The following is a 72,089-nucleotide window of genomic DNA, read 5'->3' on the forward strand; positions in this document are numbered from 1 at the left end:
ACATAGTTCATCACAAACTACAAGCATAGTTATACTACATACTACGTTAAACTAATACTAGGGGTCCGGATCTGACGGCGGCGAGGTAGCGGCAACTGGACGACACCGTGGAGGAGCCGGACGCTCAATCCTCCTCGCCGGAGCTGCAGAGATCGACGTACTTCTCCGCCTGCTCCGCGCGGATGCGGCGCCACTCGTCAGCCTTCTCGTTGGCGGCAACGTTGTCGGCGACCGCCTGCCGCCACTTGAGGGCTTCGAGCTCCTCGGCGTGGCGCCGGCGCTCCTCCTCCTCGCGCACGCTCCGCTCGGCGATGGCGGCGGCGACGGCGTCGAACTCCGCGACGTAGTCCTCGGGCCCGACGACTCCGCGGCGGCCGAGCGGAGCGGGCTCTTCGGGCTCCTCCTTCACCGGCCGAGCGAACGGCGCCGGCGGCTCCGGCTCCTCCTCCTCGTCCGACCACTCCCTCTTCACAGGGAGGAAGCCCGCGGCGGAGGAGGAGGAGGATCCGGCGTACGAAGAGCGCGCGGAGGAGATCGACGCGTGCCGGCGGTCGAAGCTCGCCGGCGGCGAAAGCCCGCGGTTGGTCCACTTCCGCGCGCCGCGCTTCCTCGCGCTGTCGGACCAGACGCGGCGCTCGCACTCCGGGTCCCTCTCAAGGCCGGATCTGCTGTCGGAGCCGCGTCCGGAGCTCCACATTCGCCCCCACATGGCGGCTGGAGGCGGGGCGGAGGGTCGCCGGCGGCGAGAAATTGGGAGAGGAGAAAGGGGGATCGGGTGGCTCGCGGCGGCGGGGGGATAGGGTTTGGACCCGCAAAAGGGTCGCGGAACCGCACTTATAGTGCTCGGGGCATGCGGTTTGCGGGCTGCGGCAAAAAAATTGCGGGCCGGGCGAGTATGCGGGCTCTGTTCTGGCCGCAAAATTGGCCCGAGCCCGCATACTCGCCGGAATTTTTGTGGGCCGGGCGTTTTGCGGGGTCTGCTAGAGTTGCTCTAAGGCCGAGAAACCCGGATAATTTGACTAGTAGCACCGTTGATGCAAAAAAAGGTAAAGGGATGTGAAGCCGGGGTGCAAATTGATGGATATTAGGGTACCTCTACCCTTAGCTAGTTCAAATATATAATAATAAATGTACCAACAATCATAAAAAGAGATATTTTGCAATTTTTAGGGGAATTGATTAGATTCATCCGGCTGTAAACGCAACGATCCCTGGGCCATGTCCGCCGCTTCCGTATCTCCTCACTTGCCCTTTCCTCTTCGGATTTTCCTCATCCAAGCACGCCCTCTCTCTTACCCTCTCACCATTGCGCACTGTCTCTTTCGCTACCACCGTCACTACGCCTCTACTACCCATCTCGACAGCCACTTCGCCTCCGCCCCGCTGTTGCATACCTGGAGCTACAAGAGCACCCGCCGGTGGAGCACCAATGCTCCTAGCCCCGACATCGTCATGCGTGAGGGGCTCGCCGGTGCTGCCACAGGCAGCATCGCTGCTACCAAGCCACTACCGCTTGTTGCAATGATTGTTGGCGAAGCTATGACCTGTCATGCTCTGAGGCCGCTCGTCAGAAGCATCTGGTGGTGCGAGGCGCTCACCGGCGGGAGCGCCAGTGCTACGAGGCTGCTCGCCAGAAGCATCTGATTCTATGAGGCCGCTCGCCAGAAGCATCAGGTTTTGTGAGGCACTCGCCGACAGGAGCGCCGGTGCTGCGAGGTGCTCGCCGAAAGTATCCGTTGCTGCATGGCCGATGGTGATGTGCCATCGGCGATGTTGCGAGGAGCGTCAAAGCTGCTGCTAGGAGCGGTGCTGCAACGGATGCAATGGAATGTTGCGGGTGAGTGAAAGTGCAACTAATCCCTATGTGGTTTTGGTAATTCATAACAACGTATAGCTCATTGAACTAATGTCCTTTCAAGATAAATACTTCACGATGTTCAATGATTGGCATGACATGGACTAGAGATGTGGACCCCTCAAAATGCTAAGGACAAAGACCAGCAAAAGCTCAAGACTCTTCATCTTTATTTTAGTAATCCAAGATCACATTGAGTCCATAGGAAAGTCAATAATATTAAAAGGGGATGAGGTGTTGCTTAATGGTCTACTTGCTCAAATGCTTAGTGATATTGCTCCAAAACCCTCAGCCACTTTCTCCATCCAAATATGTCCAAAACCTAAACTCCAAGTCGGCCCCATCGATTCTTTCTATCTGAAGCCACCGAGTTCATATGGCATAGCCACTACCAGAAACCCTAACAGCTCGGTCTCACTGATACGGATCTCGGTCTCACCGAGATGGCCTTGCCAGCGCTCTGTGACTTGTTACATTTATTTCGGCCTCACTGAGTTATACAGTCGGTCTCACTGAGTTGGCTTGACAGATTCTCTATTGCTTATTGCTTCACTTCGGTCTCACCGAGTTGATGCAATCGGCACCACCGAGATGATGTTTTCCCTAAGCCCTAGCACATCGGTCCCACCGAGTTGTTCGAGTCGGTCCCACCGAGATTCTCAACATTCACATTTTTGAACAGATCAGTGCCACCGATTTTAACCATTCGGTCTCACCGAGATGAGTCAAATGTGTGTAACGGTTGGATATTGTGTGGAGGCTATATATACCCCTCCACCCCCTTCTTCATTTGTGAGAGCCATCAGAACGTGCCTACACTTTCACCATACATTTTCTGAGAGAGAACCACCTACTCATGTGTTGAGATCAAGAAATTTCATTCCCACCATTTGAACCTTGATTTCTAGCCTTCCCCAAGTTGCTTTGCACTCAAATCACTCTTCCACCATAGCCAAATCTGAGAGAGAGAGAGAGAGTTGAGTGTTGGGGAGACTATCATTTGAAGCACAAGACTAAGGAGTTTATCATCAACACACCATGTATTACCTTTTGGAGAGTGGTGTCTCCTAGATTTGTTAGGTGTCACTTGGGAGCCTCCATCATGATGTGGAGTTGAAGCAAGAAGTTTGTAAGGGCAAGGAGATCGCCTACTTCGTGAAGATTGATACGTCTCCATTGTATCTACTTTTCCAAACTTTTTGCCCTTGTTTTGTGTTGGGAAATGTTGCATGGAAAACAAAACAAAATCTACGCACGCGCAATGATCTATCCATGAAGATGCATAGCAATGAGGGGGAGTGTGTCTACGTACCCTCGTAGACCGTCAGTGGAAGCGTTTCTCAACGCGGTTGATGTAATCAAACTTCTTCGCGCTTCAAACGATCAAGTACCGAACGCACGGCACCTCCACGTTCTGCACACGTTCAGCACGGTGACGTCCCTCTTCTTCTTGATTCAGTAAGATGTCGAGGTAGTAGATGAGTTCCGTCAGCACGACGGCGTGGTGACGGTGATGGTGAAGTGATCCTTGCAGGACTTCGCCTAAGCACTACGAAAATATGACGGGGTGTAAACGGTGGAGGGGGGCTCCGCACACGGCTAAACAATTGTCTGGTGTGTGCTAGGTGGGAGGGGGAGGGGAGAGGCTAGGAGGCGCCCCAAGTAGGACTGAATCCTACTTGGGCTCCTCCCAAGCCGCCGCCCCCCGCCATATATATATCGGAGGGCGGAAGGAAAGAGGGGGAATCCTATTCCCTTTCTTTCCTTTCCTCCTTCCCCTTTCCTTCTCCACCTTGGCCGGCCCATATGGGGGGTGCACTAGCCCCTTGTGGCTGGTGAGTTTCCCCTCTTGGCCCATAAGGCCCATATCTTTTGCCGGGGGTGCCGGGAACCCTTTCTGGTGATCCGATATGTACCCGGTACCCTCCAGAACACGTCCGGTAAATACCATCGTCCTATATATCAATCTTTACCTCTTGACCATTTCGAGACTCCTCGTCATGTCCGTGATCTCATCCAAGACTCCAAACAACATTCGGTCACCAAATCACATAACTCATATAATACTATATCATCATCGAACGTTAAGCGTGCGGACCCTACGGGTTCGAGAACTATGTAAACATGACCGAGACACCTCTCCGGTCAATAACCAATAGCGGAACCTGGATGCCCATATTGGATCCTCATATTCTACTAAGATCTTTATCGGTCGAACCGTTATGACAACATACGTAATTCCCTTTGTCGATCGGTATGTTACTTGCCCGAGATCCGATCGTCGGTATCTTCATACCTAGTTCAATCTCGTTACCGGCAAGTCTCTTTAGTCGTTCTGTGATACATCACCTCGCGACTAACTCCTTAGTTGTTTGCTTGTAAGCTTATGATGTGTATTACCGAGAGGGCCCAGAGATACCTCTCCGATACTCGGAGTGACAAATCCTAATCTCGATCTATGCCAACTCAACAAACACCTTCGGAGATACTTGTAGAGCATCTTTATAATCGCCCAATTACGTTGTGACGTTTGATAGCACTCAAAGCATTCCTCCGGTATCCGGGAGTTGCATAATCTCATAGTCGAAGGAATATGTATTTGACATGAAGAAAGCAATAGCAATAAAACTGAACAATCATAATGCTAAGCTAACAGATGGGTCTTGTCCATCACATAATTCTCCTAATGATGTGATCCCGTTATCAAATGACAACTCATATCCATGGTTAGGAAACCTTAACCATCTTTGTTCAACGAGCTAGTCAAATAGAGGCTCACTAGGGACACGGTGTTTGTTTATGTATTCACACATGTATTTAGGTTTCCGATCAATACAATTCTAGCATAAATAATAAACCTTTATCACGAATAAGGAAATATAAATAATAACTTTATTATTGCCTCTAGGGCATATTTCCTTCATTTTGAACACTAATTTGCATGATTTGAATGGAACTAACCCGTACTGACGCTGTTTTCAGCAGAATTGCCTTGGTGTTATTTTTGTGCACAAATAAAAGTTCTCGGATTGACCTGAAAATTTACAGAGATTATTTATGGAATATATATAAAATATTGGCGAAAGAAATCAACCAGAGGGGGGCCATCCAGAGGCCACAAGCCTTGGGGGCGCGCGCTGCAGGCATGTGGGCCCCTGGACCTCCTCCGACCCTAATTCCAATGCTATATAATCACATCCATGGAGAGAAAAAAATCAGAGAGAAGGATTCATCGCGTTTTATGATACGAAGCCACCGCCGCCTCCTGTTCTTCATTGGCAGGGATGATCTGGAGTCCGTTCGGGGCTCCGGAGAGGGGGGATTCATCGTCATCATCGTCACCAACCTTCCTCCATCACCAATTTCATGATACTCACCGCCGGGAGTGAGTAATTCCATCGTAGGCTTGCTGGACGGTGATGGGTTGGATGAAATTTATCATGTAATCCAGTTAGTTTTGTTAGGGTTTGATCCCTAGTATCCACTATGTTCTGAGATTGATGTTGCTATGACTTTGCTATGCTTAATGCTTGTCACTAGGGCCCGAGTGCCATGATTCCAGATCTGAACCTATTATGTTTTCATGAATATATTTGTGTTCTTGATCCTATATTGCAAGTTGTAGACACCTATTACGAATTATGATCCGCATACCCCAAGGTGATAATAATTGGGATTCTTTTCGATGATTACCGTAATTTGTGGAGTTCATGTATTCACTAAGTGCTAATGCTTTGGTCCGGTTCTCTATTAAAAGGAGGCCTTAATATCTCTTAGTTTCCATTAGGACCCCGCTGCCACGGGAGGGTAGGACAAAAGATGTCATGCAAGTTCTTTTCCATAAGCACGTATGACTATATACGGAATACATGCCTACATTATATTGATGAATTGGAGCAAGTTCTGTGTCACCCTCGGTTATGACTGCTAGACGATGAATATCATTCGACACAATTATCATTGTCGATCCATTGCCTACGAGCTTTTCACACATTGATCTTTGCTAAGTTACTTTCGCGGTGCTACTGTTACCACTACAAAAAAATACACCTCCGTGATGATACGTGTTTGTCATAGTAGGTCACGCTTTCTGTCATGCATGTACATCCATGACGATTTTATGGCAATCAAGATAGTAATACCTGTGCTATCGTAGAAGTGTTCCATGACATTAACAAAATTATCATCACGGAAGTGTCCATTTCCATGACGATAAATGGTGCGTCATGGAAGTGCTTTCGTCAAGGGTGTGGCATCCACCATAATGGGTCGCCGTTAAGCTATCGGGTCCGGTTTTGGATCCGATAACCCATTAACAGCCCGGGCCAATGGGGATTTTCCACGTGTAAAATTCTCATTGGCCGGAGGAAACACGTGTTGGCTCACCGCTGGGACAGATGTCATCCACTCACTGGACAGGAGGCGCCTATGATACATCGACACGTGGCACGGCCCAACAGAGGCACATTCCGGTGAAAAGGCCGGCCCGTTTGACTTGGTCAAAGAGGTAGTGGGCCGGCCCATGGAAAGCCTGTTAACGGCGTGTTAGCATATAGCCCATATACGGCCCGCTAGGTCACGACCCGTTACGGCTTACCCGAATTAGGCCCAGTAGCGTCATCTGGGCCGTCCAGTATGATTCCAGCCCGTTGTAACTTCTGGCCCATGTCTGGCCCATGACGTCTTTCTGCCCATATGAGGCCCTTTGTAAATATAGGCCCATTAATGGTCCGTTGTGAAACTGACCCGTAATGAAAAGTCTATCGCTTTATACCCATTAACAACCCATTAGTCCATCGGCTGTTTCCAGCCCGTGTTAACTTTCGGCCTTCTAAGGGCCCATTTATTCTTGGGCTCATTTCCAGAATTCGATTACTTACGGTCCGTTACTGGCCTATTCAGCTTGTGGGCCAAATTCAGCCTGTGGTTACAGTCGGCCTGCTTGTGGCCCATTAACACATTGGGTTGTTTCCGTAGCATCATCAATTACGGCCTATTAACGGCCCGTTATGTCGGGCCATAAAACAGACGATTTCCACTCTAGCCCGTTTACGACCCATTTTGCGGTACATCATTGGTCCACGAATAGTACGGCCCATGATTGGCGAAACGATTATACGACCCGTAGAAGGCCCATAGATGAGACGGCCCATAGAAGGCTCATGGATCCTATGGCCCGTAGAAGGCCCATGGATCCTACGACTCGTGGAAGGCCCATGGATCCTACGGCCCGTGGAGGGCCATGGTCACTACGCAGGTAGCAGGACCATGGTCACAACAGTCTATGTGTTGCCATGGTTATTGTGGCCTAGTTTATTGTGGCCACTAGAAAAACGCGGAAAAAGAACTACAGTGACTACAAGCAAACAACTAAACAAGACAATAAGGAAATAAATAAGCAAGGAACTAACGCTAGGCTATTACGACTATTACACATATTACATCCACTGGGCATCAAAGTTTGCCACCAGTGCAAATATAGGGAACAAAGCAGCATATTACATACACTGGGTGTCTAAATTGGCCACCAGTGCAAATAAACGCGGCAACAAAACAAGTCCATAACTGAAACAACTTCAAAAGAGCTCAAGAAATGTTATCCTGGGTATCCACCATGCTGGCAATAAGCTTAGCAATCTTATTAGCTTTGTCCTGTTTGGCGCCAAAATCCTCCAACGCTTGTTGTTGCACCAGAAAGTATGCATCTGAATGCTCCAGGGACTTCCGCAGTCCTTCCGCTTCTTGTTGCAGCACAGCTGATCGATGTCTTTCAGCTTGTAGTTGAGACTCAAGAAACCGAACTGATTCAGACAGTGAGTTTGAATAGCTTGTGCAAGCGGTAGTGGCCAGTAACTCGAACACTAAACCAAGACAGGACTTTGGGGTTGTCTCACTGTCTTCAAGATAGTTTCCTTAGCTGTTTTATCAGCTTTGTTGGAGACCAACAAGGATGTCTCACTATCCTGAACCTTATCTGCATTACTTCCTTTACCATTGCTTAATAAGGCACTCTTCCCCAATATTCTGTCAGCATTCTAAAAGAAGAAACAAGCAGACACATAACAGGTTTAGCATGTACTAGTATATGAAACTCATTTCGGTGAACCAGTTCATTAGTAAGGTGGACAGATTAAACTACCAAGTCTTCTATTGCCAAGTAGTACATAATAAAAGCATCAAACAAACATATATCTATGTCCTATGGTCACTGCATTGTCTTGCCAAATCAAAATAGAGACACGGTTCAAATCATATCAGTTCAAGACAAAGCAGCAGTGAAAGAATACAAAGCGTGGGAAACTACACGGCACAACAAGATTTCAGATGGGTACCACGGGTCTACATGTACAACAACACTATTGGCTCTGTTGTGATGCTAGTAATGTGCATGATATGAGAAGTCAACTGTATACACAATTGAAATTGAAATCAACAGAGCTATTGATAAGAGCAAACCTGTTAAAGAAACATGCGTGAACATACCTGCTGTGCCATTGGAGTTTCGATTGGATCCTTCAATTTAAAAATAAGTTTGTATGAGAAAATACAGTGATACAAGAGCAAAGTAGTATGCACGATAGCAATGGAATCTTAAATTAGAACAGTTGTTCTTCAGGTTTAAGCACTTGTTCTACATGAACAGAGTACAGTAAGACGCAAGAATATAGTACTTAAAATAGAAAATGAGCTCATAGACCTTACCACATTCTTGGTTCGGGACCAGTACAGAACAAGGCGTTCCCAGTCATCGTCCAGTAAATGTGTCTCAGGAGAACGTAAGGGAATTTGACTAGTTTCTTTGCCAGTGAAGTACGTTTTCTTCAGGTAATTCCGCTACTGTCACTAAGCATTCTTGAAGATAGCAGAGGTATTAGCACAGGTTACCTCATCCTGAGTTTCCAAATCGGTCCTTCTCTATAGAGAAAAATGGGAAAATTTGTTGTATTATAACCATCATGGAGGTAGAATGTATGGGACAAAGCAAAGTAATTGCCATGAATAACATTACTTACACATAACTCCTGGACAAACACCTGCAACTGGCATTTTCCTTCATCTTCAGTATAATATTTCCATGATGGGAAGATACGCACATAGGATTTAACAACATCAAATGCGATAGATGCTAAACTACGACTGGCTGGTTGTGCTTCCTCCACAGGAATAGGCGTACTAACTGGTGGAGTTGGGGTTCCCGTGGTAGTACTGGCCCTTTGGGCACTGGAGCTGCCTTACTAACTGCTCTTGTTTGGGAGCTCTGTGGTGGAGATGGTGTTGTGTCAACAGGAACTGGGTTACTATCTGCTGGGGTTGGGGTTAGATTGGGTGAAGCTGGTTCTCTGTCCATCGCAGTAGGGGTACAATCTGCGAGAGTCTGGGTTATGTGTGGTAGGGCTGGTTCTCGTGCATGTACAACCGGGGTGCTATCTCCACCAAGAGGTAGCACTGTTTTTATTTGAAGACCGTGTTTTTACTCCGCTAGATACTGGCATCGCCCGCTCCAATTCAAATGGCTGATAAACAGGAAACATAGTTGAATGTACAGACATTGTATGAGAGACAGATGCAATAGATAGTGTGGAAAAAAGAGGGCATGAAATAGTTGACATGTATATTGTTTAACTAAAACAGATAGCATGACATAATTTCACATATATGATGTCTAACTAAACTAGATAGCATAGCATAACATAATTCAAAGGTATGATGAATAACTAAACATGATCGCATGACATAATTCACATACATGTTATCTAAGTAATCAGGATCACATGATTTAATTCACATATGTGATTTATATGCTAAACAGAGGGCATTCGCATATATGATGTCTAAACTAAGAACATGGTGTTGAATATTGTGTATATGATGTCTAAAGTATGCAATGCAAGACACCATATGCATGATATGAGCAGTATAACCGTGCCAAGTTAGAGCATACACCTCGGTGGGGGAATAGGACTGGCCATCTGTCTTTGAATCCATCTCTAAGGAGCTATCGGGACCCAACAAGAGATCTGCTTCGACAGGTAGCACTATCTGCTCTGAAGGCCTTGTTTTCACTCCAGATTTTTCCATCTCCCGCCCAAATGGCTGATTCACAGGAAGAGTAGTTTAATGTACAAACATTGTTGACAAATGGAAATGTAATGAAGAAAAGGATGGGCAAGATATCATTCAAATATATGATGCCTGGTTAAACAGGATGGCATTGCACATTTCACATATATTATGGCTGGCTAAAAGACATGAGACTGCATAATTCCCATATATGATATAGAAACTAAACAGGTGGCATTACAGAACATGTCTAAACTAAGCAGATGACATATATGATGTCAAAAGTAGGCACTGCAAGGCAACATATGCATGATATGACTAACATCATCATGCCAAGGTAGAGCAAACACCTTGGGGGTAAATAGGAGTGGTCAGCTGCGTCTGAATCCGCCTCAGAACAGATATCTTCCTCTGGATTACAATCTGGAGAGGGGGGAGGGTTTGCCATTGAACCCACCATGGAGCGATGTCTGCATGACATTGTATTGCCGCGCAAAACTCTTCTCTTTTTCTCTACATGTTCAGCATGACTGTGTACAATATCTGACATGCATACGAAAAAAATATGGTGAGATTATGTAAGGAGAGCATGCAGAAATCTAGAGTGATGGTAACAACCAGTGGATGGATCCAAAAATAATGATAGCAGGCTGATGATTGCTTTAATTTAATAAAAAGACAGATGATGATTGCTTTACTATTTGTTTCCCACCCAAGATGAACAACATAGGCATACCCTAGGTGAACCAGATATTAGACAGAGATACTATTCATTGCTGCCTCGATATGTGCCCCACAACTAATTTAGAACTCAAGTTTGAACATTAATTCAGACCTGACTTGGAGTCTAAGAGGTGAACAGGATGATAAAGTAGCAGGTAATTTAAACAATGCATAACATAAGCAGAAACAAAAGAGCGCGACCTCTCTTGTGGACCCGTGTACTCCCCAGGTTCATCTGCTGAGTCGATGATGGTGATGCCGTTGCGGTGGGTGCCGGCGGCAGGGAAGGAGATCTGAGGTGGCGAAAGACGGTTAGGAGTCGTGATGTCTGGTTTGGTGGATGCTTCTGTCGATGGAGCAGCTCAGGTGAGGTGGACGACGTCGCGGCAGGAGCAGGACAAACCACACAAAGTTTCCTTCGACACCTACTTGTAACTGAAGTAATTTTGTAAGGGCTCATTTGGCTTGCATGATTCTAAAAATGCAGGGATAGGAAAAACACCGGAATAGGATAGGAATGCACATGGTAAACAGAGCATTTGTAAACACAGGATTTCTGTCAACTTGGGTGTTTGGTTCACAGGAATTGGAAGAGCAGAGGAATGCAAAGAAACATGGCCAAAATAAAGTGAAACCATATGAACGCGTGTACAGTTAGAATGTTATTCTTCCACTAATGCACTTGGCCTTGTTTTCATGCATAGGATTTTAAAAGTAGGTCCAGGTGGATGTTTTGCTCCATTCCTTTCAACAAAATGCATGAATAATTGAACAGTAGAGTGCCATAGGAAAATTTCCTATTGCTATGTTTTTCCGTTGAACCAAAACAGCCCTAATGGATTGACATGAATGTAGAGTAATAACTGATGCAACAAGTGTACAACCTCTTTGCCATAGCCGTGTCGACCTCAGCATCATTGGGTTGGTCGCTGAAGAAGTTGAGGCAGAGGTGGCCGTCGGAGGTGTGGAGGAAGATCTGAGGAATCTGTAGACGGTTTCCAGGGCACTGATCTGTTGTGATGGATCGTTCTGTCATTGGAGCAGCTTCAGTAAGCCGTAAGACGTCTTGGCTGAAGCAGCACAAGACAGACATCGTTAATCTCAAGTGGGATTCTAATAGCATCTCCAATAGATGATGTAAAATACATTACCAGAAAGTGATAGATGTAAAATTTACATCACCAAAAACCACCTGACTACACCAGATGAGGTAAAAATTGTTGACTCTAAACTTAACTGTCAAAACTGAAGTTTACTGTGGAATCTCAATGTTACTGTCGAAACTGAACGCAATGGTAGTAGAGAGGCACTTCACATGTAGTTTAGGGAGGGCCTGCAGTTCATCTTCAACCTGCACCCCCCTGAGCCGCCAGCCACCACCGGCCGAACTGCCGCCCCCGCGCCGCCTCTTCGGCCCGAAACAACTCCCCACCGCCGGTCTGCCGCAGCCTCGCGCCCCGAAACAACTCCCCACCGCCGGACAGCCCTCTAGCCCCCTCCCCCCGCCGAGATTTTTCTCCGGCGATCCCCACGCCATCGCCCCACCACCGCGCCCCCATCGCCAGCGACCACCGCCCCACCCTGAACCATAAGATAGATAGTGGGGTACCTCTCTAGCGAGCCCCCTCCCCGCTGCGGGTAGTTCTTCCTTAACTCCGGCGTGCCCCCCACCCCCTGAAAATCGACTGACCCAAAAGTCGATTCAGTCGACTGAAGTGTAGCTAAATTGGAGCAGAGCAGTAGCACGAGCGAGGGGGAGAACAGCAGCAGTGCGAGCGAGCGAGCGAGAGACAGAGCAGCAGTAGCTGCGCGAGCGAGCGAGAGCCGGAGCAGCAGCAGCGCCGCGAGCGAGCGAGAGCCGGAGCAGCAGTAGCAGATCCGGCTGGTATGGACGCCGCCGCCGAAGGGGCCTCACACTGGGGGAGAGCCACCGTGGAGATGTCGCCCGTGGCGCCGGCTTCGATGTAGCCGCTCCATGGGGGTGCGGGATGGAGCACCATCTGTGCCGGGAGGTCAAGCTAAGGAGAAGGTGCAATGCGATGAGTGTACAACCTCTTTGGTGGCGCCGAGTAGGCCTCGGCTTTGTCCGAGGAGTCGGTGAGGATGTTGCGGTTCCGGTGGAGCAGTTTAAGGCAGCGCTGTGGGGATGGAGCAGCCGCGATAGACGAGGCGATCGCGGGAGCAGCTCCTTGGAGGTGGAGGACGGGGCGGCTGAACTGGCGGGACGACGAGATGGACGACAGATCCTCATCCGGGGAGGTGGATGAGGGACGTCGAGCTATTGCGGTGGACGATGGTGTCGGGGAAGAGGCTCCGGCTGGGCAGCAGTGAGGTGGCGGACGGAGGAGGGTGGGGTTTTGCGGCTGGAGCGGAGAGGTTATGGCGGCCTGGGATTTCGAATGGCGAAAAGGAGGCGATGGGAGGGGGAACCATGACTTAGGGACGCGCTTGTCCAAAATGTAGGGTGTGTTACAAAAGTACCCCCATCGATTTGAACTATCAGCCCTTTCGGCTCAGGGTTAGAAGGGGGATTTCACGTGTCAGGATTTGGCAGCTGGAGGGAGTTTTCGCGCGCATTGTAATTTCGGGATAGCAAGGCGCGGGTTGTGAAGGCACCAGTTTTGGGAGCACAATATCTGAATTTTTGGGATATAACAAGGCGCGGGTTGAATTTTAGGGACAAGCCTAACGTTTAATATTGTACTTATATGTACCAAATCAATTCGCACTTCCCTCAACAAAAAAAACTATTCACACCACACAAAGAGAGAGTCTTGTCCCGTTTTACTATACAAATGCTATTCAAAGCAAGTATGAATCCATGTATGTCCAATTAAATTTTTTCGCTGGCTGTATAATGCATGTAACCTGCTCATACCAACATTTTAGTGCATTCCAAATGTCTATACTACCGCTGCAATTCAAACTTAATTTGAATTCGTTTCTCTATTTCAATAAGAATCTACAATCATGATTGTTGCCAACTTCAACCATCATTCGTGTATTACCTTAACAACACACCACATGATTACTAGAGAGATAGATATGAACTATGTGTACTATATAAACTCAAATTCAATTTTTTGAATACACTTGATGTTGATTCCAAATAATAGTACATTTGATGTACTAACTATGTATTGATAATCTAAACCATGTTCCTACGTACACCGTGTTTATCACACAAAGTATAGTGCCCCACCCCCTACATTGTGACAAGTATTTAGCCCTGAGCTGCAAAAGCCACACATGAGCCCAAACTATAATCAATGTTCTACATTATGATATCTTCTTCAAGTATCCGTATCCACTTTTTTATAATGAATTATGATCTGTGTTCGTCGTTTACACCTTCACGATCCTCTTCTCTTTGTAGCTAGCTAGCGCTAACTTTCTATCGTGCATGCACACGCCCCCCCTCTCACCCTCCCTCAGCGTCCCCTCCATCGCGCACGTTCGTTATTTCTCTTTAGGTCGTTCACCCGTGGTGTGTGTAGGCCCCCCGACTCCTTCTTTCCGACACACACCGGTCGATATACCTCTCTAGCCAAGTGTGCCTACCACAAACACATACTTCCCCTCTTCTCTTCTCACTGTCCATGCCCCACTATGTCCAATACGGTTCCACGCAGGTGCACACTCCCGCCCCTCTTTTCATCGATCTCATACTCGCACACTCCTCCCCCCTCGACATGGTAGGCCTCTCGCACCACCTCCTAGACGCACCCCTCTCCCCCTGTCTGTCTCTCTTGACCTTATTTGCTTCTAACACAGCATGCATGTATACGTACCGATCTCCCTACATATAGCCAGGTCGACTATAATTCGTTTTCCCCCACGCACCGATAGACTTACCTCACTAGTTATGTCTCTCCCTTTCTCGGACACACGACGGTTGATCTTCCTATGTAGTTACGTATGCTTACCACAACCATATCGTCTCCCCTCATCATCCTTGCATACCTCCTGACCCATCTCTCACACGCAAGTGCATAGACAGGCAGACATCCCCGGCCCTCTCTTATTGATATTGCACTCGTACCCTCCGTTTGTCTAGCAGGCCTCTCCCCCCATTTGTGAGACGCCACTCCACCACCAACCCTCCAACACTCTACCTTTGTCTTCCTCCCAACCTTATTCCTCTGCTACACATATCCATGGATGCCGATCGATGTCCCTCAATACATAGCTAGGTCTCTCTCCTTATCCACACATATACTTGTCGATCTACCTTTCTATAGTAGGTCTCTGCCCCTCCCCCCCCCCCCCCCCGCACACACACCGATAGTCGAATGTTATAGGTAGGTATCCATGCCACAGCGAAAAACTGCACCTCTGCCCTCTCAAATTCCAGTAGGCCAGCCGCCCTGTATCTTTGACGTGGGAAAACACAAATTCGATGGCACTCTTTATCGATCGCGCAGCCACACACTTCATCCTTGTTTTCGATTCTATCGATATCTCACGTCGATGATCCCTCCACTCTCTTCTCATGGATTGCTCCCACTATATATGATATATCCATGACTTTGTTTCACACACATTGCATATGTTACATTTTTTTGAGATATCATCGACACATTGCCTCTGTTTCGCACAAACCACCTCTCTCACACCCACCCACACAGGTACCTGCACCTAAAGAAGAGGTGCACGCAGGACGCACGTACTCACGTCTCGTTCCCGGCCACACCCACGCCGGTACACGGCGGAGTTCGTTTCTGTACGAAAAGGCAGCCCACGTGATAATTTGACGCGTGTAGCGGTTGTTTACTCGAAGGAGGGTCGGGTACCACGCCTAGACGGAACAAAGTTCGACTTGACGCGTTAGTATTAAATAAAGTTATATACTCCTCAATGGCACATACAGAATATAAAACGATTGCCGTGGGGAAAATGGAAAAATCCGCTGCACTATATACAACGGAGCCTGCCTGCCGGGGTTTGTCTCTTGTCACACCATCTCACGCAAGGCGGCGGTGGCCTCTCTCTCTCACCATTGGTCAGTGATCCGTCCGCATCCCGTTCGCCGGCGGAAAGGGAGGATGTGCATCGTTTCTCCGTTCGACGGTGTTGAGGCAGCACGTCCTGATCTGCGGTACCTGCCGTTCTCTCTGACCATGTTCCGGCGCGGTAGGGCCTTCGCCACTTGCTCGCTGCCGCAGTATGGGCAGATCCGGCCGCCAGCGCCCTCCTAGTAACATCCCGACGACCCTCAAGTATAGCTTCCTCCGACCTTCCTCCACTGCCCATCTCTTCCCACGTTGCTGCATGTGGATCTTCTTTAGTTGTTTGCTTAAAACGTATCTCGGTCGGCGTACTTTCCATCATGCAATCTCGTCCTCAAACCATTTTTGATAAACCACCATGCTGCTATCTTTCCCTTATTACATGGAATATGCTTCTTTTTCGTCGGCGTATGTGTCTTCAACTCGTGTTATTGGGCAGTAATTGTTTCCTTTTTACCTCCTTTTGCAAATGGGGCTATCCATTTCACCTCGTTGCTATTGCGACCTTTTTGTGAACTGCACAAATCACTTTTTTCTTAAGAGTGTTTTGTGCAGTTCCGCCAAAATGTCACACGGGCAATGTTTTTACATTTCTGTGGGGCTGCAGAAAGGGAGATTGGTTTTGCTATCCTCCTCATCCAACTCCGTGCCTAATCTTCTCCAACAAGTAGTTAGTCCTAAAGAGAGATTGCAGAGGTGATCGGCTTCTATTTATGTGTGTTATGTTTCATCATCTAGTTCCAGTATTATTGTAATCACACTGACTAGATATCTTTGCAAACAGGGATGGTCAGCTCGATTTTAGTGGAGCTGCACAAAATGATCGGATTGTGGTGTCCTCCATACACCTCTTTTTTGGCTACAGAGCTGGGTGAAACTAGCTGCCAAGCAATGAACACTGTGACCAGGAAATGGAGCCATGCCTACGAACAACATCGATCAATTATATATATTTCTTTATTTGTACACCTTCTCACAACTTTGTCTTCAGTTGTGATGTGAATATTGGTGCTGATCTGCGAACCATTGAGATGCATTAGCAGCCATGGTAGTTTCATTTGTATTTGATGGAATGTTGTAACGAGATAATCTTGAGGCAAGAGGACACATGAATCCTAAGTTGCAACCTTTTTTTTCCACGGGAACCAAAGTTGAAACCTTCATAGCATCACAGTACAATTTCATTAAAATTATGCGTACATATAAACAAATCCTGAGGGATTGATAGTAATGCCAGAAACAATTCAACTTCATTTCGCTGACATGTGGGACATCCTTCATCTGGCTCTAATGACCCACAAGTATAGGGGATCTATCGTAGTCCTTTCGATAAGTAAGAGTGTCGAACCCAACGAGGAGCAGAAGAAAATGATAAGCGGTTTTCAGCAAGGTATTCTCTACAAGCACTGAAATTATCGGTAACAGGTAGTTTTGTGATAAGGTAATTTGTAACGGGTGACAAGTAATGAAAGTAAATAAGGTGCAGCAAGATGGCCCAATCCTTTTTGTAGCAAAGGACAAGCCTGGACAAACTCTTATATAGAGAAAAGTGCTCCTGAGGACACATGGGAATTATCGTCAAGCTAGTTTTCATAATGCTCATTTGATTCGCGTTCGTTACTTTGATAATTTGGTATGTGGGTGGACCGGTGCTTGGGCGCTGTCCTTACTTGGACAAGCATCCCACTTATGATTAACCTCTATTGCAAGCATCCACAACTACAAAAGAAGTATTAAGGTAAACCTAACCATAGCATGAAACATATGGATCCAAATCAGCCCCTTACGAAGCAACTCATAAACTAGGGTTTAAGCTTCTGTCACTCTAGGAACCCATCATCTACTTATTACTTCCCAATGCCTTCCTCCAGGCCCAAACAATGGTGAAGTGTCATGTAGTCGACGTTCACATAACACCACTAGAGGAAAGACAACATACATCTCATCAAAATATCGAACGAATACCAAATTCACATGACTACTAATAGCAAGACTTCTCCCATGTCCTCAGGAACAAACGTAACTACTCACAAATCATATTCATGTTCATAATCAGAGGGGTATTAATATGCATAATAGATTTGAACATATGATCTTCCACCAAATAAACCAACTAGCATCAACTACAAGGAGTAATCAACACTACTAGCAACCCATAGATACCAATCTGAGGCTTTGGGACAAAGATTGGATACAAGAGATGAACTAGGGTTTTAGAGGAGATGGTGCTGGTGAAGATGTTGATGGAGATTGACCCCCTCCCGATGAGAGGATCGTTGGTGATGACGATGGCGATGATTTCCCCCTCCCGGAGGGAAGTTTCCCTGGGAGGACAGCTCTGACGGAGCCCTAGATTGGTTCCGCCTTGCGGCGGCGGAGTTTCGTCCCGCAAGGTTGCTTATGATTTTTTCTCGGACGAAAGACTTCATATAGCAGAAGATGGGCACCGGAGGCCTGCCAGGGGGCCCACGAGGCAGGGGGCGCGCCCAGGGGGTAGGGCGCGCCCCCACCCTCGTGGCCAGGGTGTGGGCCCCCTCTGGTATTTTCTTTGCTCAGTATTTTTTATTAATCCCAAAAATGACTTCTGTGAAGTTTCAGGACTTTTGGAGCTGTGTAGAATAGGTCTCTAATATTTTCTCCTTTTCCAGCCCAGACTTCCAGCTGCCGGCATTCTCCCTCTTCATGTAAACCTTGTAAAATAAGAGAGAATAGGCATAAGTATTGTGGCATAATGTGTAATAACAGCCCATAATGCAATAAATATCGAAATAAAAGCATGATGCAAAATGGACGTATCAACTCCCCCAAGCTTAGACCTCGCTTGTCCTCAAGCGGAAGCCAATAACGATAAATATGTCCACATGTTTAGAGATAGAGGTGTCGATAAAATAAAATACGGACATGAGGGCATCATGATCATTCTTATAACAGCAACATATATATATATATTGTCATATGATTTCTTATGCTCAAGTAATAATCTATTCACAGTGTCAAGTATGGATCAGAAACTTCATTGAAAACCAACAAACTATAATCTCAGTCATTGAAGCAATTGCAATTTATCATAACATCGGAAAGAGTCAATATAAGAGCTTTTCAACAAGTCCACATACTCAACTATCATTTAGTCTTTCACAATTGCTAACACTCACGCAATACTTATGGGTATGGAGTTTTAATCGGACACAGTGAAATATAGGGGCTTATAGTGTTGCCTCCCAACCTTTTACCTCAAGGGTAATGTCAACAATAATAATTCATGTTAACTTACATCCAATTGGATATATATATATCAGGATCTTTCCAACACAATGTGCTTGCCAAAGGATAAAATGTAAAAAGGAAAGGTGAAGATCACCATGACTCTTGCATAAGGAATAAGACAAAAGTAAAAGATAGGCCCTTCGCAGAGGGAAGCAGAGGTTGTCATGCGCTTTCATGGTTGGATGCACGAAATCTTAATGCAAAAGAACATCACTTTATATTGCCACTTGTGATATGGACCTTTATTATGCAGTCCGTCGCTTTTATTTCTTCCACATCACAAGATCGTATAAAGCTTATTTTCTCCACACTAATAAGTCATACATATTTAGAGAGCAATTTTGTTGCATGCACCTATGAGAACTTACTTGAAGGGTCTTACTCAATCCATATGTAGGTAAGGTGGACTCTCATGGCAAAACTGGGTTTAAGGGTATTCGGAAGCACAAGTAGTATCTCTACTTGGTGCAAAGAATTGGCTAGCATGAGGGGGAAAGGCAAGCTCAACATGTTGGATGATCCATGACAATATACTTTATTTCGGATATAAGAAAACATAACACATTACGTTGTCTTCCTTGTCCAACATCAACTCTTTAACATGTCATATTTTAATGAGTGCTCACAATCATAAAAGATCTCCAAGATAGTGTATTTATATGTGAAAACCTCTCTTTCTTTATTACTTCCTATTAATTGCAACGATGACCAAAACTGGGTTTGTCAACTCTCAACAACTTTTATTCATCATACTCTTTATATGTGAAGTCATTACTCTCCATAAGATCAATATGATCTCTTTATTTATTTTTATTCTTTCCTTTTCTTTTATTCCCTCAAGATCATAGCAAGATAATCAAGCCCTTGACTCAACACTAATCTTTATTATATATAGCTCTCGGACTCGATTACATAGAAGGGATCATAAGGCAAAACTCAAAACTAAATCATACTAAAACTTTATTCTACTAGATCAAGAGTATAATATTAGTATGAACATTTATGAGTTTGGTCAAAGAACCAAACATTAATATGAGTTTGGTTAATAATGTTTGATTCTTTGACCGTTCACCACCTTCGGATTTGTGCCTTCGAAGTTGTTGATTTTTATGGCACCGGAACGATAGACCTCCTCGATAACGTAAGGACCTTCCCATTTAGAGAGAAGTTTTCCTGCAAAAAATCTTAAACGAGAGTTGTATAGCAACATATAATCACCTATATTAAACTCACGCTTTTGTATCCTTTTTTCATGCCATCTTTTAACCTTTTCCTTGAACAGTTTGGCATTCTCATAGGCCTGGGTTCTCCATTCATCAAGTGAGCTAATGTCAAATAGCCTCTTTTCACCGGCAAGTTTGAAATCATAGTTGAGCTCTTTAATAGCCCAATATGCCTTATGTTCTAGTTCAAGAGGTAAGTGACATGCTTTTCCATAAACCATTTTATACGGAGACATGCCCATAGGATTTTTATATGCAGTTCTATAGGCCCATAGTGCATCATCAAGTTTCTTGGACCAATTCTTTCTAGATCTATTAACAGTCTTTTGCAAAATTAATTTGAGCTCTCTATTACTCAATTCTACTTGACCACTGGATTGCGGGTGATATGGAGATGCAATTCTATGATTAACATCATACTTGGCAAGCATTTTACGAAAAGCACCATGAATAAAATGTGAACCACCATCAGTCATTAAATATCTAGGAACTCCAAACCTCGAAAAAATGACTTCTTTAAGCATCTTAATAGAGGTGTTATGATCAGCACTACTAGTTGGAATAGCTTCTACCCACTTAGTAACATAATCAACAGCAACTAAAATATGTGTATACCCATTGGAGGAAGGGAACGGTCCCATGTAATCAAAGCCCCAAACATCAAATGGTTCAATAACAAGTGAATAATTCATAGGCATTTCTTGACGTCTACTAATATTAACAATTCTTTGACATTCATCACAAGATAAGACAAACTTACGGGCATCTTTGAAGAGAGTAGGCCGATAAAAACCGAATTGCAATACCTTATGTGCAGTTCTATCTCCAGTGTGGTGTCCTCCATAAGCTTTGGAGTGACACTTGCGTAGGATCTGTTCCTGTTCATGCTCAGGTATACAACATCTAATAACACCATCTACTCCTTCTTTATAAAGGTGTGGGTCATCCCAAAAGTAATGTCTTAAATCATAGAAAACTTTTTCTTTTGTTGGTATGTGCAACTAGGTGGTATAAATTTAGCAACAATGTAATGAGCATAATCAGCATACCATGGAGCAGTACGAGAAGCATTTATGACAGCTAATTGTTCATCAGGAAAGCTATCATCAATAGGTAGTGGGTCATCAAGAACATTCTCTAACCTAGACAAGTTGTCTGCAACGGGGTTCTCAGCTCCCTTTCTATCAATAATATGCAAATCAAATTCTTGTAGCAAGAGAACCCATCTAATAAGTCTAGGCTTAGCATCTTTCTTTTCCATAAGGTATTTACTAGCAGCATGATCAGTGTGAATAGTTACTTTAGAATCAACAATATAAGGTCTGAACTTATCACAAGCAAAAACAACTGCTAAAAATTCTTTTTCGGTAGTAGCATAATTTTCTGGGTGTTGTCTAGAGTTTTACTAGCATATTGAATAACATTTAATTTCTTATCAACTCTTTGCCCTAGAACAGCACCTACAGCATAATCACTAGCATCACACATAATTTCAAAAGGTAAATTCCAATCAGGTGGCTGAACAATAGGTGCAAAAATCAAAGCTTTCTTAAGTATTTCAAATGCCTCTACACAATCATCATCGAAGACAAAAGGAATATCTTTTTGTAATAGATTAGTCAGAGGCCGAGAAATTTTTGAGAAGTCCTTAATGAACCTCCTATAAAAACCGGCATGACCCAGAAAACTTCTTATACCTTTGATGTCCTTAGGACACGGCATCTTTTCAATAGCATCAACTTTAGCTTTATCAACTTCAATGCCTCTTTCAGAAATTTTATGCCCCAAGACAATGCCTTCATTAACCATAAAGTGGCATTTCTCCCAATTCAAGACAAGATTAGTTTCTTCACATCTCTTCAAAACTCGATCAAGGTTGCTCAAGCAATCATAAAAAGAGGATCCATAAATGGAGAAATCATCCATGAAAACCTCACAAATCTTTTCACAAAAGTCAGAGAATATAGCCATCATGCATCTTTGAAAGGTAGCAGGTGCATTACATAAACCAAAAGGCATACATCTATAAGCAGAAGTACCGAAAGGGCAAGTAAAAGTGGTCTTTTCTTGATCCTCAGCTGACACAGGTATTTGAGATAAACCAGAGTAACCATCTAGAAAGCGAAAATGTGTATGTTCCAATAATCTTTCTAGAATTTGATCAATAAAAGGCAAAGGGTAATGATCTTTTTAGCAGCTTTATTTAGTTTGCGGAAATCAATTACCATCCTATAACATGTAATAATTCTTTGCGGGATCAATTCATCTTATCATTAGGAACTATAGTAATACCTCCCTTCTTAGGGACACAATGGACAGGACTTACCCACTGACTATCAGCAACGGGATAAATTATACCTGCCTCAAGGAGCTTTAATATTTCCTTTCTTACCACTTCTTTCATCTTAGGATTTAGCCGTCGTTGGTGATCAATAATTGGTTTGGCGTCTTTCTCCAAATTTATTTTGTGTTGACATAGAGTGGGACTAATGCCCTTAAGATCATCAAGAGTATATCCAATAGCAGCATGGTGCTTCCTCAGAGTTTTCAATAATTTCTTTTCTTCATGCTCTGAAAGGTTAGCACTAATAATAACAGGATATATCTTCTTTTCATCAAGATAAGCATATTTAAGAGTATCAGGTAACGGTTTAAGCTCAAACACTGGATCACCCTTGGGTGGAGGAGGATCCCCTAGAATTTCAACAGGCAAGTTGTGTTTCAGAATAGGTCCTTGTTTAAAGAATACTTCATCTATTTCCCTTCTTTCATTCATAAATGTATCATTTTCATGGTCTAGCAAATATTGTTCTAAAGGATCACTAGGAGGCACGGCAATAGAAGCAAGACCAATAATTTCATCTTTACTAGGCAATTCCTCATCACGGGGTTGTCTACTAAATTTAGCAAAATTAAACTCATGAGACATATCACCCAAACCAATAGTAACAACATCCTTTTCGCAGTCTATCCTAGCATTAACAGTGTTCAAGAAGGGTCTACCAAATATAATGGGACAAAAGCTATCTTGTGGGGAACCAAGAACAAGAAAATCAGCAGGATATTTAACCTTCCCACACAAGACTTCAACATCTCTAACAATCCCAATCGGTGAAATAGTATCTCTATTGGCAAGCTTAATGGTAACATCGATATCTTCTATCTCAGCAGGTGCAATATCATGCATAATTTCTTCGTATAAAGAATGAGGTATTGCACTAGTGCTAGCACCCATATCACACAAGCCATGATAACAATGATCTCCTATTTTAACAGAAATAACAGGCATGCCTACCATAGGTCTATGTTTATCTTTAGCACCAGGTTTAGCAATTCTAGCAGTCTCATCACAGAAGTAAATAACATGCCCATCGATATTATCAGCCAATAGATCTTTAACCATAGCAATTTTAGGTTCAACTTTAACTTGCTCAGGGGGTTCGTGTGTCCTAATATTAATTTTGTTGACTACAGTTGAAGCTTTAGCATGATCCTTTATTCTAACAGGGAAAGGTGGTTTCTCAACATAAGCGGTAGGAACAATAGGATCATTATAAGTGATAGTCTTTTCTTCAACTTTAATAGGTGCAACTACTTTTAATTCAATGGGAGGATTATATTTAAACCACTTCTCCTTAGGGAGGTCAACATGAGTAGCAAATGATTCACAGAAAGAAGATACTATCTCAGAGTCAAGTCCATATTTAGTGCTAAATTCACGGAAAGCATCGGTATCCATAAAAGATTTAACACAGTCAAACTTAGGTGTTATACCTAACTCCTTACCTTCGTCGAGATCCCAATCTTCAGAGTTGCGTTTAATTCTTTCCAATAAATCCCATTTGAATTCAATAGTCTTCATCATAAAAGAGCTAGTACAAGATGTATCGAGCATCGAGCGATTATTGAGAGAGAGCCGAGCATAAATTTTTGAATAATCATTTCTCTTGAGAGCTCATGATTGGGGCATGAATATAACATTGACCAAAGCCTCACCCAACCTTGAGCGATGCTTTCTCCTTCGCGAGGCCAAAAATTATATATATAATTACGATCACGATGAAAAAGATGCATAGGATAGAACTTCTGATGAAATTCCAATGTCAATCGTTTGTAGTTCCATGATCCCATATCATCACATAGCCTAAACCATGTCAATTCATTTACCTTCATAGATAAAGGGAAAACCTTCTTATTGATGACATCCTCGGGCATACCTGCAAGCTTAAATAATCCACAAACTTCATCCACATAGATTAAGTGTAAATCGGGATGCAGTGTTCCATCTCCTACAAAAGGATTAGCTAGCAGTTTCCCTGTCATACCCGAAGGAATTTTAAAGTAAACATTTTCAGTAGGTTCAGTAGGTTGAGGGGTAGCTAATTGTGGTTCAGGACGAGGTGAAGATACCCCGAACAAACCCCTCAAAGGATTGTTTTCCATAGTAACAAGTGATAGGAAATTTCAGCACACTATATAAAATTTTCCTTACCAAATTCCACCTACCAAAGGTGCTTCACTCCCCGGCAACGGCGCCAGAAAAGAGTCTTGATGACCCACAAGTATAGGGGATCTATCGTAGTCCTTTTGATAATTAAGAGTGTCGAACCCAACGAGGAGCAGAAGGAAATGATAAGCGGTTTTCAGCAAGGTATTCTCTGCAAGCACTGAAATTATTGGTAACAGGTAGTTTTGTGATAAGGTAATTTGTAACGGGTGACAAGTAATGAAAGTAAATAAGGTGCAGCAAGATGGCCCAATCCTTTTTGTAGCAAAGGACAAGCCTAGACAAACTCTTATATAGAGAAAAGCGCTCCCGAGGACACATGGGAATTATCGTCAAGCTAGTTTTCATAACGCTCATTTGATTCACGTTCGTTACTTTGATAATTTGGTATGTGGGTGGACCGGTGCTTGGGCGCTGTCCTTACTTGGACAAGCATCCCACTTATGATTAACCTCTATTGCAAGCATCCGCAACTACAAAAGAAGTATTAAGGTAAACCTAACCATAGTATGAAACATATGGATCCAAATCAGCCCCTTACGAAGCAACTCATAAACTAGGGTTTAAGCTTCTGTCACTCTAGCAACCCATCATCTACTTATTACTTCCCAATTCCTTCCTCTAGGCCCAAACAATGGTGAAGTATCATGTATTCGACGTTCACATAACACCTCTAGAGGAAAGACAACATACATCTCATCAAAATATCGAATGAATACCAAATTCACGACTACTAATAGCAAGACTTCTCCCATGTCCTCAGGAACAAACGTAACTACTCACAAATCATATTCATGTTCATAATCAGAGGGGTATTAATATGCATAATAGATATGAACATATGATCTTCCACCAAATAAACCAACTAGCATCAACTACAAGGAGTAATCAACACTACTAGCAACCCACAGGTACCAATTTGAGGCTTTGGGACAAAGATTGGATACAAGAGATGAACTAGGGTTTTAGAGGAGATGGTGCTGGTGAAGATGTTGATGGAGATTGACCGCCTCCCGATGAGAGGATCATTGGTGATGACGATGGCGATGATTTCCCCCTCCCGGAGGGAAGTTTCCCCGGCAGGACAACTCTGCCGGAGCCCTAGATTGGTTCCGCCAAGGTTCCGCCTCGTGGTGGCGGAGTTTCGTCATATAGCAGAAGATGGGCACCGGAGGCCTGCCAGGGGGCCCACGAGGCAGGGGGCGCGCCCAGGGGGGTAGGGCGCGCCCCCACCCTCGTGGCCAGGGTGTGGGGCCCCTCTGGTATTTTCTTTGCTCAATATTTTTTATTAATTCCAAAAATGACTTCTGTGAAGTTTCAGGACTTTTGGAGCTGTGCAGAATAGGTCTCTAATATTTGCTCCTTTTCCAGCCCAGAATTCCAGCTACCGTCATTCTCCCTCTTCATGTAAACTTTGTAAAATAAGAGAGAATAGGCATAAGTATTGTGGCATAATGTGTAATAACAGCCCATAATGCAATAAATATCGATATAAAAGCATGATGCAAAATGTACGTATCAGGCTCCACCTGCCATGCAGCAATATTGAGTGCACAACTATAGGGAAAGATTCACCCCGGTCGTTGCGCCGCAGTAGTAATGACTAGTGAGCAGTCAAATCATAGAGCCCCGCCTTCGCCACAGTAAGTTGCCCGGATGAAGCAACCATCATTTCTCTGTTCCTTGAATGGGCTGGTACTCCCATATTCCCAGAGTAATAAGTTGCTCGGGCGAAGCAACCATCACTTCACCTTTCCTACAATAAGTACTAGTACCTCCTATTTTTACTCTAGAAACAACCACACGCGAATATTGGACGGTAGCAGTACAACAACTGAATCAAAAATTGAAACCAACCAATGAACTACTACTAATGGTGAGCGTTTGCTAGTATCATGTACTCTGTCTGTCCATGTATATAGGGCTTAATGCGTTTTCCGAGACTAACTTTGGCCCTGTTTGGATCCATGGGTTAGAGTTAGTTTGAGCTAGTTGGGGCTCAAATAGCCCTAAAGTATCCAAGCATGAGGGTTAAATTGGAGCAAGTTGCACCGAGCCCACCAAAAAAAAACTATCCCACCCAAGAGGTGCTGATTGGAGATAGTTCTCATTGGGCCCACTGAAAAATCACTTTTCTTTCTCCATCAAGTGCATTTATTGTCAATCTAACCCTGTCACCCAAACAACTCTTTGGCTACAGTTAGTTCAAGGTTAGTCATGAGTTAGTCTAACCTCTAGCTAAGTTAGAGTATCCAAACAGGAGCAGTATAGGACATGCAAGTTGCTCAAAGCATACAGTCAAATTCGTACATGAAAGGATCTTTTTTTTGAAAACGGAACATGAAAGGATCTTCGAATGATATAATTTTCAAATTATATAAAATCAATAGTCAAAGGCATGCTCGAAGAATACATTAGGCCCTATATAAAATCTTATCAATAGTCAAAACCAAGTGTTACTACTACACCAAACAAGTTCAAAACGAGAAACTGGACCCACTCACGGCACGGTACGCCTGTCTCGTTTGGTCCGTCGGTCAAAGTGCTTCCTATTCTTGGCATAACAATAGAGTACAATATTTTTTTAGAATGCTCTTGGCATGTCGCTAACATGTGATGAGTTAACCGACCTCAATAGACGGCAAAAAAGCCAGCCCGCCGCACTTTGAGAGAGACGAGGAGCGAGAAGCGATACGGGCTGCTGGATTACTAGAGCTAGGTGTCGCACGGAGGCCAAGAAATATGGTGATAGCGTGGGTTAGCCATGTAGTATGATGTAACTACACTGGGTTGCCGTGTTTCGTACTCTTCCGGTCTACTGTGGAGATGATTGGTTGATTTTATATCGCTGAATAATATAAAATATTATGGGTGCAGACGCTCCACCACGAGGTTCCTTGCTCCTTCTTGCTCGTCGGGAATCTATGTTCTTCCACTCTTTTTTTGACGCGAGCTTTGTTCATCCTTTTGCCAACACGCGGCAACTCGCGGAGCGACAAGAAGCTTGCTTACTACGCCTTCTCCCTCGCCAACGCGTGCGCGGTGGCTCGCAGCACGAGGAGAAACTTTTGCTGACAAGCGGTGGACGTGCAGCAGTTCATTTGGTGTCAGATTGCCAGTAGTTCATTTGACTTCCGGAATAGGCGAAGAGCCAAGCGCAAGGTCACCTACTAAAATGCTGGTCATAGTGGGAGTAACATAGGTAGTAACATAGCGCAGTCCAAGACAAGTTTGCTTATGTGGCATGTATTTAATGAGGAGAGATGTGTTTAGAGTAACATAATGTGTTACTGTAACATAGCGCTTTCCAAGAGAGGATGAGTCTACAAGGTAATAAATGAAGCCAACTAGTATGACACTACTACTATGTTACTTTGCATTATGGAGGTAGTGATACGTCTCCAACGTATCTATAATTTTTGATTGTTCCATGCTATTATATTATCAATCTTGGATGTTTTACAATCATTTATAGTCATTTTATATAATTTTTGGGTACTAACCTATTGACATAGTGCCAAGTGCCAGTTGTTGTTTTTTTCATGTTTTTTACATCGCAGAAAATCAATATCGGAGGGAGTCCAAATGCCCCGAAATTTTACGGAGAATTATTATGGGCCAGGAGGAACACAACGGGCCCTGGCTGCGCCTGGGGGGTGCCCCGAGGGGGGCACAACCCACCAGGGCGCGCCAGGAGGCCCAGGCGCGCCCTGGTGGGTTGTGCCCACCTCGGGTGCCCTCGGACCGCCTCTTTGCTCTATAAATACCCCAATATTCCAGAAACCCTAAAGCAAGCGACGAAATATTCACCCAGCCACCGTAGAGTCCAGAACCACCAGATCCAATCTAGACACCATCTCGGATGGGGTTCACCACCTCCATTGGTGCCTCTCCGATGATGCGTGAATAGTTCTTTGTAGACCTTCAGGTCCATTGTTAGTAGCTAGATGGCTTTCTCTCTCTCGCTGGATTCTCAATACAATGGTCTCTAGGAGATCCATATGATGTAACTCTTTTTGCGGTGTGTTTGTTGGGATCTGATGAACTTTGAGTTTATGATCAGTTATATCTTTTTATATCCATGAAAGTTATTTGAGTTTCTTTGATCTCTTATATGCATGATTGCCTATAGCCTCGTATTTCTTATCCGATATTTGGGTTTTGTTTGGCCAACTTGATCTATTTATCTTGCAATGGGAAGAGGTGCTTTGTAGTGGGTTCGATCTTATGGTGCTTGATCCCAGTGACAGAAAGGGAAACGACACATATGTATCGTTGCTACTAAGGATAAAACGATGGGGTCTATCTCTACATAGATAGATCTTGTCTACATCATGTCATCGTTCTTATTGCATTACTCCGTTTCTCCCTGAACTTAATACACTAGATGCATGCTGGATAGCGGTCGATGTGTGGAGTAATAGTAGTAGATGCAGGCAGGAGTCGGTCTACTAATCTTGGACGTGATGCCTATATAATGATCATTGCTTGGATATCGTCATAATTATTTGAAGTTCTATCAATTGCCCAACAGTAATTTGTTCACCCACCGTTTGCTATTTTTCTCGAGAGAAGCCACTAGTGAAACCTATGGCCCTCGGGTCTTCTTTCTCATATATTTGCCTTTGCGATCTACTTTTTCCTTGCATATATTCAGATCTATTAAACCAAAAATACAAAAATACCTTGCTGCAATTTTTCTTTCTTTATTTTATTTGGCGTTCGATCTATCAATTTACTACAAATTTATCTCACGTCCGTTTGCCACTTGAGGCGCCGTACCCCGAAAGGGATTGACAACCCCTTTAACACGTCGGGTTGCGATGATTTGTTATCTGTGTGTAAGGGCTGTTTACGTTGTGTTGCTTGGTTCTCCTACTGGTTTGATAACCTTGGTTTCATATCTGAGGGAAATACCTACCGCCGCTGTGCTGCATCATCCCTTCCTCTTTGGGGAAATACCGACGTAGCTTCAAGCGACATCAGGTAGTAACTTAGACTAGTGTCATATGCATGACACTAGTATAAGTTACTCCCCACTATGACCAGCCTAAGAGCATGGTTAATAGTATAGCCAGCTGATGGCTATAAGAACTGCCATGTCATGTATAGCCATCATTTATAGTCACTCATATAGTAGTGTGGGCTACAAGGTTGGCTGTAACATTACTACCTTTTTCAACCTTCTCTCTTTATCTTTCTTCACATTTATTCTATTTGTCTAGGAATCTGCATATAGCTAGGCTATTGCATGAGAGCCCACTCCCCTTAGACTACCCACAGTGGGTGTAACATAGATGGTAACATCACACATCTCAAGGCAAAACAGATGATGTGGCAAGTAATTAATGAGAAAACAGAAGCATGTGGTAACATAGCTAATTACCGTAACATCACACATACCAAGACAAGATGAGTCTACAACCTAATAAATGAAGTGTTGCATGACACCACACATACTCCCCACTATAGAGGTAGTACTCTAAGTTACTACCCATTGTGACTAGTCTTACTTTTTCATCACTCTCTCCTTCATATAGGCAAAAAATGCCATGTAAGTGGGCTATAAGCCATTATACTTGCGGGAGAGAGAGATGTGAAAAAGTAAGGGGAGTGGGCTCTCATGCAAGAGCCTAGCTATATACGCATTCCTAGGTAAATGCAATAAATGTGAAGAAAGAGATAGAGAGAAGATGGAAAAAAGTACTAATGTACTAATAGCCAACCTTATAGCCCCACTATTGCATGAGTGTATATAGATGATGGTTGTAGATGACATGGCGGTTCCTTGTAGCCATCAGTTCGCTATATTAGTAACCATGCTAAGGCTAGTCATAGTGGGCAGTAATTTAGACTAGTAACATATGCATGTTACTAGTTTATGTTACTATCATCATAGTGGGTTGTAACATAAATGTAGTGTCATGCAAGCCTTCATTTATTATGTTGTAGACTCATTTTGCATTGGTGTGCGTTATCTTACGGTAACATATTATGTTACTAAAAACACCTCTCTCCTCACTAACTCCATGACACATAAGCATATATGTCTTGGGATGCGTTATGTTCAAAAAACCTTCGATTAACATGTGTTCAAAAAACAAAAAAATGTCAAAAACTACAAAACAAAGACCTCGATATTAACTAGACGGATGGGTCACTGCAAAGGTTTATAATAAACCTTTGCAGTAACCCATCCCTCTAGTTAACATCGAGTCCACTTCCCATCCGGTCACTCATGACTACACCAGCCTCAACACAGTTAACTTGGGAGTTCTGTCTGATGAGCTATCGGTAGGGAAGTTGGTCCTTGCTGATATAGGATGCCTCTTCGTATCCTTTATGGCGTACCCGGATGACCGCATGTTGCCGCCCAATAGCCAATGCCACGTCCCCTGCGAATGTAGAAGTTTCCCTCCCCTGGATCGCGCGTTTTCCTTGTTTTAAGCCGCCTGCCCACCTATAGAACCGCCTCACGCTGGCTAATTCCTCTCGAAACACCTAGGGAGGCGGTTGAACCGAACAAGTCTAACTTGTTTCTAGTGGGTACATTGACGTGGCATCGAAAGGGTGTGATAGCTGACTCTGGCAAAATAATTGACTAGTACCACGTTGGCATACATGAGCATGGGGCCCGAACACATCAAAAGTAGTGCATTAATCTCCAAAAAGGGTTGGCCATGTGCATGGCTACCATCCCGTGCTCGGTCATTCAGTGTGTGCTTCTCGTCGTTCTGCGAGTTGACGGAACACATCAAAGTTAATACGTATTTAGTACTCTCTCCAAAAAGGACCGACCATGTCCATGGCTACCATCCCGTGCTCGGTAATTGAGTACATGCACTATTCACGTGCCATCGGGGAGGAAAAAAATATTGCGCAGCACTAGGTGCCATCGTAGTGCACGACTCACTTACGCACTGCTTATCTCCATTTTCTTGCATGACACGTGCACCTTGATGCTAGATGTCCCGCGTGTTGGCAAAAGGATGAACAAAGCTCACGTCAAAAAAGAGAGTGGAAGAACATAGATTCTCGACGACCGAGAAGGAGCAAGGAACCTCGTGGTGGAGCGTCTGCACTCATAATATTTTATATTATTCAACGATATAAAATCAATCAATCATCTCCACAGTAGACTGGAAGAGTATAAAACACGGCAGCCCAGTGTAGTTACATCATACTACATGGCTAACCTACGCTATCACCATATTTCTTGGCCTCCGTGCGACACCTAGCTCTAGTAATCCACCAGCCCGTATCGCTTCTCGCTCCTCGTCTCTCTCAAAGTGCGGCGGGCTGGCTTTTTTGCCGTCTATTGAGGTCGGTTAAGTCATCACATGTTAGCGACTCTTGGGTGGGATAGTTTTTGTGGTGGGTTTGGGGCAACTTGCTCCAATTTAACCCTCATGTTTGGATACTTTAGGGCTATTTGAGCCCCAACTAGCTCAAACTAACTCTAACCCATGGATCCAAATAGGGCCAAAGTTAGTGTCGGAAAACGCACTAAGCCCTATCTACATGGACAGACAGAGTACATGATACTAGCAAACGCTCACCAGTAGTAGTAGTTCATTGGTTGGTTTCGATTTTTGATTCAGTTGATGTGCTGCTACCGTCCAATATTCACGTGTGGTTGTTTCTAGAATAAAAAAGGAGGTACTCCTACTTATGTTACTCCCACTATGGCTAGCCTAAGGTTAGTAGGTGATCTTGCGCTTGGCTCTTCACCTCTTCTGGAAGTCGAACAATAATGATGGTACTACAGTAGTACTTCTGGCAATCTGACACCAAATGAACTGCTGCACGTCCACCACTTGTAAGCAAAAGTTTCTCCTCGTGCTGCGAGCCACCGCGCATGCGTTGGCAAGGGAGAAGGCGTAGTAAGCAAGCTTCTCGTCATTCTGCGATTTTACGGGACACATCAAAGTTATTTAGTATGTACTCTCTCCAAAAAAGGGCTGACCATGTCATGGATACCATCCCGTGCTCCGTCGTTGAGTACATGCACTATTCACGTGCCATCGAGGAGAAAAAATATTGCATAGTAGGTGCCATTGAAGTGCACGACTCACTTACGCACTACTTATCTGATTATCTCCATTTTCTTGCATGACACGTGCACCTTGATGCTAGATGTCTCGTGTGTTGGCAAAAGGATGAACAAAGCTCACGTAAAAAAAAGAGTGGAAGAACATAGATTCCCGACGACCGAGAAGGAGCAAGGAACCTCGTGGTGGAGCGTCTGCAAGGAACCTCGTGGTGGAGCGTCTGCAAGGAACCTTGCGCGTTTTCCTCTTTTTTTTGCCGCTTGCCCACCTATAAACAAATAAAAGAACATGAACTCTTCGCTAACCACTAGAGACGATACATCAGGATGCTAAGTTGAAGATATTTTATAGTTTATATTGATAACTACACAAGAAGCCACACATGTATAGGACACATGCAGCCATGCATGTACACACGCCAACGCACTAACTCATGCCGATCCAACTCATGCACATACGCGCACAGCATGGAGCACACAACGCATGTACACAACACATGCATGCACACACACTCGGCCACAGAATGCATGTGAATAACACATGCATGCGCACACACTCGGTTGCATGGAGGCGTGCGCCATCTGCGGCGATGTCCGGTTTGTCGTGCTACGGCGATGTCCGGTTCGTCGTGCTACGGCGAAGCTCGCACACAACGGCGCCTACGCATCTCTTGTAGCACCTCTTTGCCGTCGTTTCTCAACGACTAGCCGGAGACGAAGACGACCGCAACCTTGGCCTTAGAGCTAGCACCGATGGAAAAACACGCACACTGCACGCACACGATCACGTACGGAGTGCCCACGACGTGTTGTGTCCCCAGTCGCCTCTACTCCTTCTGCGCACGTTGTCTATGAAGGCGGCTGCATGCCTAATGATGATATGGGTGAGACTTCTAGGACTCGGATGATGACGAGGAAAATTATGAGACTACCCACAGTGGGAGTAACATAGGTAGTAACATCACACATATCTAGATAAAGTAGATGATGTGGCAAGCAATAAATGAAGAAAGAGAGGAAAATAGTAACATAGCTAGTTACTAGTAGTATGAGTAACATCACACATATCAGGGCAAGATGTGTCTATGGCCTAATAAATGAAGTGTTGCATGTTACCACACATAAGTTACTATAGAGGTAGTAACATAGACTAGTAACATGCTCATGTTACTAGTCTATGTTACTACCCATTGTGGATAGTCTGAGGGGTGTGTCTCCAACAGTGTTCCTCGGCACGCAACTCTTGCATCACGGTGGTCGAGCTTGGAGTCATTCATCTGGTGCACATGGCATCTTAGATCTGGACACAAGGTGACGTACACCATCAAGGTCCACGGTCAAGGGGGTCAGGGCGGATGTGACCTCTCACTGCGCCCGCCATTTGAAGCGGCGCGCCGGCCCAGGGCGCCGCCCGCTGCACTCCCAGTTGTACCCGCCTCCTCGCCGCATTCAACCTACATTTAAACCCGTGTGGAATGCAAGAAACCAACTCCGGCCACACACGTCCGTTCAGGAGCAGGACGCCGACGAAGCCCCTCCTTCCACCATTTTGTCCACTCTTTCGGCGACATCCGATGAGCACGAAGAGCAGTTCTCCGGCATAAAAGCCGTCTGGGTGGCCCGCCAAGCCCGACAGTTACCAGCGAAGCACCTCGCTGCTACCTCTTGAGCATGCGTTGGTTTTTTCCTTGAAGAGGAAAGGGTGATGCAGCAAAGTAGCGTAAGTATTTCCCTTAGTTTTTGAGAACCAAGGTATCAATCCAGTAGGAGGCCAAAGTCCCTTGTACCTACACAAACAAATAAGAACCTTGCAACCAATGCGATAAAGGGGTTGTCAATCCCTTCATGGCCACTTGCAAAAGTGAAATCTGATAGAGATGATAAGATAATATTTTTGGTATTTTGTTAATAAAGATTGAAAGTAAAGATTGCAGAATAAACGACACCAGAAATAGCTAGTTGATGGGAGATTAATATGATGGAAAGTAGACCCGGGGGCCATAGGTTTCACTAGTGGCTTCTCTCAAGATAGCATAAGTATTACGGTGGGTGAAAAAATTATTGTCGAGCAATTGATAGAAAAGTGCATAATTATGAGAATATCTAGGCATGATCATGTATATAGGCATCATGTCCGTGACAAGTAGACTGACTCCTGCCTGCATCTACTACTATTACTCCACACATCAACCGCTATCCAGCATGCATCTAGAGTATTAAGTTCATAAGAACAGAGTAATGCATTAGGTAAGATGACATGATGTAGAGAGATAAACTCCAGCAATATGATATAAACCCCATCTTTTTATCCTCGATGGCAACAATACAATACGTGTCATTTCCCCTACTGTCACTGGGATCGAGCACCGCATGATTGAACCCAAAGCTAAGCACTTCTCCCATTGCAAGAAAGATCAATGTAGTAGGCCAAACCAAACCGATAATTCGAAGAGACTTGCAAAGATAACCAATCATACATAAAAGAATTCAGAGAAGATTCAAATATTGTTCATAGATAATCTTGATCATAAACCCACAATTCATTGGATCTCGACAAACACACCGCAAAAAGAGTTACATTGAATAGATCTCCAAGAAGATCGGGGAGAACTTTGTATTGAGATCCAAAGAGAGAGAAGAAGCCATCTAGCTAATAACTATGGACCCGAAGGTCTGTGGTAAACTACTCACACATCATCGGAGAGGCTATGGTGTTGATGTAGAAGCCCCCCGTGATCGATGCCCCCTCCGGCGGAGCGCCGGAAAAGGCCCCAAGATGGGATCTCACGGGTACAGAAGGTTGCAGCGGTGGAATTAGGTTTTCGTGGTGCTCCTCGATGGTTTCGGGGTACGTAGGTATATATAGGAGGAAGAAGTAGGTCGGTGGAGCCACGACGGGCCCACGAGGGTGGAGGGCGCGCCCAGGGGGTAGGCGTGCCCCCCTGCCTCGTGGCCTCCTCATTGATTGCTTGACGTCCACTCCAAGTCCTCTGGATCACGTTTGTTCCAAAAATCACGCTCCCAAAGGTTTCATTCTGTTTGGACTCCGTTTGATATTCTTTTTCTGCGAAACACTGAAATAGGCAAAAAAAAACAGCAATTTGCACTGGGCCTTGGGTTAATAGGTTAGTCCCAAAAATAATATAAAAGTGTATAAATAAGCCCATTAAACATCCAAAACAGAATATATAATAGGATGGAGCAATAAAAAATTATAGATACGTTGGAGACGTATCAAGCATCCCCAAGCTTAATTCCTGCTCGTCCTCGAGTAGGTAAATGATAAAAACAGAATTTTTGATGTGGAATGCTACTTAGCATATTCTTCAATATAATTTTATTTATTGTGGCATGAATGTTCAGATCCGAAAGATTCAAGATAAAAGTTTAATATTGACATAAAAATAATAATACTTCAAGCATACTAACCAAGCAATTATGTCTTCTCAAAATAACATAGCCAAAGAAAGCTCATCCCTACAAAATCATATAGTTTGGCCATGCTTCATCTTCGTCACACAAGAATGCTCTCATCTTGCACAACCCCGATGACAAGCCAAGCAATTGTTTCATACTTTAGTGATCTCAAACTTTTTTCAACTTTCACGCGATACATGAGTGTGAGCCATGGATATAGCACTATGGGTGGAATAGAATATAATGATGGGGGTTGTATGGAGAATAGAAAAAAGGAGAAAGTCTCACATTGACGCGGCTGATCAATGGGCTAGGGAGATGCCCATCAATTGATGTCAATGCAAGGAGTAGGGATTGCCATGCAACAGATGCACTAGAGCTATAAATGTATGAAAGCTCAACAAAAGAAACCAAGTGGGTGTGCATCCAACTTGCTTGCTCACGAAGACCTAGGGCATTTGAGGAAGCCCATTGTTGGAATACACAAGCCAAGTTCTATAATGAAATATTCCCACTAGTATATGAAAATGACAAAACAAGAGACTCTCTATCATAAAGATCATGGTGCTACTTTGAAGCACAAGTGTGGAAAAAGGATAGTAGCATTGTCCCTTTTTTTGGGGCCTTTTCTTTATTTGGCCTTTTTTGGGACAATGCTCTATTAATGATGATCATCACACTTATATTTATTTACAACTCAATGATTACAACTCGATACTTAGAACAAAATATGACTCTATATGAATGCCTCCGGCGGTGTACCGGGATGGGCAATGAATTAAGAGCGACATGTATGAAAGAATTATAAAGGTGGCTTTGCCACAAATACGATGTCAACTACATGATCATGCAAAGCAATATGACAATGATGTTGCGTGTCATAATAAACGGAACGGTGGAAAGTTGCATCGCAATATATCTCGGAATGGCTATGGAAATGCCATAATAGGTAGGTATGGTGGCTGTTTTGAGGAAGATATAAGGAGGTTTATCTGTGGTAGAGCGTATCATATCACGGGGTTTGGATGCACCGGTGAAGTTTGCACCAACTCTCAAGGTGAGAAAGGGCAATGCACGGTACCGAAGAGGCTAGCGATGATGGAGGGTTGAGAGTGCGTATAATCCATGGACTCAACATTAGTCATAAAGAACTCACATACTTATTGCAAAAATCTACAAGTCATCAAAAACCAAGCACTACGCGCATGCTCCTAGGGGGATAGATTGGTAGGAAAAGACCATCACTCGTCCCCGACCGCCACTCATAAGGATGACAATCAAAGAACACCTCATGTTTCAAATTTGTTACATAACGCTTACCATACGTGCATGCTACGGGACTTGCAAACTTCAACACAAGTATTTCTCAAATTCACAACTACTCAACTAGCACAACTTTAATATTACCACCTTTATATCTCAAAACAACTATCAAGTATCAAACTTCTCTTAGTATTCAATGCACTTAAAAGTTTTTATCTTGGATGCCTATCATATTAGAACTAATTTTATAACCAAAGCAAATTACCATGCTGTTCTAAAGGACTCCTAAAATAATATAAGTGAAGCATGAGAGATCAATTATTTCTATAAAATATAACCACCACCGTGCTCTAAAAGATATAAGTGAAGCACTAGAGCAAAATCGTTTAGCTCAAAAGATATAAGTGAAGCACATAGAGTATTCTAATAAATTCCGATTAATGTGTGTTTCTCTCAAAAGGTGTGTACAGCAAGGATTATTGTGGAGAACTAACAAGCAAATACTCAAATCATACAAGACGCTGCAAGCAAAACACATATCATGTGGTGAATAAAAATATAGCTCCAAGTAAAAGTACCGATGGACGAAGACAAAAGAGGGGATGCCTTCCGGGGCATCCCCAAGATTAGGCTTTTGGTTGTCCTTGTATTTTACCTTGGGGTGCCTTGGGCATCCCCAGGCTTAGGCTCTTGCCATTCCTTGTTCCATAATCCATCAAATCCTTACCCAAAACTTGAAGACTTCACAACACAAAACTTAACAGAAAATCTCGTGAGCTCCGTTAGCAAAAGAAAACAAAACACTACTTCAAGGTACTGTAATGAACTCATTCTTTATTTATATTGGTGTTAAACCTACTGTATTCCAACTTTCCTATGGTTCATAAAATCCATTACTAGCCATAGATTCATCAAAATAAGCAAACAACACACGAAAAACAGAATCTGTCAAAAACAGAACAGTCTGTAGTAATCTGTAACTAACGCAAACTTCTGGAACTCCAAAAATTCTAAAATAAATTGATGGACGTGAGGAATTTATCTATTAATCATATGCAAAAATAATCAACTAAATATCACTTTCCAGTAAAAAGTTGTAGCTAATCTCGTGGGCGCTAAAGTTTCTGTTTTTTACAGCAAGATCGCAAAGACTTTTCCCAAGTCTTCCCAAAGGTTCTACTTGGCACAAACACTAATTAAAACACAAAACCACATCTAAACAGAAGCTAGATGGATTATTTACTCCTAAACAGAACCAAAAAGAAAAAAACTAAAATAAAATTGGGTTGCCTCCCAACAAGCGCTATCGTTTAACGCCCCTAGCTAGGCATAAAATTTCAACGATGCTCATACGAAAGATAATAATTGAAACACAAAGAGAGCATCATGAAACATGTGTCAAACACATCTAAGTCTAACATACTTCCTATGCATAGGCATTTTATGAGCAAACAAATTATCATAGCAAGAAAAAATTAGCATATGCAAGGAAGGAGAAAGAGATGATAGCAATCTCAACATGACGAGAGGTAATTTACTAACATGAAAATTTCTACAACCATATTTCCTCTCTCATAATAATTATATGGAGGATCATAATAAAATTCAACAATATAGCTATCACAAAACATATTCTTAACACGATCCACATGTATGCAAAGTTGACACTCTTCCGAAATAGTGGGATTAACATTAACTAAAGTCATGACCTCTCCAAACCCACTTTTATCAAAAACTTCATAAGATTGAACATTATCCAAATATGTGGGATCTAAAGTTGCACTCTTCCAAACCCACTTTCAATATTATTGCTAACATTATTATCAATCTCATATTCATCATGAGGCTTAAATAAATTTTCAAGATCATAAGAAGAATCACCCCAATCATGATCATTGCAACAATTAGTAGACATAGCAAAACTAGCATCCCCAAGCTTAGGGTTTTGCATATTATTAGCACAACTGACATCAAGAGAATTTATAGTAAAATCATTGCAATCATGCTTTTTATCGAAGGAACTATCAAGTATGGGTGCAATAGCAACGATCTCATGTTTAACATAAGGAACATGGCAAATTCATCTTCATAAATATTGACATCATGGCCACAAGAATAAAAAGCATCATGTTCATCAAGGGATATTTCAATCAAATCATCGGAATCATAATTATCTATAGATTCATGCATATCATTATTTTCTTCCAAAGCAACGGTCATTCTTTCAATAAATTCTTTGACATAGACATTATGAGCATAGTTTTCATAGCAATATTTAAGTATGCCAAAATTTTCAGATTCGTAGAGAGTAATATCATACTTTTCAATCAAAGAAGCAACTTCATAAGCACCCTTAAAAGCAACAAATTCTTCAATTTGTTCGATATCATAGTAACTATAAACACCCTTTGCATAAGAAGATAAGATTTCATTATCATTAAACTCACATAGGTATGGGAGGTGTTTTTAGGGTTCTTAGAGCAACAAGTAAAATCATAAATTTCACAAAGATTCCAAGCATAACATAGCAATCTGTTTATTTGATCCCATAAGAGTCTCCCTTTTTCAGACAAACAGTGACGCACAAAATGAGCATGCTCATCTAAAGATTTCCCATCAACTAGGCTAGTTGGGGTTTCAGCACGAGCGCATAAGGATCGAAGATGATCCAAGTAGAACACTTTAAGTGGATCCATATCAATAGATTTTTAGCAAGCAAAGATGCAAGCAAATAGAAGGCACATGGAAACACAAAGAAAGATACATACGGGAAGAAGGCGAACGGAAAAAGGGCAAATAAAACGGCAAAGGTGAAGTGGGGGAGAGGAAAACGAGAGGCAAATGGCAAATAATGTAATGCGAGGGATAAGAGTTTGTGATGGGTACTTGGTATGTCTTGACTTGTGCGTAGACTCCCCGGCAACGGCGCCAGAAATCCTTCTTGCTACCTCTTGAGCATGCGTTGGTTTTTCCCTTGAAGAGGAAATGGTGATGCAGCAAAGTAGCGTAAGTATTTCCCTTAGTTTTTGAGAACCAAGGTATCAATCCAGTAGGAGGCCACATGCAAGTCCCTTGTACCTACACAAACAAATAAGAACCTTGCAACCAACGCGATAAAGGGGTTGTCAATCCCTTCACAGCCACTTGCAAAAGTGAGATCCGATAAAGATGATAAGATAATATTTTTGGTATTTTTATAATAAAGATTGAAAGTAAAGATTGCAAAATAAACAGCACCAGAAATGGCTAGTTGACGGGAGATTAATATGATGGAAAATAGACCCGGGGGCCATAGGTTTCACTAGTGGCTTCTCTCAAGATAGCATAAGTATTACGGTGGGTGAAAAAATTATTGTCGAGCAATTGATAGAAAAGTGCATAATTATGAGAATATCTAGGCATGATCATGTATATAGGCATCACATCTGTGACAAGTAGACTGACTCCTGCCTGCATCTACTACTATTACTCCACACATCGACCGCTATCCAGCATGCATCTAGAGTATTAAGTTCATAAGAACAGAGTAACGCATTAGGTAAGATGACATGATGTAGAGAGATAAACTCCAGCAATATGATATAAACCCCATCTTTTTATCCTCGATGGCAACAATACAATACGTGTCATTTCCCCTACTGTCACTGGGATCGAGCACCGCATGATTGAACCCAAAGCTAAGCACTTCTCCCATTGCAAGAAAGATCAATGTAGTAGGCCAAACCAAACCGATAATTCGAAGAGACTTGCAAAGATAACCAATCATACATAAAAGAATTCAGAGAAGATTCAAATATTGTTCATAGATACTTGATCATAAACCCACAATTCATCGGATCTCGACAAACACACCGCAAAAAGAGTGACATCCAATAGATCTCCAAGAAGATCGAGGAGAACTTTGTATTGAGATCCAAAGAGAGAGAAGAAGCCATCTAGCTAATAACTATGGACCCAAAGGTCTGTGGTAAATTTCTCACACATCATCGGAGAGGCTATGGTGTTGATGTAGAAGCCCTTCGTGATCGATGCCCCCTCCGGCAGAGCGCCGGAAAAGGCCCCAAGATGGGACCTCACGGGTACAGAAGGTTGTGGTGGTGGAATTAGGTTTTCGTGGTGCTCCTCGATGGTTTCGGGGTACGTAGGTATATATAGGAGGAAGAAGTAGGTCGGTGGAGCCACGAGGGGCCCACGAGGGTGGAGGGCGCGCCCAGGGGGGTAGGCGTACCCCCTGCCTTGTGGCCTCCTCGTTGATTGCTTGACGTGCACTCCAAGTCCTCTGGATCACGTTTGTTCCAAAAATCACACTCCCAAAGGTTTCATTCCGTTTGGACTCCGTTTGATATTCTTTTTCTGCGAAACATTGAAATAGGCAAAAAAAACAGCAATTTGCACTGGGCCTTGGGTTAATAGGTTAGTCCCCAAAATAATATACAAGTGTATAAGTAAGCCCATTAAACATCCAAAACATAATATATAATAGCATGGAGCAATCAAAAATTATAGATACGTTGGAGACGTATCACTCGCTTCTCCACCTACCTCGCCTAGCCCATCGGAGGCAGTTGCCACACTAAGACAGCGCATGGTTCCACAGCTGGCTCCAATACAGCTCGAGGAAGAGTGCCGACTTGCTCCACGCCGGCTTGTCGGGGAGCACGGCGGCACGGGCATCGTTGCTGCCCTCGACGCCACCGCGTCGTACAGCGCCTCCAGTGTCTGCGACTGCGCCATCCGCCATCGACGCGCTCGTAGCCGCGAGATGCAGGCAGAGAAAGAAGTCGCCGCAGATGCCGAGGAGGTGATGCGGATACGTGGATGTCGACGAGGTGACGGGCAGCACATGCCCGCCCGCCGCCATCATCGAGGAGAAGTAGAGCACGGGAGGCCGCCGCCGATTGTATCCCATGAAGGCCACCGCCAAGGCGACGCCGGCAAATACATCCGATGTCTTGCACGGTTCTTCTTCTGCCGGATGTTGGAGGAGGACAAAGAGATCGGGCGGCGACCATTTAGATTAGGTATTTTAATTCTACCAGGCTGGTTGTAATGGGAGTATTATAAGTAGTATCATGCATGCCAACTAGTAGTACTCCCTCCGTCTAGGTGTGTAAGTCATCTTACGAAAACCAAATAATCCCAAAACACTTACTCCCTCCATCCGGGTTTATTAAGTTCTACCTCGTTTCTTGTTTCTTGACATATCAACCAATAAGAGATGTGGGTGTGCATGCTTTTAATGACTTTGAGACTACCAAACACGACATGGAGTGGTTAGTTCATTGCATGCAATGCTATTAATTAGCAAATAAACTTTAAGTTCTCTCATTTTGCCCTCCTCCTTGGTCACTAGTATAAGTTACTCGCCACTATTTAATGTTCGACCCTGCGCTTGCCTCTTCGCCTCTTTCGGAAGTCGAATGAACCGCTGGCAACCTGACACCAAATGAACTGTTGCACGTCCATCGCCTGCAGCAGTTCATTTGGTGTCAGATTGCCAGAAGTACTACTTTAGTACCATCATTATTGTACGACTTCTGGAAGAGGGAGTAAACACGGACGCACGTACTCTGTGCCTCATTCCCTAACACACACGCGCGGCTACACTGTGGAGCTCATTTCTGGATGAAGAGGCAGCTCACGTGATAATTTGACGCATTTGGTAGCTGCTCACTTAGTGGAGGGTCGGGAACCACGCGTGGATGAATGAAAGTTCGACCATGACGCGGTGGCATGTTTGTTTTTAATATTTTTCTTCAATGGAATGTACGCAGTTTTTTTCTTGAATGGCACGTGAATCGTGCACATACTCAACGACGGAGCACGGGATGGGATGGTAGCCATGGACATGGTCGGCCCTTTTTGGAGACTACTACACTGGTACTTTGATGTGCATTTAAAAAAAACTACTACTTTGATGTGTCATGTCAACTCATAGAATGATGAGAAGCTTGCTTACTACGCCCTCTACATAGCCCACACTTTGTACGGCTGGTTATAGTGGGAGTAACTTAGCGCACTCCAAGAAAATTTTGCTTATGTGGCAAGTAGTTAATGAGAAGTGGTAACATAATATGTTACTGTAACATAGCGTTTCCCAAGACAAGACGAGTCTACAAGCTTATAAATTAAGCCATCATAACATTACTGTACTACTCCCTCTTTTCCGGTTTATAGGGCTCCCTCCTTTCTGGTTAATAGGGCTCAATTCGAAAATCTCACCAACCAAGGTAGATGATGAGTGGTGGAATACTTTTTGTAATTTGCAAAAGCACCCAATTAATGCTCTTGTTTTCCTCGAAAATTTATGTTTACCGTTGTATTAATTGCAATGCATGCATGCATAAAGTACATGCATTGGTCAATTTTCTATTAATACTTGCATGCAATTATTTAATGCACCTTGAAATCTAAACTTGTGATGGGGAACAACCAAATTGATCCTTATAAAATGGAAAAACTAAGATTTTGAGATAAGCCCTATAAACCAGAAAGGAGGGAGTAGTAACATAGACTAGTGTCATATGCATGAAACTAGTGAGTATGGGAGCACATGATATTTCCCCGTCCGGGCAGATCCCAAGTTGGCTTCTCACCTTCTTGGCCCACCAAACCCCCCTCCCTCGCGTGCTTCCCGCCTGGCGCCGGCCGAGCCCGCCGCTCCACATTGATGGCAAGTCAGGGCGACGTGACCTCTCACTGCTTCCGCCGTTGAAGCGGCGCGCCGACGGGGGGCACCGCCCGCTGATAACCCACAAGTATAGGGGATCAATTGTAGCCTCTTTCGATAAGTAAGAGTGTCGAACCCAACGAGGAGCTAAAGGTAGAACAAATATTCCCTCAAGTTCTATGGACCACCGATACAACTCTACGCACGCTTGACGTTCGCTTTACCTAGAACAAGAATAAAACTAGAAGTACTTTGTAGGTGTAACGGGATAGGTTTGAAAGATTATAAAGAGAACGTAAATAAAAACTAGGGGCTGTTTAGGTAAATAAGCAATAAAGTTAGTATAGCGAGTGTGGAAAAGTGGTGGTAGGAGTTGCGAAATTGTCCCTAAGCAATTTACTACTTTACTAGACCGATAGCAAGTTTTATGTGGGAGAGGCCACTGCTAGCATGTCATCCCTGACTTGGAATTCTATGCACTTATGATTGGAACTATTAGCAAGCATCCGCAACTACTAATGTTCATTAAGGTAAAACCCAACTGTAGCATTAAGATATATTGGCCCCCTTTCAATCCCGTATGCATCAATTTCTATGCTAGGTTGAAGCTTCTGTCACTCTTGCCTTCCAATACATAGTCCTATCAACATACAACTAACCCTATGGTGTGATCCACGCGCGCGCTCATATGATGGGCACCAAAGGATAGCAACATAACCATAAGCAAATTAAACCAATCATAGCAATTCACCAATTACCAATAGGACAACGAAAATCTACTCAGACATCATAGGATGGCAACACATCATTGGATAATAATATGAAGCATAAAGCACCATGTTCAAGTAGAGGGTACAGCGGGTTGCGGGAGAGTGGACCACTGTAGATAGATGGGGGAAGGTGATGGAGATGTTGGTGAAGATGACGGAGGTGTTGGTGTAGATCGCGGTGATGATGATGGCCCCGGCGGCGTTCCGGCGCCACCGGAAGCGAGGGGGAGAGAGCGCCCCTCCTTCTTCTTCCTTGACCTTCTCCCTAGATGGGAGAAGGGTTTTCCCTCTGGTCAATGGTCTCCATGGCGTGGGAGGGGCGAGAGCCCCTCCGAGATTGGATCTGTCTCTCTGTCTCTCTCTGTTTCTGCGTTCTGGATTCTGCCCTTTCACCGTTTCTTATATATCCGAAGATCCGTAACTCCGATTGGATTGAAACCTTCGCCAAGATTTTTTTCCGAAAATTAGCTTTCTTGCTGCCAAAGAAGAGCAGCAACCGCCTTACGGGGTGCCCACGAGGGTCAGGGGCGCGCCCCCTGCCTCGTGGCCCCCTCGGGCACCGTCTCGCGTTGATTCTTCTTCCCAAATATCACAAATATTCCAAAAATATTCTCCGTCCGTTTTTATCCCGTTTGGACTCCGTTTGATATGGGTTTTCTGCGAAACATAAAACATGCAACAAACAGGAACTAGCACTGGGCACTGGATCAATATGTTAGTCCCAAAAATAATATAAAAAGTTACCAAAAGTATATGAAAGTTGTAGAATATTGGCATGGAACAATAAAAAATTATAGATATGACAGAGACGTATCACCCGCTGCACGCCCGGCATTTCAGACTACACAGTGGAGAGTAACTTTAGAGCAAGTACTACAATTAGATGACATGAGCAGGCTATAAGGATTTAAATATAGTATTTGTGCTTAGTTGAAGAAGAGAGAAGAGGAGAGAGGAGAGAAGCTGGTTGTAAACTTGTAGCCAGTTGTAGCAGGAGCTCCAACATACTTTGTGAAACAAAAGGTGGGGCCATTATTAATGATATACTCCCTCTGTTCCGAAATGTATGTCGCTGGGGAATATGTTCCGACCAGGTGAATATGGGCAAATGGACCTTTATGCCCCCAGTTCAAACTTTGAATCAGTCCGTCTTCTTCCTCAGCGTCTTCCACCTCTGCCTCCACCCCGACACTGCACCTCTGCCTCCGCGGCTGCGCCACCCGCCCTCCACCTCCACCCCCACCCCCACCCTCCACCTCCATCTCCACCCCCGCGCTCCTCCTCTCCCACGCCAGGGGCTCCTCCTGGCCCGCGCGCGCCCAGGTGGTGCTCTGCTGCCGCCCGCAGGTGGAGACGAGCTGCTGCTCTGCTGCGGGCCGCTGGTGGAGGCGAGTTGGTGCTCTGCTACCGCCCACTGGTGGAGGCGAGCTGCTGCGTGCGCGCGCCCAGGGGCTGTTCCTCCCCACGCACAGGTGTTGCTGCCGCTGAAGTCCTCGCCGCTGGGCAGGAGCTTCTTTAGCTAGAGTTCTCAATTTTGCTCGCCTAGGTTCATCTCCTCGCCCATTACTCCCTCTGCATCTGAGTAAACAATTTGATGATCATAAACTTGCTGTAATCATCTGTCTTAAATAATTTGAATAATTGCATGCAGTACAATCTTGGAGTAATACTGAAATTTAACACTGAAACTGAATAGTTATACTGAACACTGAAAGATGAACACTGAGTAGAACATGTACTATCAATACAAGTTTGGACTTGTACTGTCAATTTAGCACATGTTTGGACTTAGTTTCATCAGTACTGCAAATCAGTAGGAGTATGAATTAACGGGCAGAAATAATTGCTACTCTCATTTCAGGTAAAATTGAGTAGGAATAGGAGTATGAATATCAGGAGCATGAATATCAGGAAGGGTAGTGGTAAAACATAGAGCATGGCCTCCGAAATTTTTACCCCAGCCTTACTTTGAACTCACTATCATTTCTGTACTTCATTATTCCCATAAGAGGGTCTCTTTCACCTGTAACTCGACATGGTCAAGTAAAGTGTGCACATGTCTATTTTTATTTGAATCTTCAGAATGTCCAAACTTTTAAACACTATGGTATGACTGAACAATCTAAACTGTTTGACATTATTTTGATGTAAATAAAATACTCCGGTCATTCTTAGTATGCAATCTGCAGTAGTGCTTCAAAAAAACACTAGGGGAAACGACTTGAATGGAGAAATGTTGAGAGACCAACCTGCTACCTGAAAAGTGTGGCAAGCCCACATGAGAGTCACTAATACTCTCACACATCTTTTTTCAATAGCCCTTCTTTAAAACAATCTGTTGGAAAAAACGTTTAAGGTCACAAGTCACAATCTGGTGGAGTATAACTCAACATACTCTATAATTTGCTGAATGAATGGAGGTAAAAGTATGGAGTATTTAGTATTTACTGAATGAATAATCAAGTAAACAATGCATGGAGGTAAAAGGAAAATGAAGCTAAATTCACGGGGAAGAATAGAGCAAAATAATTTAGACGGAATAAATTCTGAAAGAACCTCTGCCATCTGTTGATATGTTGATTTACTTTAAATAAAAATCATAGACTGAAAAATGCTGTCATCTAGATTACACATGTTCTTTTTCTCATTAAAGGGTCATGAGACAGCTACTGAAAACAGACTGGAGTAAATTGTTTTTCTAAGAACACACACACAACAAAAACAGGTTCATTACTAGAGTAGTACTGTAATAAGACCCGACAAAACATCTTTGGAGAACATGGATTTATTGAAAATGTTGTACTGCTCCAATTGATCATTTTCATTTCCAAAATGTACTCGTGTGCATCTTGAAAGTTCAACCTCTTACCTTGAAAGTTCTTTTCAGTTGCCTGGAGAACATGGATCTCCCAGACCTCAACTACACCCCACCTGCAGAAGATGAAGACGAAATGGACGAAGATGTAAGAGATGAAATGGACGAAGATGTAGGAGATGCAATTGTTCAACATGCAGGTAAATGACTCAAATGATCATGAGTAGAGAGTAAATGACTCAAATGACTTGTATAAATGCATTGTTGTACTCCATTTAATCATATATTTTCTTTGTGTAGGTGTTGAGCAAGCAATTCAGAAAAGGGATATCCTAGATGACAAGCAAAGATATGCTGCTTATGTTGCAATGCATACATTGTGCATGAGTAGAGGGGGAAAGTTTAAGAGAGATGACAAGAAAAATATTGCTAATTTCTTTGGAGTGGGTGTTTGGAATATACAAAGAATTTGGAAGAAAGCGATGGAGCAAATTGCTGAAGGTCTGGATATAGATGTTTCAAGTCAGAGGAAAGGAAATTGTGGAAGAAAGCCGAAAGACATCAATCTAGAGCAAATCCCTACCATCCCACTGAACAGGAGGTCTACTATCAGGTCACTTGCCTGGCAACTCGGGTGCAGCCCTACGACACTCCACCGGAAGTTCATGCTGAAGTTGATAAAGAGGCATACAAACTGTTTGAAGCCAGCTCTGAATGAAAAGAACAAGAAGGATAGAGTGAAATTTTGCTTGTCAATGCTCGATGAGACAACAACACAAACTGAAAGGCCAAAATTCAAGACCATGCACAACATTATTCATATTGATGAGAAATGGTTCTATATGACCAAGAAAAAAAGGAACTATTATCTGCCGTATGGGGAGGAAGAGCCTACGAGAACTCTGCAAAACGGCAATTGTATTGGAAAGGTTATGTTCTTGACAGCTGTTGCTAGGCCGATGTGGGATAATGAAGGAAATGTGACCTTCTCTGAAAAAATTGGAATTTGGCCGTTTGTGAAAGAAGTTCCGGCTTAGAGGAGAAGCGACAACAGGCCCAGAGGAACATTGGAGACAAAGTCCATAAAAGTCAACATGCAAGTAATGAGAGAGTTCATGATAGAGAACCTACTGCCAGCAATACAAGCATCTTGGCCTGAGAATGATGTTGGGAAAACCATCTATATACAGTAAGAAAACGCTAAGCCTCATATCTGGCCTAACGACCCAGAATTTGTAGCAGCTATGAAAGAACTGGACTCGATATCAGGCTAATTCAACAACCTGCCAATAGCCCAGATCTAAATGGCCTTGACCTTGGGTTCTTCAACTCATTGCAATCTCTAACAGATTGTCTAAGCCCTATAACGCTTCAGGATCTTATCAAGGGTGTGCTAGATGAATTTGAAAACTATGAGGTTTACAAGTTGAACAGAGTTTTCCTATCTCTACAAGCTTGCATGATTGAAATCTTGAACCATGCGGGGGCCAATGGGTATAAAATACCCCATGCGAACAAGGAAAGGCTAGAGAACCTTGGGATGCTACCTCCAGGATGTACATGCCCTCGAGAGGTATATGAAAATGCGCTGCACAATCTTGGGATAATGGAGAGAGTTGCTTGTTGAGATGCTTGAGGAGTTTCTTGTTGAGATGCTAGTTGAGATGCTTGAGGAGTTGCCTATGGAGATGCTGGTTAAGATGCTTGAGGAGTTTCTTGTTGAGATGCTAGTTGAGATGCTTGAGGAGTTGCCTGTGGAGATGCTAGTTAAGATGCTTGAGGAGTTGCTTGTTGAGATGCTTGAGGATTTGCTTGTTGAGATGCTAGTTGAGATGCTTGAGGAGTTGCTTGTTGAGATGCTTGTCGAGATGCTTGCGGAGTTGCCTGTTGAGATGCTTGTTCAGATGCTTGAGGAGTTGCTTGTCGAGATGCTTGAGGAGTTGCTTGTTGAGATGCTTGAGGAGTTGCTTGTTGAGATGCTTGAGTTGCTTGTGATTATTTCTGTGGAGTATGTGTAACTACTTGTTTGTGTGGAGTATATGTAAACCCTAGAGATGAGGCTTGTGTGGATTATATGCAACTCCTTGAGAAGAGACTTGTGTGGAGTGCATCATTTGTATGATCATTTTCGGAAAACCCCATGTGAAATTACTCCATATGTTTGCAAAAGGCTTCTATGGACTGGATTTTACTCCATATAGATGATCATTTTTGTTTGAAAAGTTTCATTTAATTTTGTGTGGAGTGCATCATTTGTGTGATCATTTTTGTTTAATTAAGAGATAAGAGGAGAGGGCATTGGAAGAGAGAGAGAGAGAGACAGAGAGAGAGAGGAAACTGGAAGATACTCCTAATGCAAGCACTCCATTTACAGTAGTCCTAATGCTTGTACTGCAGTAAAACTACTCCTAATGCTATAACAGTTAACAACAACTGAAATTACTGTAATGTCCAACCAGAGGTCAGAAAATATGCTTTAAATTTTGACAAAACTTCAGTTGATTTTGACAAATTTTGACTCCAGATTTACAACTTCATTTCAGACAAAACTTCAGTGAATCACTAAATATTTTCAGATACAAAAGCTGCACATTCTTGACTAAGACAATTCCTAACAAAACTACTCCTCTCTTGAGAAGTTGGAGTAACAGAAGTTTGCACTTGCATAAGTACAGAAGGTACACACACTAAACTTTCAATTTTCTGAAGAAGCACATGCAGACCTAAGACAATTTTTGTGAAGTTTAATAAAACTACAGAAGCTGCACCATGACTAAGCTACAGAATTTCCCTCACCAAAGCAATGAACATTCATGACTAGCAAGGGAACTACAATATTAACAAGCTACGCTGAAGCTGAAGCTACAGAAGTTCAACCAGCTACAGAAGTTGGAGTAATAGAAGCTTCATGAGAAGATTCATAGTGATGAATTCATGAGAAACTTCTTTGTTAATCTACAGAAGCTAAAGAAGATTCATAAGCTAGTGAAGCTACAGAAGCTTCATGTGTAACAGAGGCTACAGAAGCTTCATGAGTAACAGAAGGCTACACAAACTTCATGAGAAGTTGGAGAATACCATGAGGACGACAAGGTAGGTATTGCAGCAGCAGGCTTCTCCCTCCATGGCCCTCCTCTCCTCTTGAATCGATATGGGCAGTAGCTTTTCTCTTCATGGCTTGGCCTCCTTCCTTCACCATGCAAGGAGTTTCAGTAGAGAAGTTAACAGAAGCTACAGACGACAACTTTTAAAATAAGCTACAGAAGATTCATGAGAATAAATTTCAATAATTTTTTTGATTCAGGACAAGTTTGATCAATCCAATGATTTGTTGTTTCTCACTGTCAGTATGAAAGATTGATCTCATGTTGTTTATTTTGCAGCATAGGGAAGTCCTTTCTGCAGGACAGAAATTTGTGGTGGATAAAGAGGCGAGAACCAACAAGTAATTGATCTCTTTTCCTAATGGTCGAACAACTGCAGCTTCAGTTTAAGCAATAGGAGCCATATTCAGGTTAGAGATATGATTAGAAACACTAATGCCATTCGCGATATAACCTGATTTCAGCCCAGGGTTCTTAAGTTTCGTTTTCTGGATTTGAGAGAAATTCAATCAATTTTTTGAGGAATTTTGACGAAAAAATTGAATGCGTTTTGCTTTTGGCTCGATTTCACATGTCACTACCTTTTTACTAATTGTAAATACTCACAGAAATCACAATATATCGTTACTCACAGAAATTTGGATTCTTTTGAATAAAGTTTTTGAGGAAAAGAGCACTCTGGTTCAGTCCAGTTCAGTATCCATAAACATAGTGTAATGTTCAGGGTTCAGCGTACGAGCATAGCTACTTGAGCTCAATACCAGTTTAGCACTTTATAACAAAAATTGCAGCACAAGGTAACTAGGTGAAGCTGCAGATTCATGACCAAGGCTAGGTAACAGAAACTACAGAAGTTCATGAGAATATTAACAAAGACACAAAATTAGCTCCACTACAGGAAAGAACAGTACAGGAATCTACTCTTGGCACAACACAACAAAGTTTACCAAGATGTGTACACAAAGTTTACCATCAAGGTTGTGATGCTGCACTGCATCAGGCTCTACAGGAATGAAGTTTGTGATGCTGCACTGTCCATGGCTCTGTCATGCACTGTCCATGGCTCCTGTCCAAGGCTCTTCCTACTCTAGGCTCTCTACTCCATCCATCTGGCCAAATCGAAGAGGAAAACAAATTAGGGAAGTTTAACTAATAACTGCAGTTTACCCAGCCCCATGGTGAGAGGAAAACAAGCTGCAGTTACCACACACCCAAATTCAACCAATCTACTCCGGCCGGCCGGTTATCAAGTTCAAAGGTCTTGTTCAAATGGAAGAAGAAGAAGAATCTGTTCCATCAAAGACGAGACGGGGTCAGACCTTGATGCAGTACAAGGTCCAGATGCGGCTCCACCTCCACCTGCTCGGGCTCCAGCTCCTACCGCCGCCGTCTTCACGCCCGCAACGGCGCTGCTCCGGCTCCGCTTCAGCGCCACCTTCATGCCTCTCCACAAAGCAGATCGAACCCCAACACACTCAGATCTAGCGCCAGCGTGCGCCTCCTCCTCGCCCAGCAGCGCGTTGCCGGCGCATAAAAATGGCAGCTTTCTGCATCTACTCCTCACCCAGCAGTGCATTGCTGGAGTTTGAGAGTGTGGCGCGTTGGGAGCGGTGAGCTAGGCGACGATGTGTGGGGAGCGGTGAGCTAGGCGACGGTGCGGAGCAAGATGCCGGCGAGAGGGCACATCAATGGGGAGAGGACGGTGTCACGTGCGAGAGAGAGACGAATGGTGGGGAACGAGTGGTGGGCGGCGTCGGGCGAGAGAGAGGGGAACGTGTCGGTCGGTAGGGGTAGAATGGAAAACTCAGGAAATTTCGTAGCCAAGGAAATTTTGTACGCCAAATCGTTAAACGACATACATTTCGGAACAGAGGGAGTAGTATTATACTAAAGGGACTAACTATTGTACTAGCAGGCTATTAGGTTGGTTCTAGATGATGTGTCAACTTCATATAGCCGGATGTTGGCTATACTATTAACCATGCTCTAAGTGTGGTGTGAGTGGGGCTAAAGTTTAGTCCCATACTGCTAGGTGAGTGTGAGTTGCACCACTTTGTAATGTGATCTATTCTAGCATTTGCATGAGCATGATAACAGGAAACCTACACGCGCGCTCTTCGGGAATGAGCCTGTCCAAGGACAAAAGCTATGCACGTGGTCTATATTTTTGTTTGTTGAAAAATTTATTAAGTCATTAATTAATAATTAACAGACGCCTTAATTACTCAGCCATTTCTGATTCTTTTGGATAGTGGGGCTATTATTGACTTGGACATGGGGTTTGGGCCAAAGGCCTGCTATTATACTTGGTCTTACTCGCACGACCGACCTGACAGGCTCTACCCTAGTCGCCGATGTATCATATGGTTTCGCACCGTTCTAGAACTTAGCGCCGCCACACAATTTTTCTCCAACCCTCCGTCCGGCATGCACCACGAGAAGGGACAACAGTCCTACGAACCCCGCCTTTCGTGATCCTATACGGGAGAGGGGCGATCAGGTTTTTGGGGAGCACACTCCTGTGACTGGTGCCAGCGACGACTTCCTCAATGACAGCCTTCTTCCCCGACCTCGGTAACCTCTTCATCAACGACATGAGTGACAACATCAACCACAGCGATTCTGCTCCCGCTGTACAGTATGTGATTCTATCCTCCTTGTTTAGTCCGCGTCATTACTTTGATCTTTGCAATTGTCGTCATGATCTATTTACTGTTGTTTCGGATTAAATCTCATAGTAAATTGCTCATATATTCAACAATCCAATCCAAAAACCTGATTATAGGCAATTTACTCCGAGTGGTTTTGCTGCGCTTTTGAAGCCGCCTACTTTTAAGGGGGTGCAATATAAAAGGTGGCGCACAAGAGCAGTATATTGGTTTCAGATCATGTACTGCTATGACGCCACTAAGGGTAAGCCTGAGGGCGATCTTAATCCTACACAGCAGGAAGCTTTTGAGAACATGGATACCCTCTTCGAAGCCGCCCTGCAGAGTGTTCTTGACGATTCCATTGTGGATTCATATATGTCGTTTGACAACGGCAAAGACATGTGGGCTGCGCTCGAGGCCACGTTTGGGGCCTCAGGTGCTGGCAACGAGTTGTACGTCATGGAGCAACTATGTGACTACAAGATGACTGATGAGCGCTCTGTTGTTTAGTAGACTCATGAGATACAGTCACTCGCTAAGGAACTTGAGTACTTTAAGTGTGTGTTGCCGGACAAATTTGTTGATGGGACCATCATTGCCAACCTTCCACCTTTGTGGAACAATTTTGCCACTTCTCTGAAAAACAAGAGACATGAGTTTTCCGTTTCAGATCTCATTAGCACTCTTAATTTTGAAGGGAAGTGAGAGCAAAAGACACACGTGCTCAGGTCGCTGAGGGAGGTTCTAGTGCCCACATGGTACACGAGAAGAACTTCCAGCCCAACCAGCCCCAAAACTACAAGAACAAATCTCAGGGGAAAGAAAGTTTGATGCAAAGAACAAGCCATCACATTCTACCAACTTCAAGAAGAATTCTCATAACGGGAAGGGATACAAACCTCAATTTTGGTAGCACCGCACAAAATTTATATAGCTGCATCTACTTGCTATCAGCTAACCTCATGGTGCTCCAGGTATTCCTACGTTCGTAACTAGGTACAATGACCACCGCAAGATGAAATAAGCTTATTCGTACGTTGACTTGCTGATTGCAGTGCGGAACGATCCTGTCATGTGTGGAGGAGCAAACAAGCAGTGCTGCCGAAGGTGGAAATCAACTACGGACTTATGAAATTATATATAATCTTCCTCAGGCAGGTCAATATCCCCTTCGTCCAGATGATCGTCTTTTGTCATGCCGAGCTATTGATATGTGCTACTGTTTTGCAACACCGTTTAAGTATAGCTATTATTTTCCTATCTTTTCAGATTCAGGACAATGAAGATGATTTCAGGGGAACTGCACAATATGGACTCATGTTGAGTCATCTCTATTGCCTCATGTGTTTGCAGCAAATGTGTCAGCATCAATTGCAAGATGAGGCAGCTAGCTAGCCATGGAATTGCCAACATTCTCAAAGTGCTCGCAACATTGAGAAGAAACGAGCATGCCCAGGAAATTAATGCGTGCCCAGGGAGGCCCTTTTCTCAGAGAAGCATCGACTGATTTACTTTATTTCCACCCCTTCTCACAGCTTTGTATTGGTTATAGTTTGGTGAATCATTGAGATGCATAAACATGCTGAACTTTTGTTCTTCTGAATGTTAGTATGCATACCGTATCTTCTGAAGCTTAGTCTAATGTGAATGTTGACTAGCCTTTGTACCTTCACAATCTAGTAAGTATATTGTAGGCCTGTTATTTGACACCTCACTTTGCCACGCAACGGAACCAGTGTGAGTGTCTGCATCCAGTACCGCATCCTCTAATTTGGTGGATGCCAAGTTGAAAAAGGTTACCGATGAGTAGCCATAAGCTGGAGGCGTCTCTTTTTTTCTTTCGAATGGGCAATAAGCTGGAGCGTGTCTCGGGTAGCCTCTAGCACAAGGCCCTCCAGTACGAAACACGGGCAGCCGACTGGGCCGATACAAAAGCCTATCCGTCTTAAAGCCCATTTGTTTTTATTTTTTGCGAGGAGAAGCCCATATTTCTCGAAGAGGGGGCGATCCTGAAGGAAATATGCCCTAGAGGCAATAATAAAGTTGTTATTTATATTTCCTTATATCATGATAAATGTTTATTATTCATGCTAGAATTGTATTAACCGGAAACTTAGTACATGTGTGAATACATAGAAAACAGAGTGTCACTAGTATGCCTCTACTTGACTAGCTCGTTAATCAAAGATGGTTAAGTTTCCTAGCCATGGACAAAGAGTTGTCATTTGGTGAACGGGATCACATCATTAGAGAATGATGTGATTGACCTGACCCATCCCTTAGCTTAGCACTATGATCGTTTAGTTTATTGCTATTACTTTCTTCATAACTTGTACGTGTTCCTATGACTATGAGATTATGCGACTCCCGAATACCGGAGGAACACTTTGTGTGCTATCAAACGTCACAACATAACTGGGTGATTATAAATATGCTCTACAGGTGTCTCCGATGGTGTTTGTTGAGTTGGCATAGATCAAGATTAGGATTTGTCACTCCAATTGTCGGAGAGGTATCTCTGGGCCCTCTTGGTAATGCACATCACTATAAGCCTTGCAAGCAATGTGACTAATGAGTTAATTACGGGATGATGCATTATGGAACGAGTAAAGAGACTTGCTGGTAACAAGATTGAATTAGGTATTGAGATAACGACGATCGAATCTCGGGCAAGTAACATACCGATGACAAAGGGAACAACGTATGTTGTTATGCGGTTTGACCGGTAAAGATCTTTGTAGAATATGGAGGAACCAATATGAGCATCCAGGTTCCGTTATTCTTTATTGACCGGAGATGAGTCTCGGTCATGTCTACATAGTTCTCGAACCTGTAGGGTCCGCACGCTTAACGTTCAATGACGATCGGTATTATGAGTTTATGTGTTTTGATGTACCGAAGGTAGTTCGGAGTCCCGGATGCGATCACAGACATGACGAGGAGTCTCGAAATGGTCGAGACATAAAGATTGATATATTGGAAGGCTGTGTTTGGACACCAGAATTGTTTCAGATAAGTTCGGGCATATATATATTGGAGTACCGAGGGGTTACCGGAACCCCCCGGGGAGTCCATGGGTCTTATTGGGCCTTAGTGGGAGAGAGGAGGAGGCGGCCAGGTGGAGGGCGTGCCGCCCAAGCCCAATCCGAATTGGGTGGGGGGCCGGCCCCCCTTTCCTTCTTTCCTTCTCCCTCTTCCTTCTTCTCCTACTCCAACTAGGGAAGCGGGGAAACCTAGTCCTACTGGGAGTAGGACTCCCCCTTGGGCGCGCCATAGAGAGGGCCGGCCCTCCCCTCCTCCCCTCCTTTATATACGGGGGAGGGGGCACCCCATATACACACAAGTTGACAGTTGTCTTAGCCGCGTGCGGTACCCCCCTCCACAGATTTCCACCTCGCTCATATCGTTGTAGAGCTTAGGCGAAGCCCTGCGTTGGTAACTTCATCATCACCGTCACCATGCCGTCGTGCTAACAAAACTCTCCCTCGGCCTCAGCTGGATCAAGAGTATGAGGGACGTCACCGAGCTGAACATGTGCAGATCGCGGAGGTGCCGTGCGTTCAGTACTTGGATCGCGAAGATGTTCGACTACATCAACTGCGTTATTAAATGCTTCCGCTTTCGATCTACGAGGGTACGTGGAAACACTCTCCCCGCTCGTTGCTATGCATCACCTAGATGGATCTTGCATGTGCGTAGGCAATTTTTTTTTGAAATACTACGTTCCCCAATAGTGGCATCCGAGCTAGGTTTATGCGTAGATGTTATATGCACGAGTAGAACACAGAGAGTTGTGGGCAATAATAGTCATACTGCTTACCGGCATGTCATACTTTGATTCGGCGGCATTGTTGGATGAAGCGGCTCAGACCGACATTACGCATACACTTACGCGAGACTGGTTCTACTGACATGCTTCGCACACAGGAGGCTAGTGGGTGTCTGTTTCTCCAACTTTAGTTGAATCGAGTGTGACTACGCCCGGTCTTTGTTGAAGGTTAAAACAACAAACTTGACGAAATATCGTTGTGGTTTTGATGCGTAGGTAAGAACGGTTCTTGCTAGGCCCGTAGCAGCCACGTAAAACTTGCAACAACAAAGTAGAGGACGTCTAACTTGTTTTTGCAGGGCATGTTGTGATGTGATATGGTCAAGACGTGATTATATAAATTGTTGTATGAGATGATCATGTTTTGTAACATAGTTATCGGCAACTGGCAGGAGCCATATGGTTGTCGCTTTATTGTATGAAATGCAATCGCCATGTAATTGCTTTACTTTATCACTAAGCGGTAGTGATAGTCGTAGAAACAATAGTTGGCGAGAAGACAACGATGCTTCGATGGAGATCAAGGTGTCAAGCCGGTGACGATGGTGATCATGACGGTGCTTTGGAGATGGAGATCAAAGGCACAAGATGTTGATGGCCATATCATATCACTTATATTGATTGCATGTGATGTTTATCCTTTATGCATCTTATTTTGCTTAGTACGGCGGTAGCATTATAAGATGAGCTCTCACTAAATTTCAAGGTATAAGTGTTCTCCCTGAGTATGCACTATTGCTACAGTTTGTCGTGCCGAGACACCACATGATGATCGGGTGTGATAAGCTCTACGTTCACATACAACGGGTGCAAGCCAGTTTTGCACACGCAGAATACTCTGGTTAAACTTGACGAGCCTAGCATATGCAGATATGGCCTCGAAACACTGAGACCGAAAGGTCGAGCGTGAATATAGTAGATATGATCAACATAGTGATGTTCACCATTGAAAACTATTCCATCTCACGTGATGATCGAACATGGTTTAGTTGATATGGATCACGTGATCACTTAGATGATTAGAGGGATGCATATCTAAGCGGGAGTTCTTAAGTAATATGATTAATTGAGCTTTAATTTATCATGAACTTAGTACCTGATAGTATTTTGCATGTCTATGTTGTTGTAGATAAATGGCCCGTGTTGTTGTTCCATTGAATTTTAATGCGTTCCTAGAGAAAGCTAAGTTGAAAGATGATGGTAGCAATTACACATACTAGGTCCGTAAGTTGAGGATTATCCTCATTGCTGCACAGAAGAATTACGTCATGGAAGCATCGCTGGGTGCCAAACCCGCTGCAGGAGCAACGCTAGATGTTGTGAACACCTGGCAAAGCAAAGCTGATGACTACTCGATAGTTCAGTGTGCCATGCTTTACAGCTTAGAATCGGGACTTCAACGACGTTTTGAACGTCATGGAGCATATGAGATGTTCCAGGAGTTGAAGTTAATATTTCAAGCAAATGCCCGGATTGAGAGATATGAAGTCTCCAATAAGTTCTACAGCTGCAAAATGGAGGAGAATAGTTCTGTCAGTGAGCATATACTCAGAATGTCTAGGTACCACAATCACTTGACTCAGCTGGGAGTTAATCTTCCAGTTGATAGTGTCATTGACAGAGTTCTTCAATCACTGCCACCAAGCTACAAGAGCTTCGTGATGAACTATAATATGCAAGGGATGGATAAGACGATTCCCGAGCTCTTCGCAATGCTAAAGGCTGCGGAGGTAGAAATCAAGAAGGAGCATCAAGTGTTGATGGTTAATAAGACCACTAGTTTCAAGAAGAATGGCAAAGGGAAGAAGGGTAACTTCAAGAAGAACGGCAAACAAGTTGCTCCTCAAGTGAAGAAGCTCAAGTCTGGACCTAAGCCTGAGACTGAGTGCTTCTACTGCAAAGGGACTCGTCACTGGAAGTGGAACTGCCCCAAGTATTAGGCGGAAAAGAAGGATGGCAAAGTGAAAGGTATATTTGATATACATGTTATTGATGTGTACCTTAATAATGCTCGCAGTAGTGCCTGGGTATTTGATACTGGTTCTGTTGCTAATATTTGCAACTCGAAACAGGGGCTACGGATTAAGTGAAGATTGGCTAAGGACGAGGTGACGATGCACGTGGGAAATGGTTCCAAAGTCGATGTGATCGCCGTCGGCACGCTACCTCTACATCTACCTTCGGGATTAGTTTTAGACCTGAATAATTGTTATTTGGTGCCAGCGTTAAGCATGAACATTATATCTGGATCTTGTTTGATGCGAGACGATTATTCGTTTAAATCAGAGAATAATGGTTGTTCTATTTATATGAATAATATCTATTATGGTCATGCACCCTTGATGAGTGGTCTATTTTTACAAAATATTGATAGTAATGGTACACATGTTCATAGTATTGAAGCCAAAAGATATAAGTTTAATAATGATAGTGCAACTTATTTGTGGCACTGCCGTTTAGGTCATATTGGTGTAAAGCGCATGAAGAAACTCCATGCTAATGGGCTTTTGGAATCACTTGATGCTTGCGAACCATGCCTCATGGGCAAGATGACTAAGACTCCGTTCTCCGGAACAATGGAGCAAGCAACAGACTTGTTGGAAATAATACATACTGATGTATGCGGTCCGATGAGTGTTGATGCTCGCGGCGGGTATCGTTATTTTCTGACCTTCACAGATGATTTGAGCAGATATGGGTATATCTACTTGATGAAACATAAGTCTGAAACATTTGAAAAGTTCAAAGAATTTCAGAGTGAAGTGGAAAATCATCGTAACAAGAAAATAAAGTTTCTACGATCTGATCGTGGAGGAGAATATTTGAGTTACGAGTTTGGTCTTCATTTGAAACAATGCGAATAGTTTCGCAACTCATGCCACCCGGAACACCACAGCCTAATGGTGTGTCCGAACGTCGTAATCGTACTTTATTAGATATGGTGCGATCTATGATGTCTCTTACTGATTTACCACTATCGTTTTGGGGTTATGCTTTAGAGACGGCTGCATTCATGTTAAATAGGGCACCATCTAAATCTGTTGAGACGATGCCATATGAACTGTGGTTTGGCAAGAAACCCAAGTTGTCGTTTCTTAAAGTTTGGGGCTGCGATGCTTATGTGAAAAAGCTTCAACCTGATAAGCTCGAACCCAAATCGGAGAAATGTATCTTCATAGGATACCCAAAAGAGACTGTTGGGTACACCTTCTATCACAGATCTGAACGCAAGATATTCGTTGCTAAGAATGGATCCTTTCTAGAGAAGGAGTTTCTCTCGAAAGAAATGAGTGGGAGGAAAGTAGAACTTGACGAGGTAATTGTACCTACTCCCTTATTGGAAAGTAGTTCATCACAGAAACCAGTTCCAGTGATTCCTACACCAGTAAGTGAGGAAGCTAATGATGATGATCATGAAACTTCTGATCAAGTTACTACCGAACCTCGTAGGTCAACCAGAGTAAGATCCGCACCAGAGTGGTACGGTAATCCTGTTCTGGAAGTCATGTTACTTGACCATGACGAACCTACGAACTATGAGGAAGCGATGATGAGCCCAGATTCCGCAAAATGGCTTGAGGCCATGAAATCTGAGATGGGATCCATGTATGAGAACAAAGTGTGGACTTTTGTTGACTTGCCCGATGATCGGCAAGCCATATAGAATAAATGGATCTTCAAGAAGAAGACTGACGCTGCCGGTAATGTTACTGTCTACAAAGCTCAACTTGTCACAAAAGGTTTTCGACAAGTTCAAGGAGTTGACTACGATGAAACCTTCTCACCCGTAGCGATGCTTAAGTCCATTCGAATCATGTTAGCAATTGCCGCATTTTATGATTATGAAATTTGGCAAATGGATGTCAAAACTGCATTCCTTAATGGATATCTTAAAGAAGAGTTGTATATGATGCAACCAAAAGGTTTTGTCGATCCAAAAGGTGCTAACAAAGTGTGCAAGCTCTAGTGATCCATTTATGGACTGGTGCAAGCCTCTCGGAGTTGGAATATACGCTTTGATAGTGTGATCAAAGCATATGGTTTTATACAGACTTTTGGAGAAGCCTGTATTTACAAGAAAGTGAGTGGGAGCTCGGTAGCATTTCTGATATTATATGTGGATGACATATTGTTGATCGGAGATGATACTGAATTTCTGAATAGCATAAAAGGATACTTGAATAAGAATTTTTTAATGAAAGACCTCGGTGAAGCTGCTTATATATTGGGCATCAAGATCTATAGAGTTAGATCAAGACGCTTAACTGGGCTTTCACAAAGCACATACCTTGATAAAGTTTTGAAGAAGTTCAAAATGGATCAAGCAAAGAAAGGGTTCTTGCCTGTGTTACAAGGTGTGAAGTTGAGTCAGACTCAATACCCGACCACTGCAGAAGATAGAGAGAAAATGAAAGTCATTCCCTATGCTTCAGCCATAGGTTCTATCATGTATGCCAGACCAGATGTGTGCCTTGCTATTAGTTTAGCATGGAGGTACCAGAGTAATCTAGGAGTGGATCACTGGACAGTGGTCAAGAACACCCTGAAATACCTGAAAAGGACTAAGGATATGTTTCTCGTTTATGGAGGTGACAAAGAGCTCGTCGTAAATGGTTACGTCGATGGAAGCTTTGACACTGATCCGGATGACTCTAAGTCACAAACCAGATACGTATTTTTATTGAATGGTGGAGCTGTCAGTTGGTGCAGTTCCAAGCAGAGCGTCGTGGCGGGATCTACGTGTGAAGCGGAGTACATAGCTGCTTCGGAAGCAGCAAATGAAGGAGTCTGGATGAAGGAGTTCATATCCGATCTAGGTGTCATACCTAGTGCATCGGGTCCAATGAAAATCTTTTGTGACAATACTGGTGCAATTGCCTTGGCAAAGGAATCCAGATTTCACAAGAGAAAGCACATCAAGAGACACTTCAATTCCATCCGCGACCGAGTCAAGGAGGGAGACATAGAGATTTGCAAGATACATACGAATCTGAATGTTGCAAACCCGTTGACTAAGCCTCTCTCACGAGCAAAACATGATCAACACTAAGACTCCATGGGTGTTAGAATCATTACTATGTAATCTAGATTATTGACTCTAGTGCAAGTGGGAGACTGAAGGAAATATGCCCTAGAGGCAATAATAAAGTTGTTATTTATATTTCCTTATATCATGATAAATGTTTATTATTCATGCTAGAATTGTATTAACCGGAAACTTAGTACATGTGTGAATACATAGACAAACATAGTGTCACTAGTATGCCTCTACTTGACTAGCTCGTTAATCAAAGATGGTTAAGTTTCCTAGCCATGGACAAAGAGTTGTCATTTGATGAACGAGATCACATCATTAGAGAATGATGTGATTGACTTGACCCATCCGTTAGCTTAGCACTATGATCGTTTAGTTTATTGCTATTGCTTTCTTCATAACTTGTACGTGTTCCTATGACTATGAGATTATGCGACTCCCGAATACCGGAGGAACACTTTGTGTGCTATCAAATGTCACAACATAACTGGGTGATTATAAAGATGCTCTACAGGTGTCTCCGATGGTGTTTGTTGAGTTGGCATAGATCGAGATTAGGATTTGTCACTCCGATTGTCGGAGAGGTATCTCTGGGCCCTCTCGGTAATGCACATCACTATAAGCCTTGCAAGCAATGTGACTAATGAGTTAGTTACGGGATGATGCATTACGGAACAAGTAAAGAGACTTGCCGGTAATGAGATTGAACTAGGTATTGAGATGCCGACGATCGAATCTCAGGCAAGTAACATACCGATGACAAAGGGAACAACGTATGTTGTTATGCGGTTTGACCGATAAAGATCTTCGTAGAATATGTAGGAACCAATATGAGCATCCAGGTTCCGCTATTCGTTATTGATCGGAGATGAGTCTCGGTCATGCCTACATAGTTCTCGAGCCCGTAGGGTCCGCACGCTTAACGTTCGATGACGATCGGTATTATGAGTTTATGTGTTTTGATGTACCGAAGGTAGTTCGGAGTCCCAGATGTGATCACTGATATGACGAGGATTCTCGAAATGGTTGGGACATAAAGATTGATATATTGGAAGGCTATGTTTGGACACCGGAATGGTTTCGGATAAGTTCGGGCATATATTGGAGTACCGGGGGGGTTAACGGAACCCCCCGGGGAGTCCATGGGCCTTATTGGGCCTTAGTGGGAGAGAGGAGGAGGTGGCCAGGTGGAGGGCACGCCCCCCAAAGCCCAATCCGAATTGGGTGGGGGGCCGCCCCCCTTTCCTTCTCTCCTTCTCCCTCTTCCTTCTTCTCCTACTCCAACTAGGGAAGGGGGGAAACCTACACCTACTGGGAGTAGGACTCCCCCTTGGGTGCGCCATAGAGAGGGTCGGCCCTCCCCTCCTCCCCTCCTTTATATACGGGGGAGGGGGGCACCCCATAGACACACAAGTTGACAGTTGTCTTAGCCATGTGCGGTGCCCCCCTCCACAGATTTCCACCTCGGTCATATCGTTGTAGAGCTTAGGCGAAGCCCTGCGTCGGTAACTTCATCATCACCGTCACCACTCCGTCGTGCCGAGGAAACTCTCCCTCGGCCTCAGCTGGATCAAGAGTATGAGGGACGTCACCGAGCTGAACATGTGCAGATCGCGGAGGTGCCGTGCGTTCGGTACTTGGATCGGTTGGATCGCGAAGACGTTCGACTACATCAACCGCGTTATTAAACGCTTCCGCTTTCGGTCTACGAGGGTACGTGGAGACACTCTCCCCGCTCGTTGCTATGCATCACCTAGATGGATCTTGCGTGTGCGTAGGCAATTTTTTGAAATACTACGTTCCCCAACAGATCCCAGAAAAACCCTCCTTCCTCCTCGCTTCCACTTATACTGCAGGTCGCTCTCCCGCTTCCGTCTCCCCCCAATTCCCCCCGCTCCCCATCTTCCTCACTCGTCTAGAAAACCCCCGCTCACCTTCTTCCTCACTCGTACAGAAAATGCCTGCTCCTCTTCTTCCACTCCTACAGAAAACCCCAGCCCTCCTTCTTCCCCACTCGCACTGTCACTAGGCTTGTCTCTGGCTACTCTGCTCAAACTCGTGAGATCAGCGCGACGCCCACAAGGAAAATGGAGTCAGCTAGCCCCAGCGCCAAGAAGATGAGGCTCCCACCAGCGGTGAGGCCGGTTGTAGATCCCGCACCTAGCAGCGCGGGGAGAAGCGGCAAGCCCCCCACCCGGATCTGAGGAACTGGTAGAGTGGACCGCATCAGTGATGTCCCGAACATCATCCTTGAGGAGATCATCTCGCTTCTCCCCACCAAGGATTGCTGCTGCACACAACTCCTCTCAACTTGGTGGCGCCCTCTATGGCGCACCGCGCCCCTCAATCTCGACTGTCGTCAGATATCTGTCCTTCCTGAATTTTATCTCCTCAGAGCCATCGTCTCCTCTCACCAGCAGGGCCCCGTTCAATGCCTATGCATCCCGACACGCTACCTGCTGTCCATACCCGACATGGTGGATGCTTGGCTGACATCCCCTGAATTCAGAAAACTCCAGCAGTTTGAGTTCTACCATTACCACGAAATTTTCATACCACGAACACACCAAGAATTCGTGCCCACACCACCATTGTCCATCTCGCGGTTTTCCTCCTCTCTCCACACCGCCACCTTCGCCCGGTGCCATCTACCCGACGATCTGGTACAAATGCTTCGACTCCCACTTCTAAAAAAACTTTTGCTTGTGGTGGCTTATCTGTCGAAGGCCTCACTGCACAGCATCATCCACTCCAGTTGCCCTGCCCTGGAGCGCTTGCTGAATGTTTTGGGAACAAAAATCCCTATCAGTTGTCTCCAAATAAAGTCGCCTCAGCTTAAAAGCATTGGAATTTGTTTTGAAGGACAACAGCTCATCATCGAAGATGCCCCTTCACTTCAAAGGTTGCTCCTTGATGATTGTTATAAACCTTCACAAATAAATGTCATCTCTGCGCCCAAACTGGAGACCTTGGGTGTAATTTGTGATCCGTTTAATGATCACAGGAAGTTGGTGTTTAGCTCCTCACTTTTTCAGGTACCGTGTATTATCATCTACACATTTGTAATCATAAGCTGCATTTTTCATTTGTGCGCATAAGTTTTATATCATCTTGGAGTACACTTTGGGTACTAATATTGTGTTATATGGTCAATGAAGAGTTCGTCCATGGATAGCCTATCAATGCTGCTGGATTCTGTCAAGATCTTATATCGGAATGTCTAGTTTTGATCTGAACATAATTATTGACTTGCAGCGATGCTTTCGATCTCTCGAGAATTTATATATAGAGGTGATGATTTCATGCACATTGGAAGCCCGTATATATTGTATTAGAATTAACCGTTCAGCTGTCGCTCTTTCGACATACTCTTTTTTCAGACCTTAACAGTTTTCAATCTTCATGTCTACTTAGGCACTACTACCACATGGAGAAAAACGTATAACCAATCGGTGGCGTAATAAGCACCAGGATTTTCTCATGACATTCGTTTGAGGACAATAACGATGGATGGATATGCATCCATCAAGGCAAACAGAAGCTTTGTCACATTCTTCCTGTTGAAGGCGAGGTTACTATTGTCCATGAGGCTTAAGTTTTTTGTAAAGAGATTTCTCACGGACGAACATGTTGAACAGCAAAAAAAGAAGTTTCAGGTGGACAAATGGGCTTCTAAACGTGCTCGGCTCCTATTTACAACAACTTGTAGTCATCCTCCAATATTTTTTTTGCACAGGATGTTGATTTTATGGATCAGACCGATCCATTTGTTTGTGACTGCGAAAAAGAGTGGTTGGGTTAGATGTTATTGCCATGTTCAATCTGGGTCTTGTCTAAATTTGATGAAAAATTAATCCTTGGGCTTTTTGTACTGTTTGTAAGCTTCAGTTACATGTTGTTGCCCTCGTACTACCCTCCGCCTGCCACTACGCTGCCACACCTTCCACTGCTCCGGTTCGTTCCTGTCCGAGGCCTCGCCATCGTTCTCCACCTTGGTTCCCTCGCTGTGCCCGCCGCCGTCTGGCGTTGTCAACATGGTCAACAACCAAGAGGAATCAGGAGATGATTGTACGTGGAGAGGCTGACAGTAGGGACCCACCAGGGTCATTGCATTACGCAAGCAGGTGCCTCGTTATTACTCCTACAAGCCAAAAAAACTTCCTCCTAATTGTTTGACAACTAGGTCCCACGCCATTGTCAATGTAGTCAATAAACGAGAAAATTACACAACGAGCGGATAACACTGGGACCCAGTAGCTTGCCTAGTTGTTTTTTAGTTTTAGAGACGGAGCTCAACTGCGCGCTGTGCGGGGGATGTGGCCCGTCTAGCCCACGCTTACGCTTTTATTTAAGCACATGACGAGCCCAGTCAATATCTTTTTTCTTTCTGAAAATGGCTAGCCCAGTTCTTTTATTGGAGAATACCAAAACCGAGGCCTACTTGCTTTTCTCAGCCCTTCTGGGCTGCAAATCTTTCAAGATGAGGAGGGATGTAAGTAGTAAGAAATGGGCTTCCCCAGAAAATGGGCTATAAGTTGTAAGAAATGGGTTGTAAATTTTTAAACCAAAGCCAACCGGCAATTACATTAAAATATCATTTTTTCTGGATTTCTCTACTCTCTACTCTAATAAAACCAAAGCCAACTTGCAATTACATTAAAATATTGTCTTTTCTCCCACAAGATAAACTACTCATACAAATGCATCTTCATGTTCCGTGCAACGCACGGTCATCTTGCTAGTTAAGATTTTAAATTTCATTCATTTTTTTGCGGAGAATTTTTAAATTTTATTTTGATATAATTTTTTAATAATTATTTTTAGCATGACTCAAAATTTCGTGATTAAAAGAGTTCGGACCCCACCGAAATATGCAAAATTTCATTGAATTTTGAAGCAGTGCCCAGAATATATGGTATGTAATGCTAATAAAAAGAATATGGGCTTCAAATATCCTTAAGAATTAGCAAATGGGCTGTAAATTATTGAAAATAATGGCTAATGGGATGTATGCTGTTTCCACAGATTTGGAGGCTGACTGCTGGGCCTACTAGGTTGACGATGACGCTGTCCTAAATTTTTTTTGACGTGTACACAAGGCTTTGTCAACTTAGTCAACACAGAGCAATGACTGTTGGATGTCCATCCAACGACCGCCGTGCTTCTTTAATCTTTGATCTTCCTGCTCCAGCTACCCAAACCTGCGTCGGCGGGACTGCCTGCTCCCTCCTCCCATGGCTGGCTGTGCTACCGCCAGGCCATCCCTCTACCCACCCGCACATCCTGTTATTTTCCGACGACGTCAGCCTCACCCCGCAGCCGACCAGTCAGCGCTCGTACTCCCCTTAGTGTGGGAATCCACTGCGGTGGCTTCGCCGGCTCTGGGTCGTTCCCTTCCTGGGCCTCGCCCTCGTCCATCGCGTTTGTGCTCTCGGCCCGGTGAGGTCAACATGGTCAAGAAACAACAGCCATCGGAATAGGCTGATAGTAGGGGCCCACACAAGGAAATGCCTCCTTATTACGCGCAAAATAATGGTTCCTCCACCTGACAGCTGGGACCCACCGGTAGGGCCTCTGTATTTCATGAAAAAATGTTCCCCCCGCTGTCAGCTCGGACCCACTAGTTATATCTTCGCACGCAAGGAAGTGCCTCCTTATTACGCACAAAAAACGAATACTCCCCTGCTAGCTGGGACCCACTGTAGTGGGAGGCTGACTTGTGGGCCTACTAAGTTGACGGGGACGGAGGGCTTTGTCAACTTAGTCAATCTGAACGATTTTAGCTCCAGTGACCATACGATGTCCATCCAACGTCCATAGTGCTTCTTCAACCTCTGGTCTTCTTGCTCCAGCCGCCCAAACCAGCGTCGATCGTGCCGCCTGCTCCTGCCTCCCGTGGCCGGTTGTGCTGCCGCGGAGGCCTCACCGCCCCCTACTACTCCTGCCGCTGGCCAGGCCATCCTTCTACTCACCACACCCCCTGTTCTTCTGCGGCGACGGCAGGCTCACACCGCAGCCGAACCAGTGAACCCTCGTACTCCTCTTCCCGTGGGCTTCCACTATCGCGTCTTCCCCGGCTTCGCGTAGTCCCCTTCCTAGGCCTCGCCGTCGTCCACCGCCCTGGTGCTCTCGGCGCGGCGTGGTCCACGTGGTCAAGGAACGACTTCCATTGGAAGAGTACTGTACTTGGAGAGGCTGACAGCTGGGTCCACGGCCGCAACAAGGAAGTGCCTCCTTATTATGCGGAAAATAATGATTCCTCCACCTGACAACAGGGACCACCAGACGGGCCACCGTATTTCGCGAAAAAAATGTTCCCCCCTGACTGCTGGGACCCACCAGCTACATCTTCGCACGCAAGGAAGTGCCTGACATTCAGGACCCACCTGGTCGAAGCATACGTAGCATTGTCATTCTGGCTGCAGCGATGAACCATGGTCGTGTAAGGAAGGGCACGTGTCATAGTAGAGGCGCGCACGTAGCATGTACACGTACGTATAGCCAGGGTGCAAGAAAGAAAATACGGCCACGTACGTACATACGGGCAGGGTCTCGAACGCCTACTCGCGCATACATACGGCCATGGCTCGTGTACATGGCTGGGTCAGAACGGAGAAACTGCGTCGTCGTCGTGTTCATGGGGAGGCAAAGGAATGCGTCGTGTTCATCGGGAGGCAACGGAATATGTCGTGTTCATCGGGAGCCAACCGGCTTGGACGGAACAGCCGATCGAAATGAGGCCTGACGTATCACAGAACGGAGGAAACGGCCTTGTGTTCGACCGGCCACAGTGCAAACGGGATCCTGTTCATCGGGAGGGGTCTGGCGTACTGCAAAACGGACGAAACAAACTTCTCTTGGACCTCCTACGGTCGAAGCGGGGTCCTGTTGATCGGGAGGGGTGTGGTGTACCGCAAAACCGAGGAAACGGACTTGTGTTGGAGCGCTACGATTGAAACAGGGGTCTTGTTCATCGGGAGGGGTGTGGCGTACCGCAAAACGGGACTCCACGGGATACTGTTCATCTCCACCATCGACCTCCTCCAGCCTCCACGGGCTACTGTTCATCCACCATCGACCTCCTCCAACCGCCACCTGCGACTGTTTATCCACGGGCTCCTGTTCATCCAGCCTCCACCGCTCCTCCACCGGCTACTGTTCAACCAGCCCTCTCCACGGGGTCCTGTTCAACCACCGCTCCATCAGCTACTGTTCATCCAGCCCTCCACCGGCTACTGTTCCACCAGCCCTTCACGGGGTCCTGTTCATCCAGCCCTCCACGGGGTCCTGTTCATCCACCCCCAACCGGCTCGATCGGGGTCATGTTCATCCAGCGGCAATGGCCTCTACTACCACGGGGGACTGTTCATCCAACCCCCACCGGGAACTGTTCATCCAAACCCGCAACAACACTCACTATTCATCAAGAGGCAGCATCGACCGGCTTCAGTTAGAGCAGTAGCGAAGGAATCACTCGGGTTTAGTTAACATAAAGGGATCGATCGCTCAGGTTCAGTAACGTAGCTAGTGCAATCGCTCGTGTTCAGTTAGAGCCCAACGCCTCGCTCGGGTTCAGTTAGAGCGCAACGCCCCGCACACGCGCGTACGTGTACGAGAGAAACGCGCATCGCTCGGCCCCCGACCACCCACCATAACCGGGAACTCCCCGATATTTTCCTCACCCTTGCTTCTACCACGGTTTTTTCCGTCATGGACGGCCCAAAGAATGTCATGCAGCTACGTCTCCGGCCCGCCCAGGACGAAAAGCCCATGTTCTGTCATGATTTTTTGTCATAGAAGTAGGAGCCCACCACATCTATGATGATACCGGGTTTTGTCACAATTATCGTCATAGAAGTATCATAAGCATGACATAATTTTTTTTCGTTCGGCCCAAAATGACACGGATGTGTTTTTTTTGTAGTGTACAATCACTACAAAACTGCTACTGTTACTTTTGTCATCGTTACCGTTACTTCCATATTACTTTGCTACTAAAAACTTTGCTGAAGATATTAAGTATTTCAGGTGTGGTTGAATTGACAACTCAGTTGCTAATACTTGAGAGTATACTTTGGCTCCCCTTGTGTCGAATCAATAAATTTGGGTTAAACAATCTACCCTCGAAAACTATTGCGATCCCTGATGCGGCTTGAACTACGTCGGTATTTCCCCAAAGAGGAAGGGATGATGCAGCATAGCTACGGTAGGTATTTCCGTCAGTGATGAGACCAATGTTATCGAACCAGTAGGAGAACCACACAACACCACGTAAACAACTCCTGCACACAAATAACAAATACTTGCAACCCGACGTAAGAGAGGGGTTGTCAATCCCTCACGGGTAAAAAGATAGGTAAAATTGTAGTAGATTGGATAAATAGATCTCGCGGGAACGCGAGATAGAATAAATAATAATAAATCGTAGTAAGGCATTTTTGTATTTTTGGATTAATAGATCTGAAAATAAAAGACAATAAAAATAGATCGCGAAGGCAAATATAATAAAGAAGAGACCCGAGGGTCGTAGATTTCACTAGTGGCTTCTCTCGAGAAAAATAGCATACGGTGGGTAAACAAATCACTATTGGGCAATTGATAGAACTTTAAATAATCATGACGATATCCAGGCAATGATCATTATATAGGCATCACGTCCAAGATTAGTAGACCGACTCCTGCCTACATCTACTACTATTACTCTACACGTCGACCGCTACCCAGCATGCATCTAGTGTATTAAGTTCATGGAGAAACGTAGTAATGCAATAAGAACGATGACATGATGTAGACAAGATCTATTTATGTGGAAATAGCCCCATCTTGTTATCCTTAATAGCAATGATACATACGTGTTGGTTCCCCTTCTGTCACTAGGATCAAGCACCGTAAGATCGAACCCATCACAAAGCACCTCTTCCCATGGCAAGAAAAATCGATCTAGTTGGCCTAACTAAACCAAAGATTCAAAGAAGAAATACGAGGCTATAAGTAATGATGCATATAAGAGATCAAAGAAACTCAAATAACTTTCATGGATAAAAACATAGATCTGATCACTGCAAACACACTGCAAAAAGAGTTACATCAAAATTCATCGGATCCCAACAAACACACTGCAAAAAGAGTTACATCAAATAGATCTCCAAGAGACCATTGTATTGAGAATCAAAAGAGAGGGAGGAAGCCATCTAGCTACAAACTACGGACCCATAGGTCTACAATGAACTACTCACGCATCATCGGAGAGGCATCAATGAGGATGATGAACCCCTCCGTGATGGTGTCTAGATTGGATCTGGTGGTTTTAGAACTTGTGGCGGCTAGAATTGATTTTCGTCCACTCCCCTAGGGTTTCTAGAATATTGGGGTATTTATAGAGCAAAGAGGCAGTGCGGGAGGCCACCGAGGTGGGCACAATCCACCTGGGCGCGTCTGGGCCCCCAGGCGCGCCCTGGTGGGTTGTGCTCCCCTCAGAGCACCCCTCAGGTACTTTCTTGGCCCAACAGGTGTCTTCTGGTCCAGAAAAAATCCACAAACAGTTTTGCTGCATTTGGACTCCGTTTGATATTGATTTCCTACGATGTAAAAAAACAAGCAGAAAACAGCAACTGGCACTAGGCACTATGTCAATAGGTTAGTACCAAAAAATAATATAAAGTTGTAAAACATCCAAGAATGATAATATAATAGCATGGAACAATCAAAAATTATAGATACGTTGGAGACGTATCAGCATCCCCAAGCTTAATTCCTGCTCGTCCTCGTGTAGGTAAATGATAAAAATAGAATTTTTTATGTGGAATGCTGCCTAACATGTTCATCACATATTCTTTTCTT

General features: G+C 44.2%; 1 long non-coding RNA gene across 1 annotated transcript; it reads right to left on the reverse strand.

Moving 5' to 3' along the window:
- Positions 1–47,071: 47,071 nt before the first annotated feature.
- Positions 47,072–50,786, reverse strand: LOC123074519 (uncharacterized). The gene is made up of 3 exons (XR_006436000.1): positions 50,709–50,786; positions 47,685–47,746; positions 47,072–47,150 (listed from the first exon to the last, which is right to left on the reverse strand). It is a non-coding gene; the product is annotated as an uncharacterized lncRNA (long non-coding RNA).
- Between the last annotated feature and the right edge of the window lie 21,303 nt (positions 50,787–72,089).

The sequence above is a fragment of the Triticum aestivum genome, chromosome 3D (assembly GCF_018294505.1).
Source record: "Triticum aestivum cultivar Chinese Spring chromosome 3D, IWGSC CS RefSeq v2.1, whole genome shotgun sequence".
In the NCBI taxonomy this organism is placed as follows: Eukaryota; Viridiplantae; Streptophyta; class Magnoliopsida; order Poales; family Poaceae; genus Triticum; species Triticum aestivum.